Genomic DNA, 72,089 nt, shown 5'->3' on the forward strand with positions numbered 1-72,089 from the left:
ATAAAAATAATCTAGATATGCTACTACACTAAACTTGACATTCCAAATCAATGGAACCGTCAAATTTCCAAAAAGAAGTCGTTTTGACCAAAATACCCTCTCGGCCCCCTTATTGGCCTAAAACTTAACTTTTAGCCTAAAAACTCAAAATGATGATTAAGGTCTCGGGGCTCTAAGTTAATGTTCAACTAGACCAAACTCGACATCCCGAACAAATGGAATAGACAGAATTCTCGTCCGACACTTAGATCTCAAAACGTTGACTGAAGTCAAACCAACTCATTTAAAACCTCACTTTTCAACTTAAGACCTCAAATTTACATATCAACTCCAAATTTGTTTCCGACAACTCTTCTAGACCAATTTCTATATTTTGGAGCTAATGGAACTAACAGAATTTGAATCTGAGACCCGTAGATCCGTTTGGTCCCGAAAACCACTTCTTCTCATCTTAACTCTTTAAAACTCAAGAATTTTCCAATTCACTAATTATTAAGACTTTAACATATTCAACCACACAAATTGGACAAATAATACTTGGGGGCACTAATGATAGGGGTAAAATGATAATTTTATGTAAATTTCTGAAAATGACCCTCAAGGTCATTACACAATTTTGAAGTAATCTCTTGGAAATCTTGTTGGGATATGTTATTTTAACATTCCTAATTCGTTTTCTATCAATTTTATCTTCCTAAGTCTTTTAAAAGTCTTGATTTTAAATGGGTTTTGGGGGGATTTCACCAAACTTTTAAATTCGATTTTTCTTTGATTTCAAGTCCGTTATTTGATCATTTTAATAGGTTTTCAACCATGAACTCCCCTTGTTATGTAGAACATGATTTTTAAATAAAATCCCATATTTTCCCTTTTTGGTTTTTGAAGTTATTTTTTGATGATTTTGACCCCGGTTCTAAAACCTTGCAATATGGGTATCGTTAGACTCCTTTTGACAAACTCTTTCCAATCTTGATAGTTGGTAATTGTTTTGGAGTCGTCATTTGAGTATAGAGCTCCAATTCAGGTGTTTGTGCAAAGTTTTGGCCTTCGAGGTTGGTTTGGCTACCCTTCGTTGAGACTGGTATAGGATAATTAGTCATTCATATGTTATAAACTTTGGGATGGGTTGTAATGTGATTTGGGACTGTTAATTTTATTGTGATGCACATGTGGTATCTTAATTATACTGTGTTTCCCATGTGGGGGTTTATTGATACCATTTAGCCCGTGTAGGGGCCTTTTTTCTACACTACTTTCTTTGAGAGCATGTGACTCATGATTTTCCTATGCTTGTGATACTATTTGACTTGTAATTCTCACCTGATGGGTTGAGTTGGGGGTTTTGATCACCCTTGAGTACTGAAATGCTTTCAAAAAGGATGAAACTACATTTCAACGTATCTCCTTCCTATTGCTATCTATTTAAGGGTTTATATTGAGTTTTGAGAACTTTGAATCGAAATGGGATTCAGTCAGTTCCTTGAATTCCAAAACATGGAAATTAGTCTAGGGGAATTATCGAAGTCATATTTGGAGTTGGTATGTGAATTTGAGGTCCCAAGTTGGAAAATTTGTTTTAAATGAGTTAAGTTTAACTTTGGTCAACAAATGAAGTTCGAAGATTTGAATTGGATTTTTGATGATTCCAATAATTTCGAGGGGTAATTCTCACGCTAGAAATGACTTTGTTGTAATTTTTAGAGGTTCCGAGTGTATTTTGGGTATTTCAAGTGTCAAAACTAGTTTAATTGCGACTTATCAGATTTTAGATCAAGGAGACCTCGAATTCGAATTCTGATAGTTTTATTGAGTCCGAAACATCGAATTTAGTATGAGTGCATATATGGTTTGTGTGTACGGGATTCTAAATGAATCCCGAGAGTCCGTTCGGGGTTTTTTCTTAAAAGATTGGATTGCTATATGGTGCAGTCATTTCCTTCTCCGCATTCACGGAGGGTGACTGTGTTTGCGGAATACGATCTCTCTCTTCTTCGCATTCATAGAGGGTTACAACGTTCGCGGAGTACAACCTTTTCCTTCTCCGCATTCGTGGAGGGTCTTTCTAGTGAGCTCCGCATTTGCGAAGTTAAATGTCTGTATTCGCGGAGGGAAATTTAGGCCTAAAACAATAAAGGTCGGGAAAACCTTCATTTTTCACCATTTTGAGTTTTTGGAGCTTGCGGAGACAATTTGAGAAGATATTTTCGAGAAAGTGTTGGGTAAGTGATTTTTAATCTAAAATCTTCCATTTTCATTAATAATTTGGTGATTTCAACTTCTAAATTATAGTTTCAAACTCCAAAACATCTTGTTCTTCTCTAATCCAAATTTATAGAAATTGGTGATTTTTAACTCATTTTGAACTATATTTTTATGGGTTTTTCAACCATGAGTTCCTTATTATGAGTAGAACATTATTTTTCAATAAAATTTCAGATTTGATGCTTTCCAAATTAATCAATTTTTGGACTATTTTACCCCCAATTTTGAAACCTATCAATATGGTTGTCATTAGACTCCTTATGATGCGTATATTTCATTCTTGATAGTGGGTTTTCATTCTGGGCATTGAATTCGAGAGTTGATCATCTGGTGGAGGTGTTCGAGTGCGGTTTCTGCTATCGAGGTAGGTTTGGCTATCTTTCTTAGGGTTGATTTGGGGTGATTAGTCAAATTCTATGTTGTAGACTTTAAGATGGGGTCGTAATGTAGTTTGAGACTGATAATTGATATTGTAATGACCGTGTGGGGGCTTATATGTGCTATGTAGCCTGTGTGCGGGCCTTATGTAATATTTTATCTGTGATTGAGACTGTATGATCTATGACTTAACTGTGTGGATCAGAGAAGAGGTTATTTGACTTGTAATGCCCGTCTGAGGGGAAGAGTTGGGGGTATTGGGCATGCCTAAGTATTGAGATATTGTTGAGAAAGGGGTAAACACTTAATTTGATATATTTTCTTCCCATTACTATCTATTGAGGGTGAATATCATGCTTAGGTTGAGTTTTGAGAAATATGAACATGTACTACAGGTTGAGTTGAATATTACCTCCATGCCTTATGCATTGTGATTACATTCATCCTCATTCATATTATTATTGATCACTGGGAAGTTGAGAACTGTGAAACTTTAGAGAAAGAAACTGCGACATCTTTTGTATCCTTGACCACGAGATAGGTGGTAAGTGAATGAAACATTAGTATCATGAGTCCTTGTCCATGCGTTGTATGGCGAGATAGTTGATACATTGAGGTTGTGATGAGGTATATGGTCTGCGAGACCTCTAGCACAGCTCGACAAGTGTATACGACAGGTTGTGTGACATCCTTGATCCCATCGTATCATAATATCATTGTATTCATCATATTGCATTGCATTGCATTGATACATGTGATACTTGACCTATCTATTAACTATGATATTGAATTGTATTTATGTATTTACTTTAATCGCGCCGTTTTATATAAATTAGCGGCAGCGTAGCCAGAGTGAAACTTTTCTGCATGTAGGTGGAAGCGTTCTTTAATTTGTTTCATAGTTTTTGATTAATTTCTTATACACAGTCGGTTAAACCTACTGAGTACATGTGGATTGTACTCACCCCTACTTCTGTGTCCCTTTTTGATGCAGATACTAGTCAGGATACCCAGCGCGGTAGTTGATTCTCGCAGATTCATCATCATCGGATCAGTGGCGAGATCTTGGAATCCAGATCGCCACTAGTCCATCTTTCATTTACAGTATTTTCTATATTCAGAGACTTAAACTGTGTATTCAGATTTAGATTTGTATTTAGATGTTCTTAAAACTTATGACACTAGGTTTTGGGGTATTTTAGTTGTTGTCTTCTATTTCGCGTTTATTTGTGGTCTGACTTACCTTTGGGAGTCTCTTATGGTTTTACTTTATGGCTTATGCATCGGAATCAGGTTTGGGATGTGTGTCATCATGACCTCGATTTTTGGGTCATGAAATCCTTTTAATTCTTTTGTATCTGGGTGAGAATGGAACTTTTTGTTTTGCCATCATTTGCATGCTTTACTCAGTAATTACTATTATTTGTTATATTCAGAGCAATATTCCCACAATTGATCAATTTAAAATTTTATACTATCATGCTATTGAAATGCAAGATAAAGATGGTAAGAGCACTTGAGAAAAAGCTGGTGCACGATTGAAAATGTACAAAAAAATAATGGATCAAGAATTTAAGGAGATACAACAAAAAGATGATCTATATTTATACAACTGTGAGCATTGAAGATAATTATAATTAATATCTTGGTAGGTACTTGAACTAATATCTAAAATATAGAAAAGAAAAATTTAATTTTCTACCATATTTCTTGCTTTCCAGTATACCATATGTTTCCAAGAGGTTGATTTTCACTGACGTTTTGCAAGTTTGTTACTTTGTTTGATCTGCTACTGATTTTGAATCAATAATATTGAACGTAGAACACTTATAGGAGGCAAACAACATGTTAAACAACTACAGAAAAACTTGATCATTGATGAGTGAGATTTAGTGTTCATTAGTATATATGCATTCCAGCATAAAAGAGAAAAAATGCAACATTGTCAATGCATCATACTAGAGAATGATGTTTATCAGGTTATCAATTGAACTATTAGGGAAATTGATAAAATCGTTACCTAATAGCCAAATAACATTAAATAGTTACCGAACCGTTAAATCAATAATCTAATACTGATAAATCAATAAAAAAAAATAGTTTGGGTTATTGATTTCACCCAAAATATGCACATTCCTGCTTTCTAGTCCTGTTATTTGAATTTCAAGAATACTTGGGTTTTATGATTTAGATTTAATGGCCAAGCTTGATTTATTATCTCTATTAATATGCTTATAATATTATTCATTTGTTTTCTAGTAGCTAGTGCGAGTTTTGTTACTAAACTGACATGAACTTGTTCGATTAACAGATCAAGATTTATAGTATGAAGAAAGTGTCCTGGAAGAAAGTGCGCAAACCAAGTTAATGCACAATGATTTTTTGCTTTTTTAGTGATGGTGTAGGGACTTTTTCACTTGTACATATGATACAATTTCATTCTATCTTTTTAGAAGTTGTTAGAGATAACGTGATACAAGTTAGATGGATCTATCTTTTGGTACTGAGATGTTTTAGTTCTTTATAATTAATAATTTAGTATTGATTATTTGTTAAAAAATTTGATTGCGTGTATTGAAGCATATGAAATAACGGTTGCTAAGGTTAAACCACAAGAAAATATGTATTATATTATGTAAATATATTTATTAATATTTCACATTACCGAAGAAACATATGGTCTTTATGACTATAACAACGGGATTGTCAAATTGTTAAATATGCATTAACGAAGGGAAATTTGGTCGTTACTGATGGAATTTTTTGTTTCATTTAGAGAGTTTTTAACGACCGAATAACGAATAAAAGAAGGAAAAATTTGGTTGCTAAAAAGGAACTTTAACGATGGGAAATTTCACCGTCGCAAAAGAATTCTCAACGATCGGAATAAAATTTGGTCGCCAACTTTTAAAGATAGAGCTTTTAATGACCGGTGACGATCAATTTTTTTCGTTCATTATTGGCTTATAACGACTGAATTTGAGCTTTTAACGACCAAATTTTCCTGCGTTAAAAGAAACTTTTCTTGTAGTGAAGGCTTCTCGAACCGCACAAACATGTGACGTGACTCCTGAATCAAGCCACCATTCTTTGGGATTTCCTACTAGGTTGCATTCAATTAGCATTGCATACAAGTTTTCAACATCTCCATTTGTATCAACCATGTTGGCTTGACCTTTCTTCTTTTCCTTCTTGGGAGAACGACATTCTACAGCTTTATGTCCAGTTTTTCCACAGTTATGGTAGTCTCCCTTGAGCTTCTTTTTACTAGAATAGTTCTTTGGTCCAGAAGGTTCTTCCTCTTTTTTGATTTAGTTGGGCTAGCCTCAACTATGTTTGCTCCCATAATTGTTGAGTTTCCTTTAGCCTTCTTCTCGGCAGCTTTGTTATCTTCCTCGATCCTTAGACGAACAATCAAGTCTTCAAGAGTCATCTTCTTTCGCTTCTGCTTCAAATAATTTTTTAAGTCTATCCATAAAGGAGACAGTTTCTCAATCAATGCTGCTACTTGAAATGTCTCATTTATGATCATACCTATAATGGATAATTTAAAATCAATAACACATTCAATAATTTTAATAGTAAAACTATTGAATTTGTTCATACCTTCTGCCAGGAGATCATAAATAATGACTTGTAGTTGTTGGACTTGAGACATGACAATCTTGCTATCAACCATCTTATAGTCCAAAAATTTTGCAGCCACAAACTTCTTTAAGTCTGCATCTTCAGTTTTGTATTTTTTTCCTTAAGAGCATACCAAATTTTTTTAGAGGACTTACAAACACCGAAGACGTTATATAAGTCATCTTCCAATCCATTGAGTATGTAGTTCTTGCAAAGGAAATCAGAATGTTTTCATGCCTCAGTCACAATAAACTTTTCATTATCAGGAGTTCCTTCCTCTAACAAAGGAATATCTTCATTGAGAAAACATTGTAGACTGAGGGTAGTCAGATAGAAGAACATTTTATGCTTCCACCATTTGAAGTCAATACCGGTGAACTTTTCAGACTTTTCTGCAGTAGTCATTGCTGTAGAAACTAGTGTTCAACTAGTTGAAGGCATTGTGTTTGCTTCAAAATTGGATACATTTGTATCTCCCATTCTGTTTGATAAAACAAAAGGAGTATTACACAACAAAATGACCAAATAGGAACTTTGTTCAACTTGATGAAGTTTTTGTATTCTTCAAACCAAGAAAAATAAAAACTTAATTAACTTGATGAAGATTTTATTTCTTCGAACCAAGTTAATCACTGGAGTAGAAAGTCTTTCGATTTTAGTTTCCAGCCCCCAAACAGAATATAAGATGAAGCAGAAATATACAACTTGATTCTAGTTTAACAATGAAGTTTTTATATTCTTCCAATCGTTAACTGAATAAAGTTTGAATACTGATGAAGTTTTTTATATTCTTCAAATCAGTATTAAATTCAGACAGAGTAAAAAATCAAAGGTTTTAATCTCCAGAACGGCCAGATACAGGAAAAATGGTTAAATTCCTTAAGCTTGTTAACTCTTGTATTAAAGTTAGTAAACCAGAAACAATTAAGATGAAAAGAAAGAAACAATATCCGAGTTCGCAGAATTCACTATGTGTTCTTAAGATATTTAATTCCCTCACTGTGTCACGCCCCGAGAGGGTACCCTAGACGTGACCGGCACTCGAAGACCATTGTTGGTCCCCAAGCGAACCACTTGGTCCAATCACACATCCATTCACTATCAGTCAATCAGCAGAAAGTTTAAAATAATGAAATAATTTGGCGGAAATCCAAGTCAATGATTTAACTCAAAAAAAGAAAGTTCATGGGCCAACAAATCAACTCTAATATTTGTCATTAAAATACTTTGACAAGAATAACTCAAGGAAAGAAAATACTCAATCGACCCATCACTATCTAGTCTATGAAGCCTCTATCACTACTATTCAATTGGTGCCAATAACATATTCATGGATACCTCAAATCAAAATGAAAAGGGCGAACTCGACACAAGAATAACATAAGCGGTGTCCTCCGAATGTAGGGGAGGACTCACTAATACGCTGAGTGTGTATAGATCCTCAATGGTGCTCCTATTGACGATCTCTTAAACCTGTCTCTGCATCATGAAATGATGTAGGTCCAAATGGACGTCAGTATATGGAATGTACGAGTATGTAATATGGCAGAATGAAACATACCTCCAGAAAGAATAATGTTGATTCGGATATCTCAAATCAGAAAGATAAGGGAAACTCAATCAAGGTGTCATAAGTCTAAAGTAAGAATACATTTTTAGACAAAAACCAATCATATACCATACAATCCAATCCAATCATGTACAATACAGTTCAATCAAATCATTTACAATTCGATCCAATCCAATCATATATCATCAACTCTAATTCAATCACATATTATCTAATCCAATCCAATCACATATCCAACCCAATCCAATCACATACCCAATCCAATCCAATCCAATCACATATCCAACCCAATCCAATCACATACCCAATCCAATCCAATCCAATCATATGCAATCAACTCAATTCAATAGATATGCAAATTAAAATTATGCAATGTTTTACAATTCAACTCAATCATCTACAATCATAATCAAACCAATCATATCAAGCACAATCCATTCAATTGGGAGTTTCTCTAACCGACAAACATCACCTATGAGCCAGTGATGTTCAACAAGCCGACGTTGTTGCTGCATCCATTCATACTTTGCCAGGGTATGAACGAATCAACCAATCATGGATTCATCAATCAATCAAATCCTATCATTTCAGGAAAATGAAATAGGGAAACATCCGACATGGTACAATCCCTTCCTACGTTGGCTACGTAGTTTATGGGATTCGAGTATGGACTATACTCTTATCCAATTCGGTGCTTAATACTCCTCCCAAGACTCAATATGCTCATATCTATCAAGTGAGTAAAAATACTCATTTAGTCTCATTGGACTTTTTTCAAAACTCAAATCAAATCTGGCCTCATTGGACCTTCTTTCAAATTGACTCATGTCAATCATCAAACTCTTCTCTTTAAATTTGATACCATCTCAACTCAATGGATGTAGAAAATATTATATGCATTTAAAATATAATTCCAATTCCTCAACTCAAACTCAAAATAGATATTTTAATGTAAAAATACTAAACTCATTTATACTCAAAATATTCATGCTCAAAAATGATAATTTAGAGACTCCTCAAACTCAACTCATACTTAAACTCCTTTTTAAATCAAAGATGAAAATAATCATTCTTCAAACTCAAAATAGTGTATAAATAGTTTATGCAAAAATGTTCACAAATTATTTATTTAAAAATCCTTCTCAAAAGATCATTTATTTTCAAAATGTTCATAAGACTCCGATCAAATCAAATTATGCAAATCACATATCACATAGTCACATTAGACTTCAATCCACTTCATCACAAAACATCCTCATCAACATAACCTCTTCATTCACATCATCATCAAATATGATCATTCACATCATCATCAAACATCATCATCACATCATCATCAAATATAATCATTCACATCATCATCAAACATCTTGCTCCAAAATCTCTATTTAATTCTATATTCCATTTATAGAAACAAAAGTGATATTCTAGATCTACCAATATTCTATTTTTTTTATGTCAATCACATTCATAACTATCCCAATTCATCCTTTTCAACCTAACCAATGGATACACACAAAACCATCAATCTCAACCTCAAGACAATTATGACAAAGAAAATCTCATCTTGGGTTCATGTGAATGAATACATGAACCCATACTCTCAATAAAACTCAACTCAAGAACACCATCAATACATTTAACTTCATATACAAAGATTTATTTGTAGTCAATAACATGAAAGATAACTATTCAAGAATTTAAGTCATGAAAATCACCAATCAATTACTAATACATAAAATATTCTAGAGTTTAGGAAAATTTCAAAAAAACCATCATAGAAGGTTCAATACCTTTACAATTTTCATCCAACATATCTATGGGGCATATGAAAGAACTCAATTCATATTTTAGGTTAGCCTTACATACCTTGCATGAAGATTATCTCACCGAAAACCAAGACATGACTTGAAGATCTTGAATCCTTGAGCTTTTGAGGGCAAATCTTGTTGGAGATGTTTGGGAGAGAAGAGAATGGAGATTAGGGTTTTTAGAGAGAGGCACAATATTGAAAATGTAACAGCCCTCAAAATTTTTCCCTAAGATTCGGACCTTTCTTGTACACGTGTAGGGTCTAACTCAATTATTTTGAAGTATGTGCTTGAGTTAAGATGAGTCCCTCAGAAATTGAAGAGTGTTAGAGGCTATGTGGGGTCACAGAGGACCCTTAGGACCAAGATAAGTCCAAAAAGGTTCGTCGTGGCTAAGTTAGGATGAGTTCATGTATGAGAGTCGACTTCTAATGACCCTATCTTTTGAAAGACGACAATCTGGGTGGCCCATGACCCATCAAATTAAAGGTCGTCGAGTCTTCTTTCCAACGCCACCAAGAATGTAGATTTTAGAGTTTAGAGTCAAAAGATATGTCGATCCTAAGATAAACTAGCACGACAGGAATTTCATTTTTGGGCCTGGTTTACAACTGCTGGGGAAATAGCCTTGGCGCTGTAAGGGCGCGAAGTGTCACTATCTCACCAGGAACATGCCTCAGTAGTTTGGTCCTTGGCGCGGCGCGCCACTATGAGGTGTGCAGGGTTTTTCAGGCCAAATTTCCAGAACCCAGAAAATATGGCCTTGGCACTGTAAGGGCGTGATGCGCCACTATCGTGCCAAGAATGTGCCTCAGTAGTTTGGGCCCTGGTGCGGCATGCCACTAATAGATGTGCAGGTTTTAGGCATAATCGGCCTGGCGATGCAATGGCGCGATGCGCCACTATCGTTCTAGGAGCATTTTTAGCCTATTTTCAGAACTTTAAAGAAGGGGCAATTTTGGAATTCACCCAAATTATATATGTATCATTCTTGGGCATTTTGGGATCATAATTTGCAGCCTCACTCTCTCTCTAAAAAAAGCCCTAGAAATCCCTCTCTCTTCTTCTTCTTCTTCTTCTTCTCTATTTCCATCAAGAATTGTTCCAAGTGCTTCAAGATTTGAGTTCTCCATTGAAGACCCAACCACAAGGTTTTCTTCAAGTCTTCACTAAGGTATGTAAGGCTATCCAAAACATGGGCTGAGTCCACCCATGTGCCCTACTCTTGCTTTGAGGTTAGAGGTCCATGAGAATGGAGTTTCTTGGTATGGTTTATGTTTGAATGAGTTTTGTCTCCTATTAATTTGACTTTATTGGTGTTGATGTTGTTGAGCTAAGAAGTTCCTAAAACCTTTATATTAGTATGAGTTGATGGAAATGACTTGTTAATATGCTTTGTTGATTTCCTTAACTATGTGTTTATGTTGAATGTGTCAATTTCCTTAAATGTGATATCCCTCTTGAATTGTTGAGTTAAAGCCTTAGAGTTGTGATGAGTCCTAAGGAGAGGTTATAATTGCTTATCTAAATGAGGCTTGATTAAGTTGATTGGGGGATAGAATTAACGAGTGGACAAGGTCTTAAATGAGACTTGCCATTATGACTTGATTTAGTTGAGATAAGAATAAAGTTGATGAGTTGGCAAGGTTCTAAATGAAACTAGCCGTGACGGCTTGTTTGAGATGATTGGATGGAGTCTTATGAGCATAGAGTCATGGGTGGAGTATTGAGCACCGAGGCGGGCGAGAGTATAGTCCGTACTCGAACCCCAGGAACTACACTGCCAATATAGGTAGGGATGGAACCGTTAAAGTCGGATGCTTCCCATAGGATTAAACCGTTAAAGTCGGATGTTTCCCATTTATTTGTCCTGAAATGATAGGACTTGACTAATCGATGGAATCCATGATTAGGGAGGTGTTCATGCCCTGGAAAGGTATGGACAGACGTGGAAACAACATTTGATTATTGTACTATCACTAGCTTATAAGTGATGGTTGTCGGATAAGAGAAACTCTTATTTAGGTCTTGCTAGTACTCCGAGTCAGTTGAGTTGAGTGGCATGAGATTTGGTCCGGTCTAAAACACTTCTTGTTAGACTTAGGACCCTTGAGTGAGTTGTTATGTATATATATATGAGTTGAGATCCTGAGTTGATATTGATGTTTTCCTGATGTTTGTTTCATCCGGCCATTTTACATACTCGTACATTCCATGTACTGGCGCTATTTGGCCTGCATTATTTTATGATACAGCGACAGGTACTAAAGATCATCAACCGGCGCTCCGTTGAAGATCCACATACACTTCCATCTAGTTGGTGAGTCCTCCTAGTTTCCGGAGGATGTTGAACTTTCTTGTATAGTTTTGTCGTCGTTTCCTTTATTTTGATTATTGGTAGCCATGGGATTGTCATTGGCACCTTCTAGACTTTGATAAAGGCTTTATAGGCTATAGTGTGGGAAGGTTGGACTATTTTTTTTGAGAAGTCTTATTATAACTGTTTGATGAGTTGATAGTAATTGGCCCTCGGTCCTTATATTATGAATAGTGTGTCTATGATTGAGTCTTCCCCTGAGTGAATGAACGAATGATAGTGTGACTGAATCAGGTGGTTTGCTTGAAGGCCAGAAGTGGCTTTTAAGTGCCGGTCGCACCTAGGGTACCCTCCCGAGGCGTGACAAACATGGTATTAGAGCACAGAGTTCAAGAGTCCTAGGGAGTCTATGAAGCCGTGTCTAGTAGAGTCTTGCTTATGGGTGTGTTGTGAGCCACACTTATAAGTAGGAGGCTATAGGACATTAGGAATTGTTTCACTTCTTTCATACACTGAATTCGTGCGATAGAGTTAAACTCTATAAAACTCCTTTCTAATTTGTGCATTTACACGTTATAGATAATGCCTCCTAAACGCACGGCTAGCCAGAGAAATGTTGATAACGCCGAGATGCCCCAATCAGAGGTACGCCCAGCAAGGGCTAGAGGCCAACCTGTGAGATACTCGAAGGCACCTCAAGTGTCAGCTACTCCACCTGCACCCACATTAGAGGCAGAATTTCGAGGGGCAATTGCAATGCTCACGCAATTAATGGCTGCCCAGAATGGTAACCAGAGTTCTCCGACTCTTAGCGCTAGTTCCCAAGAGCAGTCTGCTGCCACTAGAATTAGAGGCTTTCTGAGGATGAATCTGCTAGCATTCACGGGTTCTAAGGTTGATGAAGACCCCTAAAATTTTATTGATGAGATGTGGAAAATCCTGAAAGCTATGCATGCTACGGAGGTTGAGGGGGTTGAGTTGGTGTCTTATCAACTCAAGGATGTGGCAAATATCTGGTATAACCAATGGGAGAAAGGTAGGGGTGAGGATGCTGAACCTGCTAGGTGGGATGAATTTGAGGGAGCCTTTATTGACCACTTCTTTCCCCGAGAATTGAGGAAAGCGAAAGTGGAGGAATTTGTGAATCTAAAACAGGAGGGTATGACTGTTAAGGAGTATGGCCTGAAGTTCATCCAGCTATCCAGGTATGCTCCAAAAATGATCCCAGATGTGAGGTCAAAGATGAGGAAGTTCATCTCCAGATTAGGGAGGCATGTGAAGAGGGAATGCAAAGTAGTATTGTTGATCTCGGATATGGATATTTCCAAATTAATGATGTATGCTCAATAGGTGGAGGATGAGAAGAGGAAAGACAGAGAGGAGCATCTGAGCAAGAAGGTAAAATCAGTAGGCCATGAGAATGAACAGAAGCAAATCAAGGGCAACAGGTCCTTTTTCTAGAAGAGGCCTTCCAACTATGCCTCATCCACCGCCAGTGCACCTATGCCGCAGAACAAGTATGATCGATAGGGATAGAGTCGCCAAAATCTCAAACCCCAAGGTTCTCAATCCCATGCCAGCGTAAGTCTAGGCTCGAGAGGAAAGCCACCATACGGCAAGTGTGATAGGCTCCACTTGGGAGAATGCAGAGCGGGAAGGGTTAGTTATTATAAATGCGGCCAAATGGACCATTTTCAGAGGGAGTGTCCAACAGGGAGAAACAGAGCCCAGCATTCTACCACCGCACCACCGACTAGAGGTAGTCATAGGGGCACTACTTCCGGCACCAGCGGAGGTATAAACCATTTATATGCCATGGATAGTCGCCAAGATCAAGAGAACTCTCCAAACTTTGTGACGGGTATGATTCGAGTCTCTTCTCTTGATTGTTATGTGATGATGGATTCGGGTGCCACCCTATATTTTGTGACTCCTTATGTGGCTAGTAAATTCGATAAAGCTCCTGAATATCTTTGTGAGCCCTTTTGCATAGCTACTCCTATCGGTGATTCTGTCTTAGCTGAAAGAGTTTATAGAGGTTGCACTGTGTCAATCCATCACAGGAACACCTTGGCCGACCTAGTTGAGTTGGACATGGTCAATTTTGATGTGATTCTTGGCATGGACTGGTTTTATGTCTGTTATGCCCCTATTGATTGTAGAACACAGGTTGTTAAATTCAAATTCCCGAACGAAGCTGTCATAGAGTGGAGGGGTAGTCCTGTTATGCCTAAGGGTAAGTTTATTTCATACCTTAGGGCTAGGAAGCTAATCTCAAAAGGGTGTATCTATCATATTGTCCGAGTGAAAGATGGCAATATTGAGTCTCCATCTCTCGATTCGGTCCCGATTATTAATGAGTTTCCCGACGTCTTTCCTGAGGATCTGTCTGAGTCCCTTTTGATAAGGAGATCCACTTTGGGATTGATGTTCTTCCTGATACCTAGCCTATCTCAATCCCTCCATATAGAATGGCTCCAACCGAGTTGAAAGAGTTGAAGGAGCAGTTAAAGGACTTGTTAGATAAGGGATTCATTAGGCCGAGCGTCTTACCATGGGGTGCTCCCATCCTATTTGTGCGAAAGAAAGATGGGTCCCTTAGAATGTGCATCGATTACAGACAGCTGAACAAGGTTACCATAAAGAATAAATACCCTCTCCCCAAAATAGATGACTTATTTGATCAATTTCAGGGTGTCATTTATTTCTTAAAGATAGACCTAAGATTGGGCTACCACCAGTTGAAAGTGAGGGAGTGCGACATTCTAAAGACAGCGTTTCAGACCCGCTATGGCCACTTTGAATTTTTGGTCATGTCCTTTGGGTTGACTAATGCCCCTGTAGCTTTTATGGATCTCATGAACCGGGTATTTAAACCATATCTTGATATGTTTGTGATTGTATTCATAGATGATATTTTGGTTTATTCCAAGAATGAGGAGGAGTACGCCCATCATCTTAGAGTCGTCTTGCAAACTTTGAAGGACCAGGTATTGTATGCAAAGTTCTCCAAATGTGAATTTTGGCTTGCATCTGTGGCTTTCCTAGGCCACATTGTATCTGGAGATGGTATTCAAGTTGATGCTCAGAAAATTGAGGCAGTGAAAAATTGGCCCAGACCCACATCCTCGATAGAGATAAGGAGCTTCTTGGGTTTGGCCGGCTATTATCGAAGGTTTGTAGAGGGATTCTCATCCATATCATCACCATTGACTAAGCTGACCCAAAAGAAAGCTAAGTTCCAATGGTCCGATGCTTGTAAAGAGAGTTTTCAGAAATTGAAAACCAAGCTAACCACTGCTCCTGTCTTGACTTTGCCAGATGGAACAGTGGGTTTTGTGATCTATTATGATGCATCTAGAATTGGGTTGGGCTGTGTACTGATGCAGAGGGGAAAGGTTATAGCCTATGCTTCAAGACAGCTTAAGGTTCATGAGAAGAACTACCCAACTCATGACCTCGAGCTGGTAGCTGTGGTGTTTGTGCTTAAAATTTGGCACCACTACTTGTATGGAGTGCATATTGATGTATTCACCGATTAGAAGAGCCTGCAATACATCTTTAGCTAGAAGGAACTCAACCTGAGGCAAAGGAGATGGCTCGAGCTACTCAAGGACTATGATATGAGCATCCTCTACCATTCAGGTAAAGCTAATGTTGTTGCTGATGCTCTTAGCAGGTTGTCTATGGGTAGCACTGCCCATGTGGAGGAGGGAAGGAGGGAGTTGGCGAAGGAGGTACATAGATTAGCCCAATTAGGAGTTTGACTAGAAGAGAACAATGAAGGCGGAGTTACTGTTCAGGATGGGTCTACATCCTCACTTATGGCAGAGGTAAAGGAGAAATAAGATCGAGATCCCGTCCTTCTCAAATTGAAGGGAGTTGTTCACAAACAAGGGGTAATGGTTTTTACCAAAGAGGGAGATGGTGTGTTGAGGTACCAAAATAGGTTATGAGTACCTGATGTCGATGATGTTCGAGAAAGGATTATGGCCGAAGCGCATAGTTCTAGATAATTTATTTATCCGGGCTCTACGAAAATATACCATGACTTGATGGAAATCTATTGGTGGAGTAGGATGAAGAGAGATATTGTGGAATTTATTTCCAAGTGCCCGAATTGTCAACAGGTGAAGTTTGAGCATCAAAGGCCATGTGGTTTAGCCCAAAACATAGAGATTCCGAAATAGAAGTGGGAGATGATCAACATAGACTTTGTTACAGGGTTGCCAAAGTCTCGGAAGCAACATGACTCGATCTGGGTGATTATGGATAGAATGACAAAATCAGCTCACTTCTTGGCAGTTAAGACTACTGACACCAGAGAAGATTATGCAAAGTTATACATTCAAGAGATCGTCAGATTGCATGGAGTCCCCTTGTCCATCATCTCGACAAAGGAGCTCAATTCACTTCCCAATTCTGGTGATCTTTTCAGAAGGGACTGGGTTCAAAGGTGAACCTTAGTACGACCTTTCATCCCTAGACAAATGGCCAAGCAGAGCGCACCATTCAGACGTTGAAGGATATGTTAAGAGCTTGTGTACTTGACTTCAAGGGGAATTGGGATGATCACTTACCTCTCATAGAGTTTGCCTATAATAATAGCTATCATGCGAGCATTCAAATGGCTCCTTATGAAGCTCTGTATGGGAGGAGGTGTAGATCGCCAATTGGATGGTTTGAGGTTAGTGAAGTTGAGTTGATTGGACCCGATTTTGTTCACCAGGCCATGGAAAAGGTGAGAGTTATTCAAGATAGGCTAAAGATAGCCCAAAGCCGCCAAAAATCTTACACCGACGTGAGGAGGAGAGACTTAGAGTTTGAGGTGGGTGACTGGGTGTACTTGAAAATGTCACCCATGAAGGGTGTCATGAGGTTTGGAAGGAAAGGGAAGCTCAGTCCTCGATATATTGGTCCTTACCAGATTTCGAAGCAGATTGGGAGTGTTGCCTATGAGTTGGAGTTACCCTTAGAGCTATCCTCTATTCATCCGGTATTCCACGTTTCGATGTTGAAAAAGTTCTTGGGCGATCCCTCGTTGGTAGTCCCCATTGATAGTATTGGAGTTAAGGATAACTTATCCTATGAAGAAGTTCCAATCCAAATTCTTGATCGCCAAATTCACAGGTTGAGGAACAAAGAGATCGCCTCAGTCAAAGTCCTATGGAGAAACCAATTTTTTGAGGAAGCCACATGGGAAGCGGAGGAAGCTATGAAATCTAAATATCCCCATCTATTCGTGCCTGCCGACGGAAGTGTTGAAGGTAATGTCCATTTCCTTGACTTGAATTTGTTTGCGTATTTTGAGTTTGATTGGTAATTGTTTGAGAAATTGACTGGTTGATTGATTGAGTTCTGATTGTGATTTGTACCCCGAGTCCATTCTTGGTTGCTCGTCATTCGAGGACAGATGATCCCAAGGGGGAGATAATGTAACACCCCTCAAAATATTTCCCTAAGATTTGGACCTTCTTTGTACACATGTAGGGTCTAACTCAATTATTTTGGAGTATGTGCTTGAGTTAAGATGAGTCCTGAGAAATTGAAGAGTGTCGGAGGCGATGTGGGGTCACAGAGGACCCCTAGGACCAAGCTAAGTCCAAAAAGGTTCGTCATGGCTAAGTTAGGATGAGTTCGTGTATGGGAGGTCGATTTCTAATGACCATATCTTTTGAAAGACAACAATCTAGGTGGCCCACGACCCAGCAAATTAAAGGATGTCGAGTCTTCTTTCCAACGCCACCAAGAATGTACGTTTTGGAGTTTGGAGTCAAAAGATATGTCGATCCTAAGATGAACTAGCACGGCAGGAATTTCATTTTTAGGCCTGGGTTACAACTGCTGGGGAAATAGCCTTGGCGCTGTAAGGGCGCGACGCGCTTCTATCGCACCAGGAACATGCCTCAGTAGTTTGGTCCCTGGCGCGGCGCGCCACTACGAGGTGTGCAGGATTTTTCAGGCCAAATTTCCAGAACCTAGAAAATATGGCCTTGGTGCTGTAAGAGCGCGATACGCCACTATCACGCCAAGAATGTGCCTCAGTAGTTTGGTCCCTGGCGTGGCGCGCCACTAACAGATGTGCAGGTTTTAGGCGTAATCGGCCTAGCGCTGCAATGGCGCGACGCGCCACTATCGCGCCAGGAGCATTTTTAGCCTATTTTCAGAACTTTTGAGAAGGGGCAATTTGGGAATTCACCCAAATTATATATGTATCATCCTTGGGCATTTTGGGATCCTAATTTGCAGCCTCACTCTCTCTCTAAAAAAAGCCCTAGAAATCCCTTTCTCTTCTTTTTCTTCTTCTCTATTTCCATCAAGAATTGTTCCAAGAGCTTCAAGATTTGAGTTCTCCATTGAAGACCCAACCACAAGGTTTTCTTCAAGTATTCACTAAGGTATGTAAGGCTATCCAAAACATGGGCTGAGTCCACCCATGTACCCTACTCTTGCTTTGAGGTTAGAGGTCCATAAGAATGGAGTTTCTTGGTATGGTTTATGTTTGAATGAGTTTTGTCTCCTATTAATTTGACTTTATTGGTGTTGATGTTGTTGAGCTAAGAAGTTCCTAAAACCTTTATGTTAGTATGAGTTGATGGAAATGACTTGTTAATATGCTTTGTTGATTTCCTTAACCATGTGTTTATGTTGAATGTGTCAATTTCCTTAAATGTGATATCCCTCTTGAATTGTTGAGTTAAAGCCTTAGAGTTGTGATGAGTCCTAAGGAGAGGTTATAATTTTTTATCTAAATGAGGCTTGATTGAGTTGATTGGGGGATAGAATTGATGAGTGGACAAGGTCCTAAATGAGACTTGCCATTATGACTTCATTGAGTTGAGATGAGAATAAAGTTGATGAGTTGGCAAGGTTTTAAATGAAACTAGTCGTGAGGGCTTGTTTGAGATGATTGGATGGAGTCATATGAGCATAGAGTCATGGGTGGAGTATCGAGCACCGAGGCGAGCGAGAGTATAGTCCGTACTCGAACCCCAGGAACTACGCCGCCAATGTAGGTAGGGATGGAACCGTTAAAGTCGGATGCTTCCCATGGGATCGAATCGTTAAAGTCGGATGTTTCCCATTTATTTGTCATGAAATAATAGGACTTGAATAATTGATGGAATCCATGATTAGGGAGGCGTTCATGCCTTGGCAAGGTATGGACGGACGTGGCAACAACGTCTGATTGTTGTACTATCACTGGCTCATAAGTGATGGTTGTCGGATAAGAGAAACTCCCATTTAGGTCTTGCTAGTACTCTGAGTCAGTTGAGTTGAGTGGCATGAGATTTGGTCCGGTCTAAAACACTTCTTGTTAGACTTAGGACCCTTGAGTGAGTTGTTATGTATATATATATGAGTTGAGATCTTGAGTTGATATTGATGTTTTTCTGATGTTTGTTTCATCCGGCCATTTTACATACTCGTACATTCCATGTACTGACACCATTTGGCCTGCATTATTTTATAATGCAGCGACAGGTACTAGAGATCATCAACCGGCGCTCCGTTGAAGATCCACATATATTTCCAGCCAGTTGGTGAGTCCTCCTAGTTTCCGGAGGATGTTGAGTTTTCTTGTATAGTTTGGTCGTCATTTCCTTTATTTTGATTGTTGGTAGCCATGGGCTTATCATTGGCACCTTCTAGACTTTTATAGAGGCTTCATAGGCTAGAGTGTGGGAAGGTTGGACTGTTATTTTTGAGAAGTCTTATTATAACTGTTTGATGAGTTGATAGTAATTGGCCCTCGGCCCTTATATTATGAATAGTGTGTCTATGATTGAGTGTTCCCCTAATTGAATGAACGAATGATAGTGTGACTGAATCAGGTGGTTCGCTTGAAGGCCAGAAGTGGCTTTCGAGTACCGGTCGCGCCTAGGGTACCTTCCCGGGGCGTGACAGAAAATATGGTCCAAATCATCCAAGGCTAGAGTATATATAATTAGGGAAAAATTCCAATTTGCCCTTTGTCAAAAATCTGGAAAACTGGGCAAAAACTCTCCTGGCGCTATAGTGGCGCGCCGCGCCAGTGCAGCGCCAAGTCAAAATAGACTTAAAAACCCTGCAACCTAATAGTGGTGTGTCGCGCCAAGGACCAAACTACTGAGGTTGTTTTCTGGCGCGTCGTGCCCTTGTAGCGCCAAGCCTAAATTTCCTGGGTTCTGGAAAATAGGCCTAAAAACCCTTCACATCTAATAGTGGCACGTTGCGCCAAGGACGAAATTACTGAGGCTTGTTTCTGGAGCTATAGTGGCACGTCGCGCCCTTGCAGCGCCAAGCCTAAATTTTCTGGGTTTAGAGTCTAGGCCTGAAATTCCTACAGTACTAGTCTTTAGAAAAATGGTCATAACTTTTGACTCCAAACTCCAAAAATTGAAATCTTAGTGGCTTTGGAAAGAAGACTCAAAGACCTTTAATTTGGTAGGTCGTGGGCCACTCAGTTCATTATATTCAAAGAGATAAGGTCGTTGGAAGTTGACCCCTATACGAACTCATTCGGAAACTTAGTCGAGACTAATTCTTTGGACTCGACTTGGTGTTAGAGATGTCTTATGACCCTAAACCACGTCTAATACCCTTCAAATACTTAGGAATTAATCCTAAATCATATATAAAATTACAAGTCCTTCGGTTCGAGTCCTCACACACGTAAAGAAATGTTCGAGTCTTTGTGAAAAAAAAATCTGAGGTGTTACACACTGTACCCGAGGTTATGAATTATTTCCTCTTAAGATAAAACGGATAGAACATTAAAGAAATAGCGGTACCTCAAACTTCGATAATTTCAGCAAACTCAAAGAGCAGCAACGTAATCACACAAAGACAACTTTATTTGTAAGAAAATATATGCAGAAGAAGAAGAAATTTTGATGTTGAAAACTGAGAGGCGGCTTTTCTATTTATAGCCAACAAGGGTGTGAACTTACCTGTTCAGAACAGTCTTATCTGTTCAGAACAAGCATGGTTTCTTTTGAAAAGGGGAGTATCTATTCGGAAGGAATAGGTCCTTTCCGAATTCGTGAAGAAAAATATCTGTTAGGAAGGAACATGTCCTTTCCGAATCCGCGAATTTCAAATCAATTTATTTCACGAATTAATTAGTTAATTCCATTATTAATTTCGTGATTTAATTAATTCAAATTAATTCTATGAATTAATAAATAAATAAATCATTCAGCGGATTAATAATTAATATTAAAGAAAAAGGAAATTAAATAATGAGATTGATAAATAAATTTTGTCTAAAAAATTAATTATAAATCAATCACATCATTTGCCGAAGCCATAGCCGACGACAACAGCGCGAAGGGGCACCCTCTAAAGGAAGTCTTTCCTAATATAAGAATAAAACTTTTTCTTTATTCTACCAATGAGGGAGAAATGACTTTTTATTTTCCCTTTAATTGATTCTCCCACATTTCTCAATTCTTATTTTTCATTCACAATTCAATTAAACCCAACAATTAATACATTTCAATTTCAAGTATATATGCCTGCGTCCGTTACTACTTACTAAATTATTTTTTTGCTTATGTCGCTCCATTAAAATTTGTCTTGGTCCAATTTTGTAAATAATTTTCTAGCAGTAGCAGTAGTTTGTAATTTTCATTACTGAAAAGGTTTATACCCTTTTTATTTCTCTTTTATAGTAGCTGACTTTTATTTATTTTTTGTATTGCTTTGTTAGAAGACTCGTCAACCAAATTGGTTCTTTTGAGAGATTTTGAAAGTATATTGATGTTCCATCACTTTTTTTCTAAAGAAATTTAATAGTATTAATCATTTTTCATAACCAAAATTTAGTCATAAGTCATCCAAAAATTCTCAAATGCTCCAAATCATATTAATAGAAGTTCATTTATTCCATGAACAATTGTTCCATTATTTCTTAAGAAACAGAAAACTCATTAAAAGTTTATAACTTGTGCACTCAAAGAGCAACTTATTACTCCACACTAACACACTGCAACTCTTTACATAACCCACCTATATATTGGCTAATGGCTATCATCTAAAGCAAACTTGAGGACTAGTATCTTGCGCGTTAGTTTTATTGATTTCGAGTGATTTGGTTTTGCAAGCTTGTGGTATATTTTTCCCTCTATAAGCTCTACATATGTATGCTATAAAATTCTGGTAATCCTGCAATCAAAAGTAAAATATCTTCATCAATATTGTATGCAAATGAATACGAGAGACAGAGTAAGAGCGAGAGAGAGAGACTAACTTCTTGAAGTGGCTGATTATTTACGAGCACCCATGGTACAAACCTGTGAGTAGGGTTCAGTTTTGTTGTTTCATCAGCATATGCTGTCTCTAGCTGTAAGTTCATTTACATTAGGAATTTATCAATTTCTACTTAAGTAGAAACAAAAACAATACAACTAACTTGAAAGATATATATACATTTTTTTTTACTTAAAGATGATCAATAATAGTGACTAAATTCGAAATTTTAACGAAGTAATTCATTATTTAAACTGTTAAACAAATATAATATATTTTTATAAAAATTAAAAACTTTTTGTTAAGAAGTTTCACATCGGCAGAGGGATGAGAAATCAGACTCCTTATATGGACTTGGACAAATCTTCTCTCATGAGATAGCTTCACGGGTTGAGTTAGACCCAAGTGTCATGTCTTTACATGGTATCAGAGTCATGCACATCCCAATTCTTTGTTCACTAATGTTGCCCCCCCCCCACCCCATATTATAGTGTTCACGCTCCAGTTGAGGTCTGGCATGCGGGAGAGTGTTAAGAAAATCCACATTAGTAGAGGAATATGAAACTAGACTCTTTATATGGACTTGGAAGATCCTCCCCTCACGAGCTAACTTTTGGGTTTGAGTTAGACTCATGTGTCATATCTTTACACTTCTCACCTAAATGATCTATTATTTTAGTAAAAATTACATAAATCTCATAATTTTAAGAGCTAATTATATCATATCCCTATTTTTTTCCCAAATTACAAAAATCTCTTAAATTTATAGGATATTGGATAATTCAGAAAACTTGTGGACATATATATACACTACTAAAAAGAGTACAAAAAGCGACAAAATAAAAAGCGATGGACAACGTCGCAAATAAAATGTGACGGATAAAATGACGTTGTCCATCTTTTTTTTTTTTACTAGGAGCGACGGACAGTGACTCCTAGTCCGTCGCTTATTTTGGCGGTTTTTTTCGCTAAAAATAAATATTATTTTTATATAAATATTTTATATATTTTATTAAAAAATAATTATTTATAAATTAAATATTACGACTCCGTCCGTCACAAGTATTTATTTTTTATTTATTAATATTTTTTTAACATAGCGACAGACAGGGTTGCTAAGTCTGTCGCTATTGATCAAAGATTTGATCAAAAAATTTAAAATAGCGACGGATTGAGTCACTTTGTCAGTCTCTTTTTGATCAAAAGAGCGGTCAAATATTTTTAAAAAAGCGAAGGACTTAGAGATGCTGTCTATCGCTTTTATTAAAATATATCTGAAACATAATGTTGTTTTTCTGTTTTTCCTCTCTCTAAATTCTCTCTTCTCTCTCCCTTCTCTCTACAAATCCACCACTTCCCATCGTCGCCTCGCCTCCCACCGCCATACCCCCACCCCGTCGCTGTCCCCCGCCTCCGTCACTGCGCCTCCGCCTCCGCCGTTGCTGCTTTAGGAGTATTATTCATCTTAGAGGTTAGGGCTTAAACCTTATAAAAAATTTCAATTTTTTTTATTTGTCATCTGTTAGTTAGTTAATTAGTTGATTACATTTAGTTTATTGTAGTTCATTTGTATATTGGATTGTGAAATTAGTGAATGTAGTTATAGTTTTGATTTTAGGGCTTAAGTTAGATTTGGGTTGTTGAATTAAATTGTAAATATTTTAGTAATTTGTGATGTTAGTTAGTTAATTAGTTGATTACATTTAGTTTATTGTAGTTCATTTGTATATTGGATTGTGAAATTAGTGAATGTAGTTATAGTTTTGATTTTAGGGCTTAAGTTAGATTTGGGTTGTTGAATTAAATTGTAAATATTTTAGTAATTTGTGATGTTAGTTAGTTAATTAGTTTATGTCATATGGTTTGTTGTAGTTTATTTGTATATTGGATTGTAAAATTAGTGAATCTAGTTATAGTTTTGATTTTAAGCTTTAAGTTAGATTTGAGAATTTTGTATTAGATTGTAAATTGGATAGTAATTTGTGATTTAGTAGTTACTTAATTAATTTATTCCATGTAGTTTGTTGTAGTTTGTTTGTATATTGGATTGTAACTTAGGAAGTTTTGAAGTTTGAAACTTAGAGAAAAATATTGGAACTTAATTAGAGGCTTGAGTTTTAGGACTATAGAACTTATAATTAGAATAATTTAGATACTTGAATTTTAGGATACTTAAATTTAGAAATTGAACTTAATTAGAACTTTGAAGTTGAATTTTTTGTTAACTTTTGAAATCTTGTTGAAGTTAAGCTTCCTTTTGAACTAATTAAGCTAATGTTGAACTTTAGAATAACTTAGATACTTGAATATAGGAAATTTTGAAGTTTGAAACTTAGAAAAATATTGGAAATTGGATACTTGAATTATAGGACTTTAATTTAGAACTTATAATTAGAATAACTTAGATACTAATTTTGAACTTTAGGTTTGTATAATTTTTGAAATCTTTAGACTTTAGAATTAATTAAGCTAAGTAGAGTTAGATATTTAAAGTCATGAAGTTGAACTTTAGGACTTTTGAAGTTAAACTTAGATTTTTTTTAGGTTTGTATAAATTTTGAACTCTTTAGACTTTATAGCTAATTTGAATAACTTAGATACTTGAATTTTAGAATATTTTAATTTAGAACTTCAACTTGAATGTCATGAGGTTTGAAACTTAATTCTTACTTGAATTAATTATAATTTGAATTAATTAGAATATGAACTTAATTATAAATTAAATTAATTAGAAATTGAAATTAATTATAACTTGAATTAATTAGAACATGAAATTAATGTTTTCATTTTATAGTAAATTGTATTATTTTGAAATCAATTTGTAGGTTTATGATGAATACTCAAATGTCGAACATTCGCCATTTGTGAGAGAGATCGCACTTGGTCCTGAATCTCATATTCATACAATGAATAAATATTGTGTGAATGATTTTAAGTTTCAAACTGAAGAAGTTTCTATGAACAAGAAAACCAATAATAGTGGTGTGTGCGTTCAAGGTGATGTCGACGATAATGGCCAAACTGTAGAATATTATGGTGTCATTTAAGAGATTATTGAATTAAGATATTTAGGTTGGCCTAAAAAAATAGTATTTTTTTGGTGTAAGTGGTTTGACCCATCACACAGAGGAACAAGGGTAGACCAACAACATAATATAATTGAAGTTAAGCACACCAGACAATATGAAAGTTATGATCCTTTTATCATTGCCCAAATGCTAAGCAAGTCTATTACGCTCCATATCCATTGCGTAGAGATAAGGCTGATTGGTGGGTAGTTATTAAGACAAAGCCTGTGGGAAGAATTGAAATTGAGAATGTATTAGATGTGGCATACCAAAATGATGTTGCACTTGTTCAACAACAAGTTGATGTTGAGTTGGAAACCAAACTAGAACATCTTCAACACATACTAGAAGAGGTTTCCGATGATGAACTTATAATGCCAAATGTTGAGGAAGAAGTAAACGGGGAATATGAATCATTTGAGGAGGAGGAATGGAATGACAATGGATATGAAACAACTGAGGAGGAGGAATGGAAAGATGACGAAAATGAAACAAGCGAGGAGGAATAGAGTGGTAGATTATAACTAGTAATTTATTTAATTTATGTTTTTTATATATTGTATTGTTACTTTACATACAGATGTCATATGGTGATGGTGATAGATCCCGGGATCATCTTGGGGTTAGCCATTCTGGTAGGAGTACAAAGAAGTCTAGGAGACCTGTTGATCCTGAAGATATCCTAGGACATATTTCTTCAACGTCGGAGATGCAGCGCCGCCGAGCTAGTCCTACACATATTCATGTTGTGCCTTTTAGGACTATGGATCCTTTAGTTTACCATAGTCAGTTCTGCAGACCACGCGACACTTCTTCTTCTTCATAGATCCTCTTTACTTCATATGATCAGACCTACCATCTACCCACAGAATTTATTGCTTGACCCTAGAGAGTAGCATCTTCGTCTACTCCATCTCCCACATCTCAATCACCTCACATATCTACTCTAAGACTTAGAGATTCTAGTGTTGAGACTGACACTCCTATAGCATCAGCTTCACCTTCTTCTACTAATAGACCAGTGGCAGTACATCATGTGCCTGGGTTAGCTCCTGGGCAGAGGGACAGACTTGGGAGAGTCATGATTGAGCCTGATGGATCCTCGTAAGTTTAATGTTTTATTTATTTATTTTTGCTACATTAATAAATTATTCATGAACTAATTACATGTTTACTATGTGTCTTGCTGGTGGCATCCTTTGAAGGAGGCTGCTAGGGCTCTTCAGGAGAGTGTTAGGAGGCTATATACTGAGCCCTATCACTCTTGGCGGGAGATTCCAAAAAGTATTCGTCAGACGATGTTTAATGAATTCAAGGTATATATATATATGTTTAAATCTATTTTTTTAAGTTACGTTTAATATATTTACTATACTTTACTTAACTAATTATTTAACGTTATTCATTTTTTCAGACTTTATGTACCTGGGAGCCAAGGTACAATATGGTCATTGCGACTACATTTGAAAGAAAAGCGAGCGCCAGACTGTCTAGCTGGCTAAAGAAAGCTAGGGATCTTGTTCGGGCATGGAAAAGCTTCCTTTTTCAATTCCAGAAGTGGAGGAGATCGGTCACCTTCGAGTTGAATGTTGCCTTATATATTTGAAGAATTATGCCGCTATTGGGATACCGAAGAATTCAAGGCTTTGTATGAATAAGGAGAAAAAGAAAGAGTCAGCCTAAAGGGTGGCTCGTTGCACACCAGAGGTGCAACGAGTGTTGGTACGATTCAGAGAGAGATGGAAATGTTTCTAAATTTTAAGTTTAAATTTATTTTCTTAAATAAATTATTTGATAAAATATTATTTCATTAATTGTATTTTTATTTATAGGAAAAAGAATTGGGACGCACTCCCCATCGTCATGAAGTCTTTAAAAAGAATCATGTAAAGAAAAAGACTAATGCGTCGAATCCGGATGAGTGGGTGGAGGAAAGGGTCGAACGAGCCTATGTAAGTTATTTAACATAATGAATAATATATTTTGATTCTAACTTTTATTTTTAATACATACACACACACACACACACACACACATATATATATATATATATATATTGATTATAATTTCTATTTTTTAATATGCAGCAAGATTATGAGCGGCACATATGTTATATGGGAGATTCGATCCAGCTAACGCCTGAACAGTCCACTCAAATTTGGATAGAAAAAGTGGTTGGAGGTAGCCACAAGAGCCGAATTTTTGGAATGGGCTCTAAAAATAATGTACGACGACTCCAATCAGGTTTAGAAATTATTGGATAGTCGCATCAAGTCGAGGCCGTTGACGGGGTTCAGATAGTTGCTATGTCTCAGCAAATTGCAGAACTTACACGCGCATTGGCAAAATCTGAGAAACGAAGGGTTGAGGAGAAAAAAAAATATGAATGAACAATTTGAGCAAATTAAAGAACATGTGCTCAAACTTACTCATCAGCCTCCGCCCCGTTATTGAAGAGGGTCCACTCCGGATGAATCCGACGATAGTGAACATAACAAATAGTCCTTAGGTTCCCTATGTTAGTTTATGAACATTTTGAAATTTTTTGTTAACTTTGAAACACTTTAAATCGTTCTAAATAATGACTTTATTCATTTTAAGTTTTTAATTATGTTTGTTATTATGTATTTTCCATATTTTGTTTGTTGTTATTTGTGTTTGAATGAGCTGAATTGCTATGAAGTGAATTGAATTTTGATTGCAGGTGGGCAACAGAAACTGCAGGTTTCTGCTGTCAAAAATGTTGCAGATAAGCGACGGGCTGAGTCCTTTAGTCCGTCGCTTTTCTTGAATTTTTTTAAATTTTTTTTCCAAAAAAGCGACGGACAAAGACTCTCAGTCCGTCGCCTTTCTGAAAATATTTTAGAACACCAAGATCAAACAGTGACGGACGGAGACCAATAATCCGTCGCTTTATATTAAATAATTACTTTTTAAAAAAATAAAAAGGCGGAGTCCGTCATTTTTTTTATATTTTTTTAATTAAAAAAATTTAGGGGGGACGTAGTCCGTCGCTTTTTGAAAAGCGTCGAGCAAAAAAGCGATGGAAGTGACTGCTTCGCTTTTCTGTCGAATTTGACCAAAAAAGCAACGCAGTGCGTCGCTTTTTTGGGTCCTTTTTTCACATTTTTTTAGTAGTGATAGTTCACGAATTGCGAATGATACATTACTTAATGGAAGAGATGTATCCGAGAGAGAATAGGGATGTAGCCGAGAGGGGATAAGGATATATCCAAGAGGGGAGGGATGTATTCGAGAGGAGACAGGAATGTATCCAAGAGAGGGTAGTAATGTATCCGAGAATGGGTTTTTGTAATTTTTTTAAATAATAGTAAATTTTAGAGATTATGGTAAAATAAGATGTGTATTTAGATCATTTTTTTATTATTTTAATTGGTTAATAAAAGATTTTTTTTAATTTTAATAGGTAATAATGGCTTATGCATTAATTTTATTTTAAATTTTTAAGGTACTAAAAATTAACCGTCGATGAGGTTTTAGAGTTTTTACGATTTTTCAGCATGATATGAATATAAATCATATCTGTCAATAACATTGTTATTGTTCCACTTAACCTCTTTTCTAAACAATATTACGTTACTAATATAGTCAACTTGTCATTAAATATAGCAACATATCATTAAACTTGATTTTGTTATCCTGAATTACAATTTATTGCTTACATTACTGGGAGTAATGTATCATATTGAACAAAATTCTTCTACAATTAAGAAATTAGACAACACAATAATACTGAGTGATATATCCCAACCCACATCACGATTGTTTTCCAAAAATGAAGGTTTACATAGCTGATAAACTTTGAAAACTCCGTATGGTGTGTGATTTCGCTGCCAAAAGCTTTGGAAAGGTCTTAGAACAGAGTTATTGTTTTCTATAACTGAGGTATTTCCTCCCCATAAATGAGTATAGTTGAAGAATTTTTTTGAATAACGTTTCAACCTTTTCGCTTCTGCATTAGAAGAGAACGATTTGGTGTTCCCCCCCTCCTGTTAAAAGAAAATTATTTTTTTATTTGTGTTCTTCATACTTTTTTTTTCCGTTTAAACTTGCGTTATTAAATGAATTGATTTAGCCACCTTCCCTCCCCCCGTTATTCTATTATCTATTCACTTTAGTGCCCAAAAGAATCACACATCCTCTCAAGATTCCGGTTCCCTTAAGGCTAAGGAACCTTCATAACTCCTTATTAGTCCACAAAATCATAAAAAATTAATCTTGTGCCTCTTGACTGAAACTCAAGACATGCGCTATCTTGTGGTATGTAATTAAATCTATTTTTAAATTATACATTACTTAATATTGTTAGTATATCTAGTTGTGTAGAACTCCATTTCAAGTGCAAAAATATATTTTGAAAATCTAACGATTATCTCTACAGCTTTTATTTTGATGAAAAAATCTGATTTTTGTTGTTACGAATTCAAAATAGGGGACGCAAGAGAGGACATGTTCTGTCCAATTTTCCAATTTAGAAACCCTCTATGTTCAGCTTTTAGTATTTTTTTTTGTAAAAGACGTATTTTTCGATAATTTCGACTCTTGAAGTTTTGATTGGACTGTTTATATGTTAAAAGGCTAAGGTTTGTGAAAAGCTTCTCCATCATATCCTCTTCTTTGACTTAACTCTTGAAGAAGAAAGTAAAGTTTACTTGGAATGACAAATGCCAAGAGAGCTTTGAAGCTCTCAAATCTTTGCTAACACAAGATCATATATGTGGTCTTAGGGTTGCAAAGAGTCTAGAATCACCGAAAGATACGTCTTTTATAAAAAAATATAATAAAAACATTAACAGTTGAAATATGGGGTTTCCAAATCAAAAAGTTGAATAGAATTTGACTTCTCGTGTGTCCCCTATTTCGAATCCATAATAGCAAAATCTATTTTTTCATCAGAATAAAAATTGTAAAAACAAGTATTAGCTTTTCAAAACATATTCTTGCACTTTAAATTGAGCTTTACACAATAAGATATGCTGAAAATACTAAGTACTGCATAGTTCAGAAATAAATTTTAATTACTTACCAAGAAATAGGGTGTGTCTTGAGTTTCAGCTAAAAGGCACAAATATTTTCTGTGATTTTGTGCTAATATGCTAATATTGTCATTGTATTCAAGGAGCCGCCGTTCTATCAATGGTTTTCTCTTTAAAACCCAAAGACATATATTTGTGTGAAAATCATTGATTGATCCAAGTAGTAAAATCGTTATAGATTCAAGATATTAGGATTCACTACCTTTTTTCAGATGCAAATCAACCAAACCCTCCCTAATATCTGGATGATGATTGAGGTTCCCGGTATTTTAAAAGATTGGTGGAAAACATCCGAGTGGCATACAAAAATAAAATTATGCTACACTTGAGATCATTAACTCATTTGTTGAATATGAGGGAAAACAAGTTGCTCATTACTCTAATGATCGAATTCTGGCAACCAACGATAGTGGTTTTCCAGTTCACAGATTTTGAAATCACACCAACGCTGGAGGAGATAAGTCAAAGCGTTGATTTACCACTACCTGGCAGAGCACCCTTGACCCCACTCACTATATCGGTAATAGGTTTTCTCTATTTTTTGGGGTGAGTAACCCCAGGTTTGCAAAGAGTTGATGAGAAATGGGTTAAGTTAGAACATCTCTTTAAAAGATTCGGTCATCAAGAGAGTTACGATATGTTCCAGCAAGAATTCTTCATTTCCAGGGTTGATTGGGAAAGTCACAAATAGTTTTCGTGGTAGCCTTTTTGGGAAATATGATCTTCCCGAAGAAAAGAAACTGTGTTAACATCAACCTACTGCTTATGGTCATTTACATGTTTAGAGGACCTGTTAGAGTAACCATCGTACCTATGATCTTGGTGGAAATATTTCAATGACTATCCCTTTGCTCAAGAGGATATGATCACTTCAGGGCAATAACTTGTTGCTATAGATTTAGGTGATGGAACACTTCTATCAAAGGCAGGTAGACAATGGCATTCAAGGGGATTTACGCAACAAATTTAGAAGTCATGAGATGATATTGAGCATGTGGGATGCCCTAAACGATGAAGAAGAGTGGCGCCTTTTCCTGACCCACCTCAGAGGAAACTCAGTGGAGACTACCATGGGTCCATGGTAGAGTTTTGTTAAGAATCAACCACATCTATTTCAATGAGTTAATTGGGTTGGAAGGGTTCCAGCCTTATGCACGTTTAAGAGACCTCCGACAGTTTGGAATTACCCAAGGCGTTCCTCTATGGTCAAACATGATACTAACAGAGGTCGATTATGAAGGAAGAATACTGATAGAAAGGATCCCTACTTTAGTACGAGGGTGGTATGATATTCTTGGCTTAGGCATGAAGGTTGAGTCATGGTGCACCGCTAGTATTGTACTTGGTTTATGATGGGAGGAATTCTTGCAAGACCTAGCTATGCCGAAATCTTGGATTTCACGAACACTAAAAGATCAAATCAGATTGGAATGGAATTACTGAACCTCATGCCCTTCACCACATCCATGTATCATAGGTGACCCATTGGTTTGTCGATCATCTCATACAAGCAGTCAATAAGGAACCAAAAAAAGGAGATGGAGGAAGATTCAGAAAAGGATCCAGAAGAGGAAATGGAAGAAAAATCGGAAGAAGATCTGAAAGAAGATCCTAGAGAGCCAATTGAGGAAATAGAAGAGTATCCAGAAGAAGATTCTATGCATGACCATAACGTAAACAACCCTAGAGATGGAGGAGTGATGCATATGGGAAATGAATATATTCTAACAGTGGAAGACGTTCACTCTGAGTTTGGTTCCACAAGGTTTGATGAAGGAGAAGGTTCAAACCACCAGGGATGGAAGATCGATGGATCCTAGAATACCATTCAGACCTTACTATGATTTGGGAGGGGATGATGATGATTATCCAACTTGGCCCTAGACTTTCTTTATTTTCCTTAATGTTTCCCTAAAAGAGGTCTTGCATGTCATGTTTTGATGTTCTAATATGCCTATTTGGCGGTCAATTTGGGATTTACCCCAAATATTATTGAAATATTTGGTCTGTCTAAATCTGGAACGTGTTGAAATTTTGGATCGATTCATTAATAATATTTGTAGCGTAAGACTACCTCTGGCAAAAAGAGTCTTTGTATTAGGACACGTTTAGAATGCCGCCAACTTGGAGTATATATGTTTTACATATTTGTTACATCTTTCAATATCTCCCAAACTAACATAGTTTCCCTTTTCTTTCTTTTCTTTTTTTTTCATTATTAATCCCACAAAGAACATTGATTTGTGTTGACTTTCAAACTAACTTACTCACGGTACAACCTTCAATCCTAAAGAGAGATGACTGATGGAGAAGAATTTAATGTTCCAGCAAGCATAATGATACCAATAGAGAACCCCGAGAGTTCTCAAAATGTAACATACATTCAAAATGATGAGAAAATGGATCACATGGCGCATGGACTTGAGATCCTAAAGGAAGAATTATATCAAGTGCGAGACTTGGCCAAACTTTCGGCTAGACTTTCCTAACTTTCAAGAGGCCTATTTACTTCCCAAGAAGTGACTTGCCTTCTCTCAAATCACTATGAGGTTGATCAATATGCAGATTTGGAGAAGAATGCCCGGTTGAAAGAAGATGAGTCGATTAATGCCCAACTTCATGATTTAAGAAAGGCGTTGAAAAGATTGCAAGTCACTAAGGGAAAAGAGACCCTATATTATGATGACTTATGCATCCATCCATTTATTCACATGCCAGTAGGATACAAGCCACCGAAGTTTGACACATTTGATGGAAAAGGTGACCCTCACGCACATTTGAGAGCATACTACGACAAGTTAGTTGGCATAGGGAGAAATGAGAAGCTAAGAATGAAGTTGTTCATCTGAAGTTTGTTTGGAGAAGCATTGACTTGGTATACACATCAGCATCTTCGTAAATGGCGTAATTGGCAGGAAATGGTCAAAGATTTCATGAACCACTTCAGATTTAATACCAAAATCACTGCATATAGGTTCTCATTCGCCAACATACAGAAGAATCCATCTAAGGACTTTCAAAAGTATGCACAATGTTAGAGAACGGAGGCCATCAGGATCTAATCACCATTAGATGAGAGTGAGTTCTCAAAGTACTTTATCCGAGCTAAAAAAGGTATCTACTTTGACAAAATGATGTTGATAATAGGCAAGAAGTTTGTAGAATTGGTCAAGATGGGAGACTTTATAGAAAAATGCATCAAATCTGGTAAAATTCGTTCCATGGAGACATTGCAGGACTCAAGTAAGGCCATACAATCAGGTTCTATTAGTGGCATCAAAAAGAAAAAGAAAGATATTTCATCTATCACTTACCAACACGGTGGACTATCCAACCAATACCACAACAATCCCCAAATTGTTGCACATACTCTATACGTCTCGTACCCAGCATACAATACCCAATCACATTATAATCCACCCCGATGACCAGCATACTAAAATCCACCAAGACCATATGTCCCAATCCAAGCACTAATCTACCAATACAGACCAACATATGCACTAAGACCACATCCAAATTCCAAAGCCAGAAATACTCGCTCTTACACACCTATTGCCAAACCTTATGCCCAATTGTTTGAAAGGTTGAGAAAAATAGTAGTGCTGCAGCCAGTTGCAGGAAAACTCTCTGATCAAATCCCATGCAACTTTGATTGAAACAAGCTATGTGCTTACCACTGGGGAATACATGAACATGACAGAGAAGATTGTTATAGCTTAAAGAACCAAATCGAGTCTTTAATCAAAAGAGGATGCACTCCAAAACCTCTGAATGTAAACAACCCATTGCCAAATCATGAGAATTGAGAGGTCAACATGATTACTTTAGAAGAAGAGTACAATTTGGAAGGAACCATCGTACCTGTTCGGAACATTAAGCCTTTGATCAAATGGAAGGATGGATGTCTGCCTTTAGCGACTTTGTTCGGTCATTCCTTCTTATCATTATTCAACTGAGGGAACCTCTAACTGTCCAAAGATATCTCCCAAGAAACATAGTGACCACTAGAGTTGCTAGAAATCTGGAGTATGATACCAAAGCAGTCCCACCGGACTATAAAACAGAAGCCAAGGGAAAGATGATTGATGCTGATATGGCTCATGGAATGACTAGATCAGGAAGGTGTTATGTTCCAGAGGATCCAAATTGAGGAGTTCTTAGGAAATAACAGAAATCAAAGAGGAATGTTACCAATTTTGAAGCCGCTGAATTTTGGAAGAAGATGCAACCTAAGGACTATTTAGTCAAAGAGCAGCTGAAGAAAATGCCAGCCCACATATCCATAATGTCTTTGATAATTAGTTCTGAGGCACATAGGAATGCTTTGATAGAAGTGTTAAACGGAGTCTACAATCCAAAAGAAACCACAAGTGAAATCTTAGCTAAAACAATTGGACAAATGGTTGAAGCTAACAAGATCTCTTTCCATGATGATGAGCTACCGACAGAAGGGACTGGACACAATAAAGCACTTCTCATCGCAATCAAATATTGTGACTTGAGTTATAATTGATGGGGGTTCTGGATGCAACCTTTGCCCTTTCACCACTCTGAGAGATTTAGGTGTGAATATGGAAGAGATAAGGGAAAGTCGTGTGAAAGATAGAGATTTTGATGAAGCATAGAGAAACGTCATTGGAGAAATCTATCTCACATTGCAAATGGGGCCAACAAAATTCCCCATACTACTTCAAGTTATGGATGTGTCATCCAACTACAACCTATTGTTGGGAAGACCATGGGTCCACATGGAAAAAGCAGTTCCTTCGAGTCTTCATCAGTGCATAAAGTTTGAGTGGGGTCACACATAAATTACCATTCATAGGGAGCTCAATCACCCCATCTATTGTGTCAATTGTGTTCCAGTCATTGGGGAGTTAGATGGAGCCACTTTTCACACTTTAGAAATCATGCAACCTGTAAAGGCTGGCGAGAAAGTAGAGTCGATTGATGCAAAATTGTCGAGAGCAACTAAGGTGGTCGCGTCAGAGATGCTGAAGTATGGGTATCAGCCTAAGACAGGGCTTGGAACCAAGTCCAATGGCATAATTGAACCAATCAAGCTGAAGTATCATAACGGTACCACTAGACTTGGATACGAGCCTACATCAGGAGGAGTCCAGAACGCAGGATCAAGCAAGACAACATTTGTACCGGAACTAGTTCCAATTCTAGATCAAGAAGTTGATGATGACATCGTAGAAGGAATATGAAATTTATTCGTGACCATGATCAGAGAAGAGAAAGAGATAGATCTCAGCAAATTGACCATATGTGATGCCAAGCTTGGAGAAATCTTGCAGAATTAGAACATCAGTCTGTCCCTGTTTCGGCAAGAATCCTGGTAGTCTAGAAAGTAGTTTTGCTTTTTAAAATTTTGCATGATCAAAATTGAGGCTTGAATCACGCCTGATCATTTTTGTCGCTTGCTTCTTCTTAAAAGCTAGAACACTTTTAAATAAAAAGTCTTTATTTTTGTTTAAAATTGTCTCATTATTTTGAAATATATATATATTTTTTTATTTACCTTTTACACTTTTCAGTGCTCATATTAATAAAAATTCTTGTTTAACGGTAATGACATGTAATGAATCCATCCAGCAAAGTAAAAACAATGAACAGGATAACGGAGAATATGATGAAAGCATGATGCCTGTAAATCTACCACATGAGATTGAGCAAGTTGAAAGTCGAGGTTGTCAACTTAGGAGACAAGAAAACTATGAAGGAAACACGAATTAGCATATATTTGGAGGCTGAAAGGAAGAAGGATTAAATAGAGTTGCTTAGGCAGTATGTTGACATATTGCTTGGTCTTACGATGATGCGCCAGGATTAAGTACTAATATCGTTTCACAAAAACTACCAACTGATCCCGCATGCCTACCTGTTAAACAAAAGACAAAAAAGTTCAAGCCAGATTTGAGTCTAAGGATCAAGGAGGAGGTAACTAAGTATGTTGAGGTAAACGTTGTAAGGATTACAAATTACCTCACTTGGTTGGCCAACATAGTACCAGTGCCAAAAAGGATGGAAAAATCAAAATATATGTGGACTATCGAGTCTCAACAAGGCTAGTCTTACAGATGATTTCCCTCTTCCAAATATTCATATACTCATCAATAATTTTCCAAAATATGAGTTACAATCATTTGTCGATTGCTTTGTGGGATATCACCAGATCCTGATGAACAAAGATGATGCAGAAAAGACAATTTTTATCACCCCATGGGGAGTGTATTGCAATAGAGTAATGCCATTTGATCTAAAAAATGCTGGTGCAACCTACATGAGGACCATGACTACTTTTTTTCATGATATGATCCATAAGGAGATTGAAGTATATGTGGACGATGTCGTTATCAAATCCAAGAGGAGTTCACACCAACTGGATGATTTGTGAAAGTTCTTTGAGAGGTTGCAAAAGTATAATCTAAAATTGAATCCAACAAGATGTGCATTTGGAGTACCCACATGAAATTTTTAGGATTTATTGTTAGCAGGAAAGGCATAGAGTTAGATCCCTCAAAGATCAAGGCAATCTAAGAACAACCTCCCCCCAAGACCAAGAAGGACGTGATGAGTTTCTTGGGAAGACTTAATTACATCAGTCTGTTCATAGCTCAATCCGATCTGCAAACCCATATTTAAATTACTAAAGAAGGATGCCGCCAAAAAATGGACAGAAGAATGTCGAAAGGCTTTTGATAGAATCAAAGAATACTTGTCTAACCACCAGTATTAATTCCACCTGAGACTGAAAAGCCTTTGCTACTGTATTTATCTGTCATGGATGGTGCATTTGGATGTGTATTGAGACAACATGATGAGATAGGTAGAAGAGAGTGGACAATTTACTATTTGAGCAAGAAGTTCAAACCATATGAGGCAAGATATACCTTGTTGGAACGAACATGTTACGCTTTCACTTAGATAGCGCAAAAATTTAGGCATTACCTTTCTGCATACACCACATACTTATGGATAGATAGAGGATGTTCTTCGATTGATCATCAAATTCCAAAGGAGTCGGAGTAGGAGCATACTTAATTTCAGAAATAGGTCAATATTACCCAATCTAAACCAAGATCAAGTTTGATTGTACAAATAACATGACAGAGTATGGAGCTTGCATTCTCGGAGAATGGACCACTAAAAATATCAAGATCCTTCCTTATTTGCATTGCGTAAAGGAGTTGAGTAGAAGATTCACAAGGATTGAGTTCAAGCATGTCCCTCAAGCTCAAAATGAGTTTGCTGATACTTTGGCAACATTTTCCTCGATGATTCAACATCCCGACAAAAATTACATCGACCCTATCAAGGTAGAGATACATGATCAAAAAGCATATTGTTTTCATGTGGATGAGGAATTGGATGAAAAGCCATGGTACTACAATATTAGGAGGTTGATAAAAGCACGGGAATATCCTGAAAATGCCATAAACAAGCAAAAATGAACTTTAGGTATGATGCCAATCATTTCTTCCTTAATGGAGAAATCCTATATAGGAGAACTCCATATTTAGGATTACTGAGATGTATCGACACCATAGAAGCGACAAGGCTTTTAGAAGAAATACATGCAGGAACATGTAGAACCCATATGAATGGTTTCACTCTGGCGAAGAGGATTTTGAGAGACGGATATTTTTGAATGATCATGGAGAGAGATAGCATCCGATATGTGCAGAAATGTTATTAGATTTTATACGAGTTCCACCAAACGAGCTCAATGTGATGGGTTCTCCTTGGTTATTTGTCGCTTAGCTCATGGACATAATTGGACCCATAGAGTCGCTCGCATCGAATGAACATCATTTCATCCTAGTTGCTATCGACTATTTCACAAAGTAGGTTGAAGCTTCGACGTACAAGACAGTGACTGAGAAAGCAGTATAAGACTTTGTTCGCTATAATATAGTTTATCGATTTGGAATTCCAAAATCAATCATAACAGATAATGCAACCAATTTCAACAGCGATCTTATGAGAGAAAACTGTGAAATGTTCAAGATTTCTTATCAAAATTCCACAGCTTAGTAGCCACAAATGAATAGAGCAATTGAGGTTGCCAATAAGAATAACAAGAAGATTTTGAGGAAAATAGTTGACATTCACAAGCAATGGCATGAGAAGCTACCATATGCTCTGCACAGTTATCGCACCACAATCAGAACATCCGTTGAGACAAAACCTTATATGTTGGTTTATGGTTCCGAAGCAGTAATACTTGCCAAAGTGGAAATACCATCTTTAAAGATTATCCAAGAGGTTGGTATAGATGATGCAGAATGGATACGTAGCAGGCTTGAACAATTGATGGTCATCGATGAAAAAAAGATGGATGTAGTCTGTCACGCTCAACTTTATCAGAGCAGGATGACCAAATCATTCAACAAGAAAGTCAAATCTCGACAATTCACACCGGGAGAGTTGGGTATTGAAGAAGATATTTCTCCACCAAAGAAAAGCTAAAGGAAAACTTGTGCCAAACTGGCAGTGTCCCTCCATATTTCATAGAGTATTCTCTGGAGGAGCAGCTATCTTGGCAGAAATGGAAGGCACAGTGAGCACGAAGCCAATCAATTCGGATGCCATCAAGAAGTACTATATCTGAACACATCAAGACTAGATAATTCTTGTACTTATGCTTCTTTTTTTTCTGATGCAACAGAACTATGTCTCGACCTGACTTACTATGGTGGGGTATGTAGTCCACCCACATAGGGTTCGATCTCCCGTAGAAAACCAAAAACACCATTTACATGTATTCAGAACTACACTTGACCTGACTTCCCTTTGTGGGATATGTTGGCAATCCTCATCAGATTTGATCTCTTCATATTTTCACTTCTCTATTTTATTTAAACTACATTATGATGTGATTCCACTTGGATATGTAGGCAGCCCGAGTCAGGCTCATTCATTACATTATTTTACTTTCCTATTATACTCGAATTATGTTATGACCTAATTCTGCTTGGATACATAGGCAGCTTGAGTCAGGCTCGGTTATTACATCACATATTTTTATTCTTATATTTTCCCCTATAATTGAGCTACGTTCTGACCTGATTCCACTTGGATACATAGGCAGTCTGAGTCAGGCTTAGTCATTATATTGCATAATGTTCACTTTTTACCCTCGAACTACGTATATATCTGAACCACCGTCTAACTACGTCAAATAAACTCCATCAATTGGAGAATGTCGTCTAACAACATCAAACTCCGCTAATTGGAGGTTGTATATAGAAAACATTGTCCAAACTTCATCAATCGGAGGTTGTACATAGAAAACGGCATTCAAACTCCGTAATCAAAAGTTGTACATAGAAAACACCGTTCAAACTCCGCTAATCAGAGGTTGTACATAACACACATTGTTCAAATCCGTTAATTAGAGCCTATATATAAGCAAAAAGAAGCGACTCTGCCAATTGGAGACTACACCATAACAATGTCATTAAAGCTCCACTGATGAGAGGCATGCATGCTAGCAACGCCATCATACACAAACAACTAGGTTTTACATTATAAGTTTTGCCTCGCCAGATAAAGGCTTTACATTACAAGTGCCTCATCAATCGGAGGCTTTACATTACAACCACCCTGCCAGTCGAAGGCCTACATTACAATTTACTTTGTTGACATCACATTCATCCCACAAAGTAGAGACATCAACAATTGTTTGAACATCTACACTTTACTCTTTACATTTATTTGAATTTGTAAATTTTGAACCACGACAGATACTTTTCACCCTTTTACCTGTTTGGGAGGACAACGTATTACAACGTGAAACTTCTCCTAAGTAGCAAACAAGGGCAAGCTAGTGGAATGTCAAACATCCCTAGCTACATCAAGGATTCGCTTTCAGAACTCAACTCGACTTGATTTTTAGAAGTTCGGCTATGAATCTTATTTATAATTCTTTCACATCTCAGTATCACAATAGCTCGATACTAGGCAATCTTTTAAAAATTCATGTTAACTTTCCTACCATATGTCTTTAGTAGTAATTAGTACGTAGCATTTCTCATTCCAAGTTACTCTTTAGAATTTCATCCGACTTGATTCCCAACATATTGGGATGTACATGTAACCTCTGCTTAAGCGTGACCGTATTTATTTTATTCATGCTAAGATCTTTGTATATCATAACCCGAAAGAATTCAGTATTACCATAATCTGATAGTGGAAAAAATTTTAATTCGATCAAAATTTGCTATGATTTTACCATCTCGAACTACATATGGACTGATTCTTATGAAACCTGAAATATGTAGGCAACTCAAAAGTCAGAGTTCAGCCATAACTCCATAAAAATAATCTTCATCTCAAGTTGTTTCTCAAAATATATTTTGATTGGCGACTCAAAATTGGATTGTGTTAATATTTTTTTGTTCATGCCTTCTTTACTCTCCTCCATTAACACAGAAAGGGGCAATTTCATAGATAATAACCAAAAAAAATAACAAATTTTTTTATAAAGGTATGAAAATATTCTTTAAAAGTTACATTTGGATATTCTTTAAAAGTTACACTTGGGCAACTCTTTCACATTTTTTCATTAGGCAAATTTATTTCAGATATATTGTTTCTTATAAAATTAAATATATAAGTATATATTAATATTTACTACATGCTTTATCATTTTTTGAGAAATCTTTTTACCAAGTTAATATCGTTCTTAATGGTTAAATCAATTTTCAATTAAATACGATATCTATTTTCTTGCAAACAAATATTTTTCGTATATTATTCGAATTTAGGAAGCTTAATTAATTAATTAGTTACTAATTCATATCAATTTTATTTTTAAGAGCGATTAATTTTATCAAATAAGTTACTCTTGTAAAGTAATTATTTTCAATTTAATTAATTACTGCCATTTAATAAAGAAAGGGTTACAATTTAAATAGACTAATTTGAGCAAAAAAACTTAGCAAACCAAGTCTCTTAATATCAGCCGATTCATGAGTGTCACATAGGAAGCACATGGATTGTGTGTTTCTTCAGTTTAATCTTAACCCTCCAATTTGATCTAATGGTCCCCATTAATTCAGTCTTTTACCATAGAGAGTTAGAAAGCGCCAGTTCTCATAGCGAGGCTTAGGTAGGCGGCATCTCTCGTCGTCTTCACGGAATTTCTTCATCTGAATGAGCGAAAAAAGAGAGTCTCTTTTGACCAAAAGAGATATTAGATTGACTTTCTAGATCATGGAACCATCTAGGACCGAAACAACTATTGAGAACGGTATCCATTGTCTGCTGCCACCTCCCAATAATATGTGTCATCAAATAAGTGCGCCAAAAAAGAGTGGGAGGTGGCCTCTTCCGGAATCGGTACAGAATATATATATATATGTGCGTGTGTGTGTGTGTATTAACTCGTGATTAATATTGGTCGTCTGATTAAACGATCATACTACCCTAATTAAATCAAAAAAGTTTCCCCTACAATCAGTATACCCCACCGCCCCTATACTCCTCTTCTTTCCAAAAGAGGTTTCGTTTCCCAGCAACGTTGTCAAGTTGCCGCACCCCATTTTAGAATTGGATGAAATAGTTCGCAACATAAAGTGACTAGTCCTCTGATTTTGAAAATTATTTAGAGTTGCCATCTAATTTTAAAGAAAAGATTAGGAAAACCATTTTTTGAAGTATGTAAATGTATACTCTGTTTTGATTTGTGAAATCAGTGAGATTCTAGGTAAGGATTTGGTTACTCGAGATGAAGGTGTTAAACATCCTTCAAATCCTATCTGAATATAGTCCTTAAACTTAGTTTATGAAAATAATTTTGGAAAGAACTGAAAAATAAAAGAAAACATTCATTTATTTACTTTAAAATTGTGATAAAATAAATTTTATTAATTTGAGGAAAAGGGTAAAATACAAGATAGCCATATTATAGATATATATGGAAATTTATACTATTAAATATATTTATACTAGTTCTGAAATATTTTGTTCTTACCCGATATCCAAGTCCATTGTTGTAGCAACTCTCGATGGGATTTTGGCTCAAACCAGTTGAAGCAAAACAAGATTGCCATGATGAGTGTTTGTTTTGCAGATGCAATCGTTCTATGCAACTTATAAGCTTGAAATGTGTCTCCTGTTTCATCAATTACTCGAACAAACAACTTGTGGAATTAGTAAACTTTGACTTATTATCTAACGCTCTAATATTAATGTTCTTATATAATGCTGGCTATTTTTGCACTTAATATTTTGTAATTAACAATTTATTGTATAGTATGTGTAAGTAGGTGTTACTTACCAGATTTGACCAAACCTTGATAGCACAAGCTTCCACTGTGTTTAGCTGACACTCATCTGTTCCATGCTGCATATAACCATCAAGTTTAAAACAGGCAACTTGACTTGACAAGAAATGGAACAGGACAGAAATTAGTTCTAAGGAATTTGGAGAGAGTTCTTCATTGAGGCACTTTAAAAGTTTGACTAGAATCAGCGACGAACACAGGATTTAGCATAATTTGTAGTGCCGGTCTATAATGTGGCGGAGTTAAACAATTTTATCTAGAGGTGTCACAATATAATAGAAGTAGACACGCATAGAATATAAGGAAAATCAACATATAGCATATATACATAAAATCAAAATTTTAATCTAGTTAAATAGTGTAATTTTTCGATAAAGGGGCATAAATACTGCAATAAAAAATAATTTTTAGCGGTATTAAATATGTATATTAACAAAAAGTGCTAAAGTCTTTATCGACATTAATTAATTGTCATTAAATCTGATGTCGCTATAAGTTTTCACAACATTAACAAAAAGTACTAAAATATAATTGTCACAAGTAATTACCTTCAACAAAATAAATTTAACAACAATTAAACTATTGCGATAAAAATCATTTTGGTCTAGCGAAATTTGACACTCCTTAGCATGCCACTTGGTCTATGGTCACAATTGAACTTGTGACTGGGGGCTATGACTCGTTCTAAGATCACTTCTTGTACCAATTTGATGCTTTTTTGCATCATCTTTAAGTGCTGTCAGACTTAGAATATTGTAAAAAAGAACCTCTTTTCCTAAATTCTGTGTTCATTCAAACGAACATATAAAATGAAACAACGTGAATATTTATATAAATTAAGTACTATTTTTTTTGTCTTATTTTATGTGTTACTTTTTCTTTTTTAATTTATTTAAAAAAGAATGTCATTTTATTTTAATTAAAAGTAATTTAACTTTAAAATCTCTTTTTTATTTTTAATGAAATTATTTTTAACTATACAAATATTTAAAAATTGTTTAGGCCACAAAAAAATCTTTTTTTTAAATGTTAAGTCAAATGATGTCAAATAAAATGTGAGAAAGTAAAATATTTCAGCAAAACAGTATTCAGTGCTAAAAGCCTGTTTAGATAAGTTTTTTTTTTTAAGTTGGAAATCCTAGCTTTTAATTTTTAATTTTTTTAAAGCTGTTTTGTGTTAAAATAAGTGTTCAAAAACACTTTCTTCATTTACCCAAATACCCTAAAAAAACTTAAAAGTTATTTTAATTTAAAAAGTACTTAAAATAAGCCTACTAAACAGGTTCTCAAGCTTCACAACTAAGGCATAAGCAAGCCTTAGGTTAAGAAAGTAGGGAAATAACCAAATTCTACAAGCTAAAGGTTGATAAGGAGAATTATAACTAGCCTTCGCCATGGATTTTCGGAGTAATTTTTGAGAATTTATCTTCATATATGTATTTGATCATGAAATTTGATCAAATTTGAAAATAAGTTCTTCAAATATTTTCAAGTTTTTAAAATGCATATTCCAACATATTTTCAAAACTCAAACTTCAAAATTTATGATCAAACGGAGGCCGACAAATATAGAGGGAATAAATATATGAAGAAAATTAAGAAATGGAACCTGACAAATCCAGCTGCTATTAGGTGCAATCTGAGTATTACCCCAAGGAACAAGCCTAAGATTCACAATTGAACCAAGATCTGTTTGGAGGGCCTTAATCAACTGATTCACAATGAAATCTGCACAGTATGGACACAAGGATTCATAGTACAAGGACAAGTTAACTTTGTCTTGTGAAGACACATGCGATTGGAATATGAGCAATGGAATCAAGGCAAATGTAATGATAATTCTATTGATTTGATTATGAAATGCCATTTTCCCCTTATAGAACTAAAACTTTCTCCTTCTCATTTTTTATTTATTCTGTTTCTGTACTTAAAGGTTCCAACATTTTAAAAATAAAAAATAAAATTCAGTTTGCTTTAGCTTTTACATAATTACACCTATCTGCCCACCTACCACAATAAATTAAATTGTTGGATGATTGACTAAACTTTCCAGGTCTGACAGAAGAGAGCAGCGAGAGAAAAAGAGTTTACTTTGTGATGAAGTAGTAATTACTGGTTCATTTTTAAAAGGAGGTTTCAGGTTCGAGTTATTTTGCGTGTAGAGTTGTTTTGATAGAAAGTGTTTTACCCTCAATATGGATTTTTTGGTGTGAATTCAAATTTTTTTGAATTTCAATATGAATATCGAATATCGAAGGAGAAACAATAAAAAAGTTATTGGTCATCTACTTTTAAATTTGTAAAACTAGTAGTAACCTTATTTTGAGTGGCAGAGTCATGATTATCACCAAGGAATATATGAATAAGTAAATACACAAACTAATCGAATGTAATTCAATATCTATTATATACACATAAAAATTAATTTTAATTATTTATAAATAATATATGTTTTCATTAAAAGGGTTCATCTCTAAGCCTAAGCTGGCTCCGCCCTCTTGTAGCTCTTGTAGTTGCTAGAGTTAATACTACAACAAGACAGTGGTTTGAGATAACTTCCTTTCATGTCATTTTAGATATATCTCGTCTTTTTTTAACATTCTCACTCATCATAATTTCACACCCAGAGACACTATGCCCTATGTGGTAGTGCCTTGATGGCCCGTGTAAATTTTTATACTTCTTTCATTTTAATTTATATGACATTTTTTAATTGATCCTAATAAAATGATGCTTTTTTTTAATAATTAATCGTAACAATTTAATTTTAAATTATTTATTTTGCTTTAATGAGATAATTTATAGATTATATATTTCAACAGGGAAAATAAATATTTATGACTTACATTAGATTATATATTTCAAAAGACATTTTTTTTCTTTCTACTAATCTGGATCAGTCAAGCATATCACATAAATTGGGATGCAGATATGACTATACTTTATTCCACACATACTTTTAATCAATCTTTTCCTGTAAAGGCATCTTAAGCTTTAGAAGAGTGGTTTTTACTTTATTCTGAGATGACACATTAGAATTTTCTTCCACACAATTGAAAAAAGGGAAAAGCGCTTACGTTCTGCAACATAAAATATTTACAACTCTCATGGATAGAACAGTTTCTGATCTTATTGAACAAACTATTCCATAGTTACATTTTAGTGGTTTACATATGTCACCATATTATGATTATATCTCCTTGGATTTTCGACTTTCGAAGGTAGTGATTGGCAGTATAAGTCTTGCAGACATACTTTTCATAGTTTTGATGATTCTGCAGTTAGAATATAATCTATTAATTGGACAACAATAGTGAAGGTTTGTTATTAGAAAAAAATAGATCAAATTCATATAAAATTTAGATTAAATTCATGTTCATTTGGGTTGAATAATCATTTTGAGCTTCACAAATAAATAAGTTCATTTTATTAAATTCAAATTCAAGGTCTATTTCATCTAGAGGTCCAAACTCATCCATGTGTCAAGATGATTTGACATCAGTCAAGTTCAAGACCAACAAGATGATGCTACATGTTAAAACGATGTGGTCAAATTCAAGAACCACTCACAAGCCACCAAGTGTCCAAAATGACATGTTTTGGTTAATTACAAGCAATCTTATCACATAACATTTGTGATAAGGTTGATGACTTACTTGAATCAAAAATAAGAAGGCAAGAGAGTTCATTAATTTACACTTGGACTACCTACCTCCTACAACTATAAATAGGAGTGTTACATATTTCTGTGAGAACATTCTGCAAGCATTGGAGAAAGCATCGACGTCAACTACACAGTTCTTCAAAGGATTGATCAATCAAATTTTTCCTAGAGATCAACTCTAAACAACAAAGTGTTGTCCGACTTTTCTGAAGATCAAACGCATTTCTAGGAGGTTCAATCATTCTGCAATTCGAGAAACACCCTATAGAAGGCTCTTGAATCACAGAGAAATATTAGGATAGAAGAATCAAGAAAACAACAAAATTGTACTCACAAGATTCATTAATAAAAATCACTTTTTGTTTGATATACTTTGATTGTAGTGATTTTTCTGCATTACGAAAATTCATTGCAAACAAATTTGACATGCCCAGTGGGACCAAATGTAACACCCCTCAAATATTTTCCCTAAGATTCGGACCCCTCTTGTATACGGGTAGGGTCGATCCCGAGTATTGAGGGGCATATACATGAGCTAGGATGAGTCCCCGAGAAATTTAAGGATGTCAGAGGCGATGTGGGGTCACAAGGGGCCCCTAGGACCAAATTAAATCCAAGAGATTCGCCGTGGCTAAGTCTTGGGATGAGTTCGTATAAGGGGTCGACTTCTAACGATCATATCTTTTAAAAGACGATAATCTGGGTGGCCCACCACCCATCAAATTAAAGGTCATCGAGTCTTCTTACCAACGCCACCAAGAATATAACTTTTGGAGTTCGGAGTCAAAAGATATGACGATCCTAAGATGAACTAGCACAACAGGGATTTTCAGGCCTGGGTTGCAATTGTTGGAAAACTGGGCTTGGCACGGCAGTGGCGCGATGCGCCACTATCGCGCCAGAAACACGCCTCAGTAGTTTGGCCCCTAGCGCGGTGCGCCACTACGAGGTGTGTAGGGTTTTCAAGCCAATTTCCAGAACCCATAAGATATTGTCCTTGGCAATGTAAGGGCGCGACGCGCCACTATCGCGCCAAGAATGTGCCTCAGTAGTTTGGTCCTTAGCGCGGCGCACCACTACGAGATGTGCAGGTTTTTAGGCGAAATCGACCTGGCGCTGCAATGGCGCGATGCGCCAGGGGCATTTTAGCCTATTTTCAGAACTTTTGAGAAGGGGAATTTGGGAATTGTCCCAAATTATATATGTATCACCCTAGACTATTTTGAGATCATATTTTCAGCCCCCACTCTCTCTCTAGAAAAGCCCTAGGAGTTCCTCTCTCTCTCTCTCTTCTTCTTCTTCTCCATTTCTAACAAGAAGAGTTCCAAGAGCTTCAAGATTTGAGTTCTCCATTGAAGCCCCAATATCAAGGTTTTCTTCAAGTCTTTACTAAGGTATGTAAGGCTATCTAAAACATGGGTTGAGTCCACCCATGTGCCCTATACCTTCTTTGAGGATAAATGCCCATAGAAATGGAAATTCTTGTTAGGGTTGCGTTCAAATGAGTTTTGTTGTCTATTAGAGTAATTCTTGCTATGTTGATGAGGTTTAGTCAAGAACTTCCAAAAAAAGTCTTTGTGTGAGTACGAGTTGATGAAGATGAGTTGTTAAATATGTTTTTATTGATTTTTTTAGCTATGTGGATTATGATAAAGGATGCTATTTTCTTTAAAAAATGATGCTTATCTTGAATTGTTGATTTAAAGCCTAGGAGTTATGATGAGATTCAAAGATTGATTAAATGGATAGAGGAAATGATTGGTTATGTTTACATATTGCTATAAATGTGCCTTTAAATTTCTCTTGAAAGATATGATTTAGAGGTGATTGATTGAGCTAGAGTGGATGAGTTGACAAGGTTTAAATGAGACTTGTCGGTATGATTTGATTGAGTCGATCAGATGGAGTCTTATGAGCATTGAGTCTTGGAAGGAGTATCGAGCACCGAATTGGGTGAGAGTAAAGTCCATACTCGAACCTAATAACTACGTCGCCAAACGTAGGAGGGGATTGAACCATTAAAGTCGGATGTTTCTCCAAAATATTTGTCCTGACATTATAGGACTTGGTTGGATTGGATCCATGATTGGTTGACTCGTTCATGCCTTGGCAAAGCATGAACGGACGCGGCAACAACGTCGGCTTATTGTACTGTCACTGGCTCATAAGTGATGGTTGTCGGATAAGAGAAACTCCTACATAAGTCTTGATAGTACTCTGAGTCGGATTGAGTTTAATGGTATGTGCTTGGTCCCGTCTAAACCGTATTCTTGTTTAGATCTAGGACACTTGGTTGAATTGCTATTTCTCTTGAGTTGAGCTCTAATAGAATTGATGTTTCCTTTATGTCCTTCCATTTGGCCATTTTACATACCAGTACATTCCACGTACTAACACCATTTGGCCTGCATCATTTCATGATGCAGAGACAGGTACCAGAGATCATCAACCGACACTCCGTTAAAGATCCCCACCCCCTCCCAACTAGCGGTGAGTCCTCCTAGTTCTGGAGGATGTTGAGCTCTTTTTGTATAGTTCTGATGTCGCTTGTTTTATTTTGATTATTGGTAGTCATGGGCTTGTCATGGGCACCTTTCAAATTGTAGATAGAGGCTTCATAGACCGGAGTGTAGACATGTTGAATTGTTCTTTTGAGTAGCCCTTTTTAAAATTTCTTGTTGAGTTGATGATTGTTTGGCCTTTGGCCCTAATTTATGATCAGTATATCATTAATTGAGTTTTCTGCTAAGAGAATGTGATTGAATGAACGTGTGACTGGACCAGGTGGTTCACTTGGAGGTCAGAAATGACCTTCAAGTGCCGGCCACGTCTAGGGTACCCTCCCGGAGCATGACAAACATGGTATCAGAGCCCAGTGTTCAAGAGTCCTAGAGAGTCTATGAAGTCGTGTATGGTAGAGTCTTTCTTATGGGTGTGTTGTGCACCACACTTATAAGCAGGAGGCTATAGGACATTAGGAATTGTTTCCCCTCTTTTATACTCTGAATTCGTGCGATGGACTTAAACTCTATGAAACTTCCCTTCTAATTCGTGCGTTTATACATTACAGATAATGCCTTCAAAATGTATGGCTAGCCAGAGAAATGTTGACAATGCCGAGAAGCCCCAATCAGAGGTATGCCCAGCAAGGGCTAGAGGCCGACCTGTGAGGTATGCGAAGGCGCCTCAAGTGCCTGCTACCCCGCCTGCACCCATGCCAGAGGCGGAATTTAGAGGGGCGATTACAATACTCACTCAGTTAATGGCTGTCCGAAATGGTAACCAGAGTTCGCCGACTCTTAGCTCTAGTCCCCAAGAGCCGTCTGCTGCCACCAGAATTCGAGACTTTCTGAGAATGAATCCATCAGCATTCACGGGTTCGAAGGTTGATAAGGACCCCTAAAATTTTATTGATGAGATGTGGAAAATTCTGAAATCTATGCATGCTACGGAAATTGAGGGGGTTGAGTTGGTGTCTTATCAACTCAAGGATGTGGTAAACATCTGCAAAGCTACTGGCCTGAAGAGTGAGGCTAATCCGTAACATCAACTGCAGAAGAAACCTGCTAGGTGGGATAAATTTGAGGGAGTCTTTCTTGACCACTTCTTTCCCCGAGAATTGAGGAAAGCGAAGGTGGAAGAGTTTGTAAATTTGAAACAAGAAGGCATGACAGTTAAGGAATATGGCCTGAAGTTCATCCAGCTGTCCAGGTATGCTCCATAAATGATCCCATATATGAGGTCAAAGATGAGGAAGTTCGTCTCCGGGTTAGGGAGGCATGTAAGGAAGGAGTGCAAAACGACATTGCTAATCTCCGATATGGATATTTCCAGACTAATGGTGTATGCTCAACAGATGGAGGATGAGAAGAGAAAAGACAGAGAGGAGCATCTGAGCAAGAAGGCAAGATCAGCTGGGCATGAGAATGAGCAGAGGCAAAACAAGGGCAACAGGTCCTTCTTCCAGAAGAGGCCTCCCAATTATGCCTCATCTACCGCAAGTGCACCTATGCCGTAGAACAAGTATGACCGGTAAGGACAGAGTCGCCAGAATTTTAGACCCCAGGGTTCTCAATCCCAAGCTAGCGTGGTTCAAGGTTCGCAAGAGAAGCCACCATGCGTCAAGTGTGGTAAGCTCCACTTGGGAGAGTGCAGAGAGCGGAGGGCCGGTTGTTATAAATGTGGCCAAATGAACCATTTTTAGAGAGAGTGTCCAGCATGGGGAGACAAGGCCCAGTTCTCTACTACCGCACCACTGGCTAGGGGTGATCAGAGGGGCACTACTTCAGGCACGAGGGGAGGTACAAACTGTTTATATGCCATAGGTAGTCGCCAAGATCAAGAGAACTCTCCAAACGTCGTGATGGGTATGATTCGAGTCTTTTCTCTTGATTGTTATGTATTGATGGATCCGGGTGCCACCCTATATTTTGTGACTCCTTACGTGGCGAGTAAATTCCATAAAATTCCTGAATGCCTTCTTGAGCCTTTCAGTATAGCTACTCCGGTCGGTGATTCTGTCTTAGCTGAGAGAGTCTATAGAGATTGCACTGTGTCAATTCATCACAGGGATACCTTGGCCGACCTAGTTGAGTTGGACATGGTTGATTTTGATGTGATCTTTGGCATGGACTGGCTTTATGTCTGTTATGCCTCTATTGATTGTAGAACTTAGGTTGTAAAGTTCAAATTCCCGAACGAAGCTGTCATGGAGTGGAGGGGTAGTCTTGTTATACCTAAGGGTAAGTTTATTTCTTACCTTAGGGCCAGGAAGCTAATCTCAAAAGGGTGTATCTATCACATTGTCCGAGTGAAAGATGGCAATATTGAGTTTCCATCTCTCGAGTTGGTCCCGATTGTCAATGAGTTTCTCGATGTCTTTCCCGAGGATCTGCCTAGAGTCCCTCCTGATAGGGAGATCGACTTCGGGATTGATGTTCTTCCTGATACCCAGCCTATCTCAATCCCTCCATATAGAATGGCTCCGGCCGAGTTGAAGGAGTTGAAAGAACAGTTGAAAGACTTGTTAGATAAGGGATTCATTAGGCTGAGTGTCTCACCATGGGGTGCTCCGGTCCTATTTGTGCTAAAAAAAGATGGGTCCCTTAGAATGTGTATTGACTACAGGCAGCTGAATAAGGTCACCGTAAAGAACAAATACCCTCTCCCCAGAATAGATAATTTGTTTGATCAACTTTAGGGTGCCATGTGTTTCTCAAAGATAGACTTGAGATCCGGCTACCATCAGTTGAAGGTGAGGGAATGTGATATTCCGAAGACTGCTTTTCGGACTCATTATGGCCACTTTGAATTTTTGGTCATGTCCTTTGGGTTGACAAATGCCCCTGCAGCTTTCATAGATTTCATGAACCGGGTGTTTAAACCATATCTTGATATGTTTGTGATTGTATTCATAGATGATATTCTGGTCTACTCCAAGAATGAAGAGGAGCACGCCTATCATCTTAGAGTCATTTTACAAACCTTGAGAGACCAGGTATTGTATGCAAAGTTCTCTAAATGTGAATTTTGGCTTGCATCAATGGCCTTCTTAGGCCACATTGTGTCTGGAGATGGTATTCAGGTTGACGCCTAGAAGATTGAAGCTGTGAAGAATTGGCCCAGACCCACATCCCCGACAGAGATAAGAAGCTTCTTGGGTTTGGCTGGCTATTATCAAAGGTTTGTATAGGGATTCTCATCCATATCATCATCATTGACTAAGCTGACTCAAAAGAAGGCTAAGTTCTAATGGTCCGATGCTTGTGAGGAGAGTTTCTAGAAATTAAAGGCCAAGCTAACCACTGCTCCTGTTCTATCTTTGCCCAATAGAACAGAGGGCTTTGCGGTCTACTGTGATGCATCTAGAATTGGTTTGGGTTGTGTGTTGATGCAAAGGGGGAAGGTGATAGCCTATGCTTCGAGATAACTTAAGGTTCATGAGAGGAATTACCCAACTCATGACCTTGAGCTGGCAGCTATGGTATTTGCGTTTAAAATCTAGCTCTACTACTTGTATGGAGTGCATGTTGACGTATTCACCGATCACAAGAGCTTATAATATGTCTTCAGCCAGAAGGAACTCAACCTGAGGCAAAGAAGATGGCTCGAGCTACTCAAGGACTACGACATGAGCATCCTCTACCATCCAGGTAAAGCTAATGTTGTTGCTGATGCTCTTAGCAAGTTATCCATGGGTAGCACTGCCCATGTGGAGAAGGGAAGGAGGGAATTGGCGAAGGAGGTACATAGATTAGCCCGATTAGGAGTTCGACTCGAAGAGAACAATGAAGGTGAAGTAAACGTTCGAGATGGGGCTACATCCTCACTTGTAGCAGAGGTAAAGGAGAAACAAGATCAGGATCCCGTCCTCCTTCGGTTGAAGGAAGTTGTTCACAAACAAGGGGTGATGGTTTTCACCAAAGGGGGAGATGGTGTGTTGAAGTACCAAAGTAGATTGTGTGTATCTGATGTCGATGATGTCCAAGAGAGGATCATGGCCGAATCGCATAGTTCCAGATACTCTATTCATCCAGGCTCCACAAAAATGTATCATGACTTGAGGGAAATCTATTGGTGGAGTGTGATAAAGAGGGATATTGCGGAATTTGTTTCCAAGTGCCCAAATTGCCAATAGGTGAAGGTTGAGCATCAAAAGCCATGTGGTTTAGACCAAAACATAGAAATTCCGGAATGGAAGTGGGAGATGATCAACATGGACTTTATTACAGGCTTTCCGAGGTCCCGAAAGCAACACGATTCCATTTTGGTAATTGTGGATAGAATGACGAAATCAGCTCACTTCTTGGCGGTTAAGACTATTGACACCGCAGAAGATTATGTAAAGTTGTACATATAGGAGATCGTTAGATTACATAGGGTTCCTTTGTCTATCATATTAGACAGAAGAGCCTAATTCACTTCCCAATTTTGGAAATCCTTTCAGAAGTGATTAGGTTCGAAAGTGAACTTGAGTACGACCTTTCATCCCTAGACAGATGGCCAAGCAGAGCGCACCATCCATATATTGGAAGATATGTTGAGGGCATGTGTGCTTGACTTCAAGGGAAATTGGGATGATCAATTACCTCTCATAGAGTTTGCATATAACAATAGCTATCATGCAAGCATTCAAATGGCTCCTTATGAAGCCTTGTATGGGAGGAGGTGTAGATCGCCCATTGGGTGGTTTGAAGTTGGTGAAGCCGAGTTGATTGGGCCCAATTTTGTTCATCAAGCCATGGAAAAGGTGCGGGTTATTTAAGAGAGGCTAAATATAGCCCAAAGCCGCCAAAAATCTTACACCGACGTGAGGAGGAGAGACTTAGAGTTTGAGGTGGGTGATTGGGTATATTTGAAAGTGTCACCCATGAAGGGTGTCATGAGGTTTGGAAGGAAAGGGAAGCTCAGTCCTCGATATATTGGTCCTTACCAGATTTCGAGGCGGATTGGGAGTGTTGCCTATGAGTTGGAGTTACCCTCAGAGCTAGCCTCTATTCATCCGGTGTTCTACATTTCGATTTTAAAAAAGTGCTTGGGCAATCCCTCGTTGGTAGTCCCCATTGATAGCATTGGAATTAAGGATAGTTGTCTTATGAAGAGGTTCCGGTCAAAATTCTTGATTGCCAAATTCGCAAATTGAGGAAGAAAGAGGTCGCCTCGGTCAAAGTCCTGTGAAGGAACCAATTTGTTGAGGAAGCCACATGGGAAGCAGAGGAAGCCATGAAATCTAAATATCCACATCTATTCGTGCCTACCGAGGAGAATGTTGAAGGTAATGTCCATTTCCTTGACATTGAATTCATTTGTGCATTATGAGTTTGATTGGTAAATTGTTTGAGAAATTGATTGGTTGATTGACTGAATTTTGATTGTGATTTGTACCCCGAGTCTGTTCTTGGTCGCTCGTCATTCGAGGATGAATGATCCCAACGAGGAGATAATGTAATACCCCTCAAAAAATTTCCCTAAGATTCGGACCCCTCTTCTATACGGGTAGGGTCAAACTCGAGTATTGAGGGGCTTATGCATGAGCTAGGATGAGTCCCTGAGAAATTTAAGGATGTCAGGCGATGTGGGGTCACAAGGGGCCCCTAGGACCAAATTAAATCCAAGAGATTCATCGTGGCTAAGTCTTGGGATGAGTTCGTATAAGGGATCGACTTCTAACGACCCTATCTTTTGAAAGACGACAATCTGGGTGGCCCACGACCCATCAAATTAAAGGTCATCGGATCTTCTTTCCAACGCCACTAAGAATGTAACTTTTGGAGTTCGGAATCAAAGGATATAACGATCCTAAGATGAACTAGCACAATAGGGATTTTCAGGCCTGGGTTGCAATTGCTGGAAAACTGGGCTTGGCGCTGCAATGGCGCGACGCGCCACTATCGCACCAGGAACACGCCTCAATAGTTTAACCCCTGGCGCGGTGCGCCACTACGAGGTGTGCAAAGTTTTCAAGCCAATTTCTAGAACCCAGAAGATATTAGCCTTGGCGCTGTAAGGGCGCGACACGCCACTATCGCGCCAAGAATGTGCCTCAGTAGTTTGGTCCTTAGCACGGCGCGCCACTATGAGATGTGCAGGTTTTTTGGAAAAATCGACCTGGCGATGCAATGGCGCGATGCGCCACTATCGCGCCAGGAGCATTTTAGCCTATTTTCAGAACTTTTGAGAAGGGGTAATTTGGGAATTTTCCCAAATTATATATGTATCACCCTAGACTATTTTGAGATCATATTTTTAGCCCTCACTCTCTCTCTAGAAAAGCCCTAGGAGTTTTTCTCTCTCTCTCTCTTCTTCTTCTTCTCCATTTTCCAACAAGAAGAGTTCCATGAGCTTCAAGATTTGAGTTCTCCATTGAAGACCCAATATCAAGGTTTTCTTCAAGTCTTCACTAAGGTATGTAAGGCTATCTAAAACATGGGTTGAGTCCACCCATGTGCCATATACCTTCTTTGAGGATAAATGCCCATAGAAATAGAGTTTCTTGCTAGGGTTGTTTTCAAATGAGTTTTGTTGTCTATTAGAGTAATTCTTGCTATGTTGATGAGGTTTAGTCAAGAACTTCCAAAAAGAGTCTTTGTGTGAGTATGAGTTGATGAAGATGAGTTGTTAAATATGTTTTTATTGATTTTCTTAGCTATGTGGATTATGATAAATGATGCTATTTTCTTAAAAAATGATGCTTATCTTGAATTGTTGATTTAAAGCCTAGGAGTTGTGATGAGATTCAAAGATTGATTAAATGGATAGAGGAAACGATTGGTTATGTTTACATGTTGCTATAAATGTGCCTTTAAATTTCTCTTGAAAGATATTTTTTAGAGGTGATTGATTGAGCTAGAGTGGATGAGTTGACAAGGTTTAAATGAGACTTGTCGGTATAATTTGATTGAGTCGATCAAATGGAGTATTATGAGCATTTAGTCTTGGGAGGAGTATCGAGCACCGAATTGGGTGAGAGTAAAGTCCATACTCGAACCTAATAACTACGTTGAATGGTATGTGCTTGGTCCCATCTAAACCGTATTCTTGTTTAGATCTAGGACACTTGATTGAGTTGCTATTTCTCTTGAGTTGAGCTATGATAGAATTGATATTTCCTTTATGTCCTTCCATTTGGCCATTTTACATACCAGTACATTCCACATACTGACGCCATTTGACCTGCATCATTTCATAATGCAGAGACAGGTACCAGAGATCATCAACCGGCGCTCCGTTGAAGATCCCCACCCCCTCCCAACTAGCGGTGAGTCCTCCTAGTTCCGGAGGATGTTGAGCTCTTCTTGTATAGTTCTGATGTCGCTTGTTTTATTTTAATTGTTGGTAGTCATGGGCTTGTCATGGGCACCTTTCAAATTGTAGATAGAGGCTTCATAGACCGGAGTGTAGACATGTTGAATTGTTCTTTTGAGTAGCCCTTTTTAAAATTTCTTTTCGAGTTGATGATTGTTTGGCCTTTGGCCCTAATTTATGATCAGTATATCATTAATTGAGTTTTCTGCTAAGAGAATGTGATTGAATGAACGTGTGACTGGATCAGGTGGTTCGCTCGGAGGTCAGAAATGGCCTTCGAGTGCCGGCCATGCCTAGGGTACCCTCCCGGGGTGTGACACCAAATTTGCCATTTATTTCTTTTCTCACAAACCAATTCTGCAAATCTAAAGCCACAAAAATCACAAATATGAAAGCTCTATTTTTATGGGTACTTCAATTGTAAGACCTTGAGAGTTTTAAAACCAAATAAAAGAAATATCACAGAAACAACTACGGGTGCATGGCCTTACAGGCTCTATAGGGATCATACAAAAGTATATGGTCCGCACAGGGAAGTCGTGAAGGCTTTAGGAAATGGAAAGATTGAGGGTTGAGGACCACGATAGGATCTACGACCTGTAGAGCTCAAGACGGGCCGTAGAGCTATCGAGGTCGTCAACCCCTCAGAACCCATCAATCGTCGAGGTTTACGAGCTCTGTCATGGGTAGTAAAGGGGTATACGAACCATAAGTACCTTTTGTATAGGAATATTCACAAGAACCCAGGACACGTCCCTTTTCAAGGACACTCTTACGGTTCGTGGAAAGCCATACAGACCATATAAAGGGGCTGTTCTGTGATTTTAAAGGGGTAGTTTAGACTTTTCCCCACTCTTTTGTGTTGGAACTTAGACGTGTTTGGTGTATAACTCTAATCTAATAACTACCAAAAATCCTCCACTAACCCCCATTCTCTCAATTACACTCCCGACTAAAATTCTCTCTCTAAAAGAATTCTCTCAAAGTTTCTTCAAGTTTACATTAGGGTTCAAGTTCCAAGTTCAAGGTTCTTCCATCTTCTTTGCATTAGGGCTTTGATACCTAAGGTATATGAAAATTCACCAATGGATTTTATTCATCCCTTGGGCCCAAAAAGAACTCAAATCTCCTATTTCGAATTCACCCAATTCTAAAGGGTTTTAGGTCAATGCTTCATGGGTCCTTTCAATATTGATTCAATTGAAGTTATTTCACTTGATGATGCATGATTTTTCATTACTACATAAATTTACATTGGTTTTAAATGGACCCATGCATAATGTTATGATTTCCAACTATGAATCATGTATTTATGATCAAGGATTTAGCAATGATTCATGTAAAGCTATAAACTATGTTTTCAAGTTTGAATGAATGAATTATAAAAGGTTTTTCTCATAATATGAAGAAATCATCATTTAGATTCTTTGAATTGTAAGTATGTATATGAATATATCATGATTATGGTTTTCAGGATATATTCTTATGATAACCACTATGACTTTCCTTTATGTTTTTAGACTATTTCTTTCCCTATATTTTGGTGAGCTAGGAACTTGTCATGTGCCCCATCTAAAGTAGTAGAGCATGTCTAAACTCTGTGTTTGTTTGGATCTTTTGACTATTATGTTGATTCCCTTATATTGAGATTCTATCCTTTGAGACTATTTCCGTATTATGTTTATCTTCTATTTATATGCTTTGAATTGCTATGCTATGTAATCTAAGAGGCTTGATTGGAGTCCTTCAGGATTCTAATCAATATTCCGGACAGAGAGGGCTATTGCCATTATGGGGGTTCCTCCTACCACCGAAACCCAAATGCCAGGGGGAATCATGTATAGGGCTTAGATTAGGTCATGACAAACTTGGTATCAGTGCCCAAGTTTTAAAGTGTTCTAGGGTGTCTAACATACCACATCGAGTAGAGACTTATTCATCCATGTGAAGTGTGCCATATAGATGAATAGGCGGCTATGAGGCATTTAAGAAACTTTTCTTCTTTCATCATTCTTGAGTAGTGCGATAGCGTTGTACTCTAAGGTTTTCCTTCTAATGATCTTTCTTTGCGATTACAGAATTATGCCTCCACAAAGAGATTATGTTTGAAGAATTCCAATGTCAATAAGAATGAGGAGCAACAAGCTCCACAAGTTCCCAATGATCCTTTAGCCTTGCAAGTCTCTCATGCGGAGTTCCGAGCAACTTTCCAAGTGCTTGCCCAAGTTGTGCTGGCAGAAGCTAATAGGGAAGTGGTTTCTCCCATGAATCAAAGTGTGGGTACAACGACTAGCTAAGTTCGTGACTTCACTCATATTAATCTTTCTGAGTTTTATGGTTCTAAGGTGGATTAATATCCGCAAGAGTTCATTGAGTATATCTACAAGATTGTGGATATCATGGGAATTAGTCCGATGGAAAAGGTAAACTTGGTTAGGTATCAACTTAAGGATTTGCTTAGATTTGGTATGAATAATGGAAGAGTGAAAGGCCTAGAGATGATGTCCCGATTGATTGGGAAGAGTTCAAGGGTGTTTTCCTTGACTATTTATTTCCATTGGAGTTGAGGAAAGCTAAGGTGCAAGAGTTCATCAACTTAAGGCAATGTAATATGAGTGTAAGAGAGTATTCTTTGAAATTCACTCAACTGTTAAAAATATGCTCCGTTCATGGTTGGTGATTCAAGATCTCATATGGGAAAGTTTGTCTCAAATATGTTAGATTTGATGGTCAAAAAATGTAAAACCTCCTTTTTGATCAAGGAAATGGACATTTTAAGGCTTATGACACACACTGAGAAAATAGAAGAAAAGAAGCCCGGACCAATAGTGGGTGACTATTCTCATGGTAAGACGGAAAATAATGGCTGCTCACAATTTCGCCCAAAGTTCTCTAGTCAAAATTCTTCTAACACCCCAACTCCAAAGTTCAACAAGAATAGGGTGTCTAACCCTAAGCCTCAAAAAGGAACTTTTAGTGGTTAGGCTATCTGCGCATACAAGAAATGTGGGAAAAGGCATAGAGGAGAGTGCTTGGAAGTTTGGGTGCATATTTTCGGTGTGGAAAGATGGGTTACCAAGTGAAAGATTGTCCTTTAGTTTCTACTAGAGAAGGAAGTGGTCATCCACAGACTCACACTACTACTTCTAGCCATCCAGCCTAGCATGGTACCACTTTAGGTTCTGGTGGTGGTCAACGCCAGGACATATTCTATGCTCTTTAAACTTGTCAAGATTTAAAGGATTCCCCCGATGTGGTGACTGGTATGTTAAGAGTTTTTGATTTTGATTTTATACATTGTTATATCCAGGTGCTTCTTTATCTTTCGTTACTCTTTATCTTGCTATGCAATTTGATGTTAGTCTCGACATCTTGTTAGAACCGTTTTTGGTCTATACCCCTGTTGGTGGTTAAGTTTTGACTAAGCGAGTCTATAGATATTGTTAGTCACTATTTTCCATAAAATTACCTCATTTGATATTGTATAGCTTGATATAACCGATTTCGATGTTATTCTTAATATGGATTGTCTTCATGTATGTTCTGCTTCTATTTGTTGTAGAACCAATGTGGTTAAGTTTTTGTTTTTTAATGAGCCAGTCTTAGAGTGAAAAGGAAGCAATTTCGTATTTAAGGGTCAATTCATCTCGTGTATTAAATCTTGAAAAATAATTTCTAAAGGTTGCATTTATCATCTAGTGCTGGTTAAGGATACGAATTCTAAAGCTCCTACTTTTGAGTCTATTTCAATTTTTAATGAATTTTTAGAATTTCTCGATGACCTTCCTGGTATCCCTCTCAAAAGAAAAATAGACTTCAGTATTGATATTTTTTCTAACACCCAACCTATCTCTATTCCTCCTTATTGAATGGCTCCGGTGGAACTTATGGAATTAAGGGATTATTTGAAAGATTTGTTGGATAAGGGTTTAATTAGACTGAGTATCTCTCCATGGGGTGCTTCGGTTTCTCTTTGTCCGAAAGAAGGATGGTTCTATTTGCATGTGTATTGATTATCGACAACTAAACAAACTCACAATCAAGAAGAAGTATTACATTCCAAGGATTGATGACTTGTTTGACCAACTTCAAGGAGCTTGTTATTTCTCAAAGATTGATCTTTGATTGGGTTATCATCAACTTCGAGTACGAGAATGTGACATCCCAAAGTCAGCCTTTAGAACTCGGTATAGTCACTTTGAATTCTTGGTTATGTCTTTTGGACTAACAAATACTCGTGCAACTTTTATGAATTTGATGAATAGGGTGTTCAAGTAATATTTGGACATGTTCGTTATTGTGTTCATCGATGATATTTTGGTCTATTCTCAGAGTATGGATGAGCATGCCGATCATTTGAGAATTGTCTTGCAAGTTATCAAGAATAGTCAATTATTCGTTAAGTTTAGTAAGTGTGAGTTTTGGTTGAGGTCGCTTGCTTTTGTTCGCCATATTATTTCCAATGAAGGCATCATGGTTGATCCTAATAAGACAAAGGTGGTAAAGAATTGGCCTATATATTGCTACCAATAGCACACGCAAGTGTACGCAGTCAACCAATTAATATAGTGACTCTTTCGAGTTGGATTATCGAATCTGAAGGACTTTAATTTGGTAAATACTTTATTCTTGAGGTAATCATAATTAAATGAAAGTGATGTAAATAGTTTTGATTGGTGATTTATTCTAATAGCTGATTTATTCTAACAGCTAGAAATTATTAAACAAATTAAAACTAACTGCTTAAGGATTCAATTTCACATAAAGTTGTCAAGGATTTAGGAAATTCCAAGCCTGTAGTTTAGCATGAGTTCAAGCATAATATTCCTTCCTTTAGAATCTGATGGGTTATCAAGCTACTTATTAACAAGGTTAATTTTAGGATCATGATCTCTCGACCTCTAATCGCCTACCACAATTGACAGTCTTACTATATCATTGATTGGGGATAGACATGAACCAACCTTAGAGAATTAAGCTATCTTCTTATTTCATAACCAAATACGGTATACTAGGTATATCTCTATCCTATATACGAAACACTCTAAGTTTTAACCTAGAATCAAAACATTCCTTGCATTCCTTGTTCTATCCCTCTATTCATCCCTCGAGTTCAAAATTGGACAAGAAATGTATTCTAATGTTTATAATGCATTAAAATAGTAAAAGAAAGAATAAAAGAACAACTTAAAGTGCAAACCCATCTTCATCCCAAGAAATTCATATTAAGCCATCACTCGTAGCCACAACCCTAGAGTTAGGGAATCTAGCTGCTCATGCTTTGGCAATAGTTTGATTACAAAGTATCTAAGAATTCAAATGATAGAAAGAGTAGAGACAAACCCTATTGTTCTTGAGAATAGGTTGTCCAAAAACCTTCTCTATTGAATTTGAAAAAGAATAATTTAACAAATAATAAAACTTGGCTATTTGTAGTGTTTGGAAACAATGCAGACAAATTTCAACTTCTAGGTCTGCGTCTGCTCCCTCTCTTTAGGCTCAAATAATCTTGCTCTTCTCCACGACATGGAGATAGTGTGCACTCCACAACCTCAATATTTCATCCGAAGCCAAAAATAGTTGCCTAGGTCCACGACGCGGACACAAGCAGACTATTCTTTCTTGCCTCAACTTTGGTCCATCACTAAGACTTTAGCTTTCGTTTTTATTTCGATTTCTATTTTCATCCTTTTTAGTTCCCTTTTCTTGATTTCCACCCTACAAACACCTAATCACAATCGTTAGTCAAAGCATATCAAAATCTAACTTAACTACTATAACCCACATATGATTTGCTCTCGAAACTTGCTAAAAGCATATGTTTATTTGTCTATTTAGCGTATAAATACGCCTAAGATCACCATACCACACTTAAAGCTTTGCTCGTCCTCAAACATATCAACACATTTACACACAAGATGACTCCAATACAATACTCAACACAAGGCATTTAAGCATAGACTACAAGGACTTGCATAGATAACATGTATTTCAACAAGCATATTCTAAGATTAATTTAGCACAGATGACTAGTTCAAAACATTCTAACCTCAATTGACTCTAAACTTTAGCAAACTCATGTGTAGTACTCAGTCACAAGATTGTATGAACACTTATCCTTTATTAAACATATTCCCTTTCCATAAAAGAGAGACATACACTCAAAATCATTCACACATGCACATGATTTTAGAAAAAATGGTTGTTAGAATCGAGTTTCGCTCACTCACCCAAATAAATTCTCATGCACACAAGATGACCCATAGGCTTGCCCTTAGTGTGCTACTCCACTAATATACGATTGTGTAAGTTCAAGATCAAATAGGACTTGTGGGTTGTAATGTAGGCTAGGAGACGGTTAGAGATTGTTTTTGGCTATGATTAGTGATTAACGTTCCCAAGAACTTTACTACATTGTACTTATTCACAAAACTCTTCCAACAACCTATTTCATACCTCTTTTCTTATCCCCAATTTTCTTTATTCATTCTTTCTCTTTAAGCTACTTATATACCTACCATAGGGAGTTTTTGAATTTTATTACATTTGTTTTCATCACTTTGGTTTTGATTTTTATACTCCATATCAACAAGAAATAAGTTTCAAGAACCTATAAAAAGTATCTAAGGGGACTTTACACTCTTCTTTCCCCCCCTTCAATCTTTTCTCCTTAACACATTCTTCATTCAACTAAAGCGCTTAGGAGTTTTGAATCAAATTTGTTCTAATGAAAGAAAGAGGATAAGTTTCATATGAGGATGTCAAAGAACAAGTGAAAGGCTCAACAGGGTTAACTAGGATCATATATAAAGGTAGGTAAAAGAAGGTATAAAATACGGCTACCAAAGGATTGCCTATATCACTTTTAAAACTCACAATCTTCATTTAGCTTTGTAAAAACATCAGGCAAGTTCTAGACATCCACATGTAAGCATGGAATACAACAACACCTCACATGCACTTGGTATATATTATAATTAAGAAGGTTCTCCACGGACTCTCAACCAAGCAATAACATGAAGTCATAATTAAGCACAAGTCACATAGAGTCCAAAAATTCTTAGTACTTTTCACATGTGGCCTCTTCCGGATATTGTCCCTCCCAGTGGATGAAGAACATGGCAGTGGCCAACTAACACTTGACACGTGAAGAGGTTTCAGATGCTATTTGCAGAAATACAATATAACCTTTAAAACCTGAGTTGCTTGGACTCTCCAAAAATGTCCTTTAGACTGGTTTAGCAGATTTGAGTCTTATTGTCTGGGCCTTAGTTATGCAGTAACACCGTTCTTAGATCCTGGATATATATATATATATATATATATATATATATATATATATATAATCCATTTTTAATATATATAATAAAAAAATATTTATATTAATTATTTTCAAACTTAGTCTATCACATTTCATATCATGCTTTAATATTTCAAAATTGCTTCAGTCGTGTAGCCTAGAAAAACACCTTAAAACACAAAAAAAATACAAACATTGACGAGCGTAGTCTTAATACAGTCATTATCAATTTATCATAGGGCGCCTTCATTTAACTAAGACTCTTAACTGGTTTCTAACATACAAAACTCGACTATTTGTTTTGGTATGGTTCAAGAGGGATATCCTTGGCAAAAGAACCGCAATTGTTTTTCAAGGAATCCAAAACCAAATTACGAAAACAACCAAAAGAACACATATTTACACAGAGAAGCATACCCCACCTCACACTTAAACTTTAGCACTGTCCCTATTGCTTCAAAACTTAATAGCTAAAATAAGTACAAGGTAGGGTGTGAAAATTCCCAAATTAGTCCTCCATGCCGCCATTTGCTTCGGAGTCCTAAAGAGGTAGAGGTGTGTCATCCTACTTCTCTGAATCAGAATCTATGTCAGAGCCGGTCCACAATTTATCCTCATCGGTAGGGACATCATCATAGGCGTGCTTGAGGAAATCAGGGCCCAATCCCAACATATCCATGGTATGTTCATTTAGAGGATAATTTCTTTCGACCTTGGCTATTTTATCTCTTGTAGATGCCAAGCGCCCATTTATATGGCACAACATCTCCAGCCCATACTTGCGAGCCATGATAAGATCATCTCTCTTGTGGCGCTCTGCTATAGTAAGGGTCAGCCCATGGATGGTGTTCGGGCCCTTCGTCTTTGTCGCATCTATAGAAACTATGCTATGGGGGGCCATATAGTCCAACCCTTCTTTAGGCACCATGCATTCTAGCATAGCCGGGTAATCAGCCCACCAAATGAATACCTCCCACCTTGATGTACCTTGGCTTTCCATATCGTAAACATCATCACGGCTTCCACATTAATTTCAATGCCCTTCACAAGAGTATACACCAAATAGATACGATCTCTTGTGACATCAGTGAAATGCAAGCTGAGATCAAACACTTCATCAAAATCTTTAGCTACACAAGTACTTCCATGTTCATGTGGGCATACGTGAAGGTATGGTGGTAACCCAATGCCCATGATATGTCCACTTCGCCGTAGACTGGCTACCATATAGAGTATGCTTGGTGTCTTGATACTGTGGGTGAATGTTTAAGCTGGTCAGCACAATAGGTGATGATTTAGCACAATAGGTGATGATTCAGTAGTCCCCAGAAGCTCAATCAATGCTAATGGAGTGAGAGGAACATCAACCACTTGCACATCCACAAAATACGAACGTGCGTCAGGTTGTCAATTTGCATGAAACTCCCACACAACATGGAAATTACACTCCACTAGGTCAGGAAAGATAAACTCCAGGTGGAGTTCTTGAATATGTCTCATTATTTTCCCTCTAAGCATGAGGACTCACCACAAACTCTTCAAATGGATCATTGACTAGCCACAAGAATAAGATGGAGCATCCGTCCCTACATTGTGACATAATGTAGGCAATGAAGTATGTGTTAGTACATTTGAATGTACTAAGTATGTAGGCAATGCAATGCATAATTAAAACCATATTGTGAAAATGACCATTTCAAATAGCATAATAAGAGAATAAGTAAAAATCATAAGTAGTCATAAGAAAGATGAATACATAATAAACCATAAGAGTATCATATAAAAGTAAATGATATGATTAGTCATTTAAAACATTTTATGGACCATACATATGTGAGATATAACCATAACCGACATTAAGATATCATGAGCCATAACATGGAATCCGATGATCCCCACATCGAGAAGGAAGAGGCTACTTGCCAAGGTAGACTCCATAAAAAACTATCATTAATAAGAGGCCATATTGGCAATAATCCTATAGTGGTAATATAGTTTAAGGGACTAGAGGTTGCTACTAAGGCTTTTGGTAGGCCCCCCACCTCAAAGTCCTCTCGGTGCTAAGTTAACATCCCACGGAATACATATCATATCATAATCATAAATATATCAAAAGAATAACCCATTTGTCATCATTCATTTTCCTTTCATGAGTCCTTAGCTCATTATCATGTAATTCATGTAATGTGGGTGTAGACTTTTCTTCATTATGAATCCTTTTTATAAAAACATCATTAGGGTCTTAAGTCACCCTCATTCATAAAACTTGCTTGGAATAATATTAAAACATCATTCAAGATCTTGCATGAGTCGTTCATAAATATTCATTAAAAATCCCTTGAAATTGCATGATCATGACTTATAGTTGAAAATAAGGTAGATACATGCATACATAATCAATTGACTTTGAAAATTATGAAATTGACTTGAAAACATGCATGATCATATGCTTTATATCAACCCACACATAATTCATGATAATTCATAGGAAAACTCTTCAATTTCATGCAATAACCATCAATTTATATTAAAATAGATTCATAATCATAATTTAAATCATAGTTCATGCAATTAAAATAGAGATCATAGAACCCATAAGAATACATACTTTAATTGACCGATAAAGTAAAAAATTTGTTGGGCTCCATGGGTGAAAAGTGCTCTTGGATGAAAAACCCACATACCTTGAATTTGAAAACAAAAACAAATTTGAAGCAACTTGGACTTTTCATGGAGAGCTTAAGAGAATTCCTTGGAGATCTTTAATGGATTTATTTTTTGGAGAGCTTTTGTAGAAAGAGAATTATTTGAATAGATGAATTATGAAAGAATGAATGAGATTGAAGGTTTAGGTTAGTTTATAGAGCCGATGTAGGTCCTAAAAACCTACAGGTTTATTGACTAATAGCTAGGGAAATGTTCAAAGTATCCCACTTACAAACTGAATTCAGACATAAAATCACACCTAAGTCCGCGATGCGGACTTGTTCCCAGATAGGCCATTTTTGAGCGAATGAAATTTTGGCCAAATTTTGAATTGGGGAGAAATTTTACTATGGGGAGCAAGTCCATGATGCGGACTTGGCGCACACCCTACTATTTGTGAAATTTCTTAGAAAATTTTATCTTCTGAAATATAGGTCCTAAAAATCTATGAGACCATTTTTGGAATGCTTAACCTTATTATATCATATTTCAACCTTTAAAAACCCTGGGATATTATAATATACAATAGAAACATGTTTGAACTTGTGACACTGTCGGTGCTGGGGGCACAAACGCTCCACCATGAACTCTTTTACGATTGCTTGCTGATACAGGCTCTTTTTTAGGTCTGTGGGTTCCAGACCTAGTTTCCTACAAATAGACAATACTAATATTAGTCTTTACTAATTCAATCAACAAGAACCCACCCCACACTTATGCAATATCACAATATGCACCAACGAGAGGGTACTCAGACTTCCCCTCTTCCTTATATTCACCACATTCTTATGCCTACATCAATTTTATAACAAGTCCCCCATTTCTTATTGACTCTACTTAATAATTCAAGACAATAGCAATATAGATCACGGAACTACCCATTCAAAATTTCTGTGTTACTCAAGACTTAACAAAACAATCAATTTATTCCACCCAACAATGATTTTACAACTTTGTCAAGTTCAAGAGTCAATTCAAACAAGTAATACATTCATGGGTACCATATAATATGTTCAAGAACATCTCTTTATCCATGAACATATTTTCACAATTTGTATCTAATTTCGGAGAATTAGCTTACAAAAATCAAAACCCATAGGAATCTACTCTAAAATATTGCCCAAAGAGAGAAAATAAGAAGTTAGAAATATACCTTTAGTGATTAGAATGAAGAAACTTAAAGAACTTGAGGAAGAAATCCAACTCTGTGACACAGATTTGAAGTTGAAAAGTTTAGGGCTTGAAGGAGAGGGAGTGTTTTTTCGATGTATTTTTGAGGGAATGGGAGAAAAAGGGGCAAATTAGGGATTAAAAAGGGAATCAATATATTTCATTACCCGTGTTTTTAATTAAAGTTAAAATTTCCTGCCCAAGTCCTTGATAGGAAGACATCAAGGAATCAACTTCTACCCCACTTTTTAAATTCAATCGGAGCACCAAATATAGGCCTCAAGTCCACGATGCGGAGAAGTGGCAGACTCCACTGTTCCTGCATAAATATATCATTTTTTGCTTACAATTTACAAAACAAATTAAATGCTACCCTACTCTACAGGAAAAGATAAAAATACAAAGAATTAAAAATAAAACATAACCAATAACTTAAGCTAGAGACAAAGAAAAAAACTAAGAAAAAATCATAACTAATACAAACGATCACGTGTTGCCTCTCATGTAGCTCCTGATTTATCGTCGTGGCATGAACCAGCTCATGCATCATTCATCATTGAGTCAAAGCTCTTCATGTTACGAATATTTATCAAGGGTTGAACCCGGCTCATAAACCAGGAGATCTGGGGGCTTTTGCTTAACTTTTTGCCCATTTACCAAAAAGGTGGAGCCTTTGTCTGCGCTCCACAATTCCATAACTTCATGTTTTGTCATTCAAACCATGTCAAATGGTATACTCCATTTTGATCTCAGCTTTCCAGGGATTAAATTCAACCTGGAATGAACAACAATACATGTTGGCCATGCATAAATACTCTAGAGACTATATGCTTATTATGACATTATTTAGTCTTCTCTTTATAGAGCTTGGCATTCTTGTAGGCGTGGAGTCTAAACTTTTCTAACTCATGCAGTTTCCCAAGTCTCTTCTTTCCACCTAACTCGGGATCAAGATTTGTCTTTTTAATAGTCCAATATGCCTGGTGTTCGAGCTCATCTAGGAGATGACATGCTTTTCCAAACACTATCTGATAGGGAGATGTCCCAATAGGTGTCTTATATACCGTTCTATACACCCATAGCACATCATCCAGCTTTATTGCCTAATCCTTCCGCTGTGCATTCACTGTTTTTTACAAAATCTACTTGACTTCATAATTTGATACTTCCACTTGGTTGCTTGTTTGTAGGTGGTATGTTGTAGCCACCTTGTGATGAACCCCATACTTGGCCAATAAATTTTGCACCAACTAATTTATAAAATGTGTCCCTCCATCACTAATCATAGTAGGAGGAGTCCCAAAGTGAGTGAAGATGTTCTTTTTGATGAACTTGATCACTACCTTTGAGTCATTAGTAGGAAAAACTAAACCTCAACCCACTTTGACACATAATCAATGACCATTAATATATACTAATATCCATTAGAAGGAGGAAAAGGTCCCATTAAGTCTATACTCAACATATTAAATATTTCAACCTCCAAGATATTATTTACTAACATCTCAAGTCACCTGGAGATGGTCCCCATCCTCTGGCATTGATTGCATTCCTTCACATATTTCAAAGCCTCTCTAAATAATATTGGCCAGAAGAAACTAGATTGAAGTACCTTATGAGCTGTACGCTCACCTCCATGAGGATCTCCATATTCAGATGAATGATAGTTGTCCAGAATTTGCTTGACTTCACTTTTAGGAACACATCTCCTTACCTTCTGTCTAGGCCCTTCTTGAACAAATAGGGCACAACCCATATATAGAACCGTACATCATAACTCAACTTATTTTTCTACTAAGTAATGGATCCAGGTGGAAATATTCTACTCACTAGAAAATTAACAATATCTGCATACCATGATAACTGAGGAACCTCTAAGGCCAAAAACTGCTCATCCGAAAACTCCTCATGAATTTTTCATTCATCTCGAACATACAAGGACCTCTCTAACCTAGACAGGTGATCAAAAATCAATAATATGATTTTCTATACCTTTCCTATCCTTAATTTCAAGATCAAACTTTTGGAGTAACAAACTCCATCTAATTGTAATATCCCTCAAAATGCTCACAAGTGCCTTAGGAATGCCTTAGGAATAGGTCGCTCATATAATGCATTATCCTTAACCTTTTTGGAAAATTCGTATTTGGAATATCAATCAGGGGGTCAAAACCTATGGGAAAATAGTCTCAGTGGATTTTTAGGACACGTATATCAAAAGATAGATTTTTCAAAGAAACTGGACAAAACAGTAAAGTGCGCGGCAAGTCCGCATCACGGACTTGCTCGCCTCCGCGTCGCAGACCTAACGATAGTTTTCTGGTCGAGTTTAGGTTTTAGTAAGGCACTTTAGACTTTTCCCTAATTGTTAGTTAATGAACTTAAACGTTTTTAGGACCTAATTCAACACTATAAATTAATCTAAACCTCTAATTCTATTCATTCTTTTATATTTCACCTACTTAAATATTTCTCTCTCTACAAAAAACTCTCAAGGACTCCATTGAATACTTCAAGTAAATTCACTCAAGCTCTCCATCAAAACACTCAAGTTCTTCCAAATTATTTGGTTTTTTCACTTAAGGTATGTGGGTATTGATGCATGGATTCTTTCATCCATGAAGCACAATCAATTTCTCAAGTTTTCTATCAAATTAAATTGTGGTATTTTATGGGTTTTATGATCTCTATTCCAGTTGCATGAGTTATGATTCAAATTATGATTATGAATCTATTTTGACATAAATTGATGGTTATTACATTAAATTGAAGAGTTTTCCATAAATTCTTCTATTTTGATTTCTAGGGTTCGTGATATAAAATATGAGTATTTTGAATTATACTTTCTAATGATACTATTTATATGAGGTATGTATGGGATGATATAAAGTTTATGATCATGCATTTTTCAAGTCAATTACATGATTTTCAAGTCAATTGGTTATGCAATTGAGTACTACTCTAAGTTCAAGGTATAAATTCCATGCAAGTTATGAAGTAAGGTGACTTAGGGACCTATGTGGTGACCTAGGGACTAACTATATGAATTATGCAAATATGAGAATAATGATGAAAGGACAATTCTCACATTACAAGTATGTTATGGAAATGAACTATTCTATAATTTCAAACTTATGATCATGACTATGATATACGTCATTTATGATTTCTATGCTATGTATATATTCTGTGGGATTTGACTTAGCACTGAGTAGACTTGAGGTGGGGGGCCTACCAAAAGCCTGAATAGCATCCTCATATCCCATGAACTATATGCCACTGTAGGTTTCCTTCATGGCCTAACTCTTGGATCCAGATATAGCATATGTATGACCCGTATAGCAGGGTAGAGTTTATCTTGGCAAGTAGATTCTCCTTTTTCTTCATTGTATGGAGAGACAACAAGATTCCATGTTATAGATCGCATGGTCTTATTATCGTTTATGGTTCCTATCCCACATATGTATGATCTTTTATGTATGCCATGATTTTTAAATGCTTTGGTCATTATGGTTTTCTCATGACTTCACTTATCTCATTTTATCATATGTTTTACTGACCATTGCACCTTATGATTTATGTTGCATGTCAAGCCCTTATAGTTAGTAAATTTCAATGTACTAATACATATTTTTTCCTACATTATCTCATAATGTAGGGGGTTGAGGTTGAAGATTATAGTCGTCCACGTGGCTAGTTAAGCTTTTCTATCCGGCGGTGTTTGGGGTGAGTCCTCATTTATCGGAGACTAGTCATCGAGTTAGCTATTATTTTTAAAGAATTTTGTTATGTATCATATTGAGGGTGAGCTAGAGACATGTCTTAGCCCCCACCCATGATCTTGAGCAGAGGTATCTTGTTGGACAAATATATCGAGTTTATGTTGTCATGTGACATTCTTAATTTACTATTCATAGTTTAGACTCTCTTATGATATTTTCTCTTTCATTTTACCTTATGTATGCTTATGATATATACAACAGGCTTGGTTGGAGCCCTTCGGGATTTCGATTGCCGTGTTAAGATTAGCCCTAAGGTCGAGTTGTGACAAACTTGGTATCAAAGCACAAGGTTTTCAAGTGTCCTAGGGTATCCAACATGCCGCGTCAAGTAGAGTCTTATTCATGGTTGTGAAGTGCCCATATCTATGAATAGGAGGCTATGAGATATTTTACGAATCGTCACTTTTTTCATGATCCATGCCGTGCTATAGAGTTTATCATAAGACTCCTTTTCCCTAACATTTTTTCTTTGCGATTTTCAAAAAAATGGCTTCAAGAAGACCACCATTTCCAAGGGAAAATAATGCTAATGATGTCCAAGCTCCCCCGACTCCTCAAGACAATGGTCTTCTACCATACCATGTGACCAATGCGGAGTTTTGAATTGTCATTACTATACTAGCCCGAGTGGTGACCAACCAAGGTGTTGTGACTCCACCTAATGTTTCTACTCCAGCCTCAAGAGTGGGAGACTTTGCATGAATGAATCCTTCATATTTTAATGGCTCAAAAGTTGATGAGGATCTTCAAGATTTCAATGATGAGGTCTACAATATAGTGAGTACTATGGGAGTGACTTTGGAAGAAAAAACAGAGTTGGTGGCTTACCAACTTAAGGGTGTTGCTCAAGTTTTGTACACTCAATGGAAGTTGGAAAGGGTGGGTGAAGGTCCTATTAAATGGGAAGCTTTCAAACTTGCTTTCCTTGATAACATTTTCCCTCTTGAGTTATGGGAGACTAAAGTGTTTGAGTTGATAAATCTTCAACAATGCAATATAGGGATGAGGGACTATGCCCTCAAGTTTATTAAGTTGTCC

General features: G+C 37.0%; 1 protein-coding gene across 1 annotated transcript; it reads right to left on the reverse strand.

The window, feature by feature from the left end:
* Positions 1–21,793: 21,793 nt before the first annotated feature.
* On the reverse strand, positions 21,794–44,545 carry LOC129882437 (gamma-interferon-responsive lysosomal thiol protein). Its single transcript, XM_055956729.1, has 5 exons — positions 44,235–44,545; positions 42,619–42,684; positions 42,313–42,453; positions 22,200–22,292; positions 21,794–22,114 (listed from the first exon to the last, which is right to left on the reverse strand). Exons 1-5 carry the CDS (start codon positions 44,490–44,492, stop codon positions 21,980–21,982), a joined length of 693 nt encoding a protein of 230 aa, XP_055812704.1. The 5' UTR covers positions 44,493–44,545; the 3' UTR covers positions 21,794–21,979.
* Positions 44,546–72,089: the final 27,544 nt, after the last annotated feature.

This window comes from Solanum dulcamara, chromosome 3, assembly GCF_947179165.1.
Source record: "Solanum dulcamara chromosome 3, daSolDulc1.2, whole genome shotgun sequence".
Classification (NCBI taxonomy): domain Eukaryota; kingdom Viridiplantae; phylum Streptophyta; class Magnoliopsida; order Solanales; family Solanaceae; genus Solanum; species Solanum dulcamara.

Coding starts and splice junctions, on each gene's coding strand:
- LOC129882437 (XM_055956729.1), bottom strand. CDS start 44,492: ATGGCATTTCATAATCAAATCAATAGAATTATCATTACATTTGCCTTG. Junction 42,454..42,618: donor TCAAGGTTTGGTCAAATCTG/GTAAGTAACACC, acceptor TTGATGAAACAG/GAGACACATTTCAAGCTTAT. Junction 22,293..42,312: donor ACAATGGACTTGGATATCGG/GTAAGAACAAAA, acceptor ATGAACTTACAG/CTAGAGACAGCATATGCTGA.